We start from the raw sequence: 71653 nt of genomic DNA, 5'->3' as shown, positions 1-71653 counted from the left end.
GGGCCAAGCAGTGATTTAAATAACACAGTTTCTGTGTGATTATTTTGGGCTGAGCAGTTGGGAACAAACAAACAGCCTCCTGCACCAAACACCTAACTGCTGCCAGTGCTGGGTCACTAGTGACCCTCTCACTGGCCAGGAGACAGCATCCAGGACAGAGCCTTTCCTGGCAGGACATTGTGCATCCTATGTATGACACATGACAGTTTATTCAACAACGATTCTTTTAGGGGCTGAGGAGATGGGTGGCTCAGTCAGTTAAGCACTTGCTAAGCAAGCATGAGGATCCATGTTCAGGTCCCCAGCATCCATGTAAAAGCCAGGCGTGGCAGTGTGTGCGTGTGGGGGAACCCATTGCTGGACACAGGGCAGGGAGGATGGAGACAGAGTTCACTGGCTAGCCATCCCAGCCAAGCGGGAAAATCCAGGTTTTGAGAGATCCTATTTCAAGAAATAAGGTGCCGAGTAACCGAGGAAGACATGCACACGCGTGTGTGCACAAACACACATGAACATGCACACACACCACCTCTGCATGCACAAACATACCTTTGTGGGAAGATAAGCAGTTGCTGTTGAATAATAGCAAACTGTAGTGTTGTTTCTCTGGTTTAATAAGTCTCTGTTCTGCTGAGCTTCACAGAATATGGTGTTCCGCTGGCCAGAGGGGCTGGGAGCAAAACAATGTGGAGAAACCTGCTCTAGGAACCACTCTCGGTCACTTCTCTCATCCACCAAGGCAGACGGGCTTGCTGGCACAGTGTGCCCTGGCGGGAAGTGGCATTCTCTCTCATCTTTGCCGTGTATGCATCTCACCCCAGCTGAGTATCTGTGCAAAGCAGTCTGGGTATGAGGGGACTCAGAGACACTGCATCCCACCTGGTCATTTTGCAGATATAATATGGGGTGCCGGAAGGACTATGGGGTCTGTTTTTATCTCCTTTGGTATCAGTGCAGGCAGGACCCCTGGCTTCATAGTCTCTCTTTTGAGTGCACTACACAAGTTACAAAGGACCTCTTTGGTGTGAGGGGTGACTGGTCACCTGTGCCACTTGATCCCCAGTGCACTGTGAGGGGCTTTTCAAGTCACGGAGCTTCTCAGAGGGTAGGAGAAGAAGATTCGCTCAATCTCAAGCACAGGATCTCCTCCTCTGTTGGAGAAGGTCCTTGGCACAAGTGCCACCTCAGTCCCGACCGCCTGTCTGGGTGCCCAGGACAGGAGCAATCCTAGGAACTGCTTCCTCCCCACTGAGACCCCAAGGCAGGGTTCAAGGAGCCCACTTCCCTTTGTCCCCTGTGTGCTTGGTGCATTGGACTTTCTCTGGGATGGGCTCATTCTGCCGAGAAGCATGGGCTCCCAGTTGGCAGACATGGAAGAAGGTGCATACATGTATAACATCAGAGAGGAGCTGAGTGACCAAAAGACACCTTGGACAGGAGGAAGCCTGCCTGGCATGCTGTAGGCCAGTCTTTGCAAGCCCGGTTGCTCTGCAGGCAGTTTCAGGGCTCTGAAGGGTGGAGAACAGGGTCTCCGGAGTGTGTGGGTCTAAGCAGTCAGAGGCCAGCCAGGAGGGTCCCATGTTCTCATTGTCCCTTCATACTCTGATAGCAGGACTGGGCTGGAAGCCAGCAGAAGCTGTGAGCCCTTTTTTTCCACTCTTCTTTTGGAATCCTAGGGAATTCACTTAAATTCTTCTTCACAGGGGCTTTTTACCTGTGAAGTGAGGATGCCATGTCCACTAGCTACACAGAGAAATGAGAAGACAGACCACCCTGGAGAGATCGCTAGGGGCTGTCTCTCCCTGTGCTGACTGTGTCCTGAGGAGAGTCGGATGGCTCCAGATACCCAGAAGGTTCTGTGTAGCTCAGGCTTCAGATGTCCTTGGCTCTCCCACAGCCTGGCCGCTGTGTTTGGCTCCACCCAGGTCTGAGGCCCCAGGCACCGGGTCTCACCCTCGGGATTCTCTCAGCTTTCATTCAAGTGTTTCTGAGCTGCAGCTTTGACCCACAGAGGAGGCCAGGAGCCCACAGCCTCCGCATTCTGCTGGCTCACTGGGGAGCAGCTTGGAAAGCAACTATAATTTAACTCAGATCTCAAGGGGCATTGCAAGTTCAGGGCACCATCCTGGGCACTGAATAATGGCTATGGTTGTGAGTAGGGACTTAAATAGCCTTTTCCCTCCAGGATAATGGCCAGACACTGTCAGGAAGTTGCTCAATGTCAAATCTGAGTCCAGGACTCAGTAGAGTTCAAAAAGATAGAACAGAGTAGGTTGAATACCAGTCTCGTTGGGATGAATTTGAACCTTTGTTTAAAATGAACTGGTTTTGGGGCAGAAAACACACACTTGTGCAAATCCTGAGAGAGGCCGGAGTCCACTGTGGAGTGTAAAAGACTTTAGGAGGGTTTTTGTATCAGTTCCTAGTCACTACTTCAGAGGACAAGGACCGACAGTGGGGCTGGATATGGGTCAAAGGGGGTGCCACTGGAATCCCCGCCCTGGACAGCGGTCTCTCAGCACCCTGCGGATAGTTTCCAAGCTGGAGTTCCCCACGCAGGTGGGGGAAGCTGCTATGGAAACCAGAGTGAGACAAGAAGGACAGTGGAATCCGGGAGCGGACCCTAATGGGTGGAGGGGATGGCGGGAAAGTCGTGAGGAATCCAGACAGGCGCATGAGTGTGTGCCTTGGAATGTAGAACGGACAAGCTGCTCCTTTCAGACGCCCTGTGCCGTGGGAGAGCCGACAAGGACGGCTATGTCTCTTGCCCGCCCTGCCTCGCATCCACTTTGGGTTTGTCCCCTTGTTCTCTGTGGCAGAAAGCCAATAGTCTTAGACACGGCCGCAGGGATGCCAGTTCCCAACATCAGAGGGACAGCAAAGCTGTCTCTACAGTGCTCTTCCAGGGCGTTGCCTGTAAGATCCACAGTAGACGGGGAACCCCAGGACGGGACAGGGAACCCCAAGACACATGGTTATAATTATAATACGGTGGCCTGCCCTGTCACCTTGGTACCCTGTCCCTGTAAGAGATAAGCTCCACCCACTCCCAATCTCCTCCTTCCTGCCCAGGGAGCTGGTCTCAGTCCCTTCTCTCTCCTTTCCTACTTTTTTTCTTTGTAGTCATCTTTCTGTCTCTCCCCTCCCTTCTTCACTCTCCCCTTCCCCTCCTCTCTCTCTCTCTCTCTCTCTCTCTCTCTCTCTCTCTCTCTTTCTCTTCCCCCCCTTTCCCTTCCCTCCCAACACCCACTAAAGAACTCTACATACCCAAGCTCTGTCTGAATGGCATTTCTATCTGTCCCTTTCCTGACACAGGACCCGCCAGAGTGACTCTCACCATAAAGCATCACACGCGTGAAGGACCGCTCAGCTCAGGTGAAGGACTTCCCCGCACAGAGGAAGGGTGGACACACTCCTACATTCCGACACAGGAGGGAACGCTCTTCCGTGTCCCAATCTCTAAAATACACATGTGCTTAATATTTAGTTGAATATTATTTAGCTATCGCTACATATGTTTATACTTGCTCATTTAGTGCATGCGTGTCATGCTACATGTATGGAGGGCAGAGGGCAACCTGAGGGAGTCTGTGTCCTCCCTCTGCCATGTAGGATCCAGGGATTGAACTCAGCCCATCGGCCATGTCAGCAAACGCCTAGAGCCACCGAACCATCCTGCCAGCTGCGCCATCATTTCAAAATCGACTTTGTGCTTTTAGAGTAGTTTTAGTCTCACAGAAAAAACTCGGAGGAAGATGTAGAGATTTCCCGTGGGCCTTCAGGCAGGGCCCTGCTCCCCTCTCCAGAATGCCCCACTGGAACATTTGCTGCACTAATGAGCCTCCTGTAACTGGCGTCATTTTGTAAACGGAGACTGTTCTTTCCTTCCTGGCTGCCCAGAGACGAATAATCACACAGAAACTATATTGATTACTACACTGTTCAGCCTATTAGCTCAGGCTTCTTATTAACTAACTCTTACATCTTAAATCAACCCATTAATCTGTGTATCTCCATAAAGCTGTGGCCTACCGGTGAGGTTCTGATGTGTCCTCCTTGGGCAGCTACATCGCATCTCTCTGTCTCTGCCTACTCTCTCTATATAACTCTGTTTGGATTTCCCACCTGGCTTTACTCTGCTAAGCCATTGGCCGAAATAGCTTTTTTATTAACCAATGGACATATTCATAGCATATAGAGGGGAATCCCACATCAAGCCTCCACCTATCCATCATCACCCACATTTGGTTAGGGTTCACTCTTGGTGTCCCTCAAGAGTACAAAGATACATGCGTATGTGAATTTTCCCCACCCTAAAAGCCCCCAGCTTCTGCCTGTTCATCCCTCTGTTAGCCTAACAAAATAATGGAAATCATCAACTTAGAAAGGAAAAGAGTTTTGCTTGGGCTCTCGGGTCTGGAGGCTTCAGTCCTCCATGGGTTGACCTGTGGCTTTCAGGCCTGTGCTGGTCCAGCACTGTGAACTGGAACTCAGGAAAGACGCTGTGTCTGTAGACTGATGGATTAGACTTCAGTGCTGTGGAGAAGCTGGAATGTTAGAGGTGCAGAGGTCAATTACCTTATCTTGGGCTACTTCTCGCTCTCTGGAGCAGTAATTGCCCATCCACCTCTGGAAGACTAGCATCCAGTGACTCACAGATAAAACCTTTAAGACTCTATTAACAGACCCACGACTGCCATCAGATAGCATCCTGGGCCAACAGAAAAGCTTCTCCCATCTCACGCTTCCTGCCTCTCTGATGTCCCAAGTTTAATGTATTTTAAACGTGTCTTGATTTATGTCTTTCTTTTTACAGTTTTTGTAAAACTAAAACTTTGTGAAACTGCTTCCATGTTGAAATTTGGAATTTGGGGCAAACTAAATCTGTGCTCCTGGACCGTGGTCACTCAAAATGCTCCAGAAAAAAACTATCTCTTGTTCCCTGTAAGAGTATAGCTACGGTTTTTGCATTGACAGAACCATGCGTTGGGACCACACAGCAGAGGAGGCTTGTTCACCTCACACCCATCAGGGGTGAAGAGTCAGACAAGAAGAGCCCATAGTCCCCATATCCCCCTTTCGTTCCATACTGACAAGCCTCTAGCCTTTCCCACCAGGCCTCACTCACCGTAGTGCCAAGCTGAGGACCACGCCCTCAACCCAGAGGCTTTTGCAGAACATCCAAGGTCCAGCCTGCAGCGCTCCCTCCCACCTGACTGTAGAGAGCCCCTGGCCTTCCACCTCTATGGTCTTGGCTCTTCCAGAGCACTGTCTGTAGCTGAAGTCAAGGTTGACTTCTTTCACTTTTCAACATACATGGAAGGTTTTTACTCCTTTTCATGGTTTGAGAGTTCTTTACTTTAAAAATAACATCCCATTTTGGCCATTCCACTGGTTCATGTATTTGCCTGAAGGGCATCTGGGTTACTTAATTGATTATTGATTGATTATTACTAAAGCTGTGTATGAGCACCCACGGGAAGCTTGCTAAGTGCCAACTCCTTCGGAGGTGGAGTTAATGGTTTTCTCAGCCTTAGTCTGTGGGCACCTTTCGGTTCCTGGAGGAACACGTTATTAAGTCAAGGAAGTTCCCGTCCGTGCTCGATTCTCTGGGAGAGCTGATGTTTTCAGAGCTGAGCAGAAAGAGTTCACATTTGAGCTCTGAGCATTCCCTGTGCTCTGGGCAATAGTTCAGGTGTCTGTGGGAAGAAGAAGCCCATGAAGCTATGTAGAGCTGGCCTAGGACTGGAGCCATTACATCACAAGGCCTTTATTCCAAATTTCTTCAGGAGAAATTCCTCTAGTGGGACTGGGAGGGAGAGAGGCAGATGTCAGAGGAGACCCCACGGCAGGGCAGATGTGGGCTATAGGAGGCACATCGTGGTGCTGAGGTCAAGCCTGTTGTCTGCCACCTATGTCTGAGCTCAGCTCATCTCTGAAGCCCATAGACTCTCAGGGAAAGCAGGCAACGACATAATGAAGAGAAATACTTTGTTTCTCCTCTTTAAATACTTTGTTTCTCCTCTTTAAATACTTTGTTTCTCCTCTTTGAGACAAGAACTAGAGTGACGGATGTGGTGGCAGAGTTCTGTTCTTCATCCTTCATCCCCATCTCACAGCCATTTCGGCTCCCTGTTGCTGTCCCCTCCTGAGTGCCAAGGGGGACTGGTGTGGTTTCCTGTGACTGGCTGGTGTCAGAACCGTGAGGACACAGGAATTTTGCTTCATGTTTGCCCCACGCTGTCCCAGCCTGGTGACAACTGAGGATCCTCTACTGTTTAAATTCTGTGTCCCTCTTAAGTGGGAAAACTGGGAATCTGATTCAGTTACCCCAAACTAGGTCAATAAAACCCTGTCCCATCCCAGTGGGCAGGAGCTGTCCTTTGTAAATTATGGCTCTTTATCCTGGATTTATTTTCCCCACAACAGGGTAGATTCCTGCCAGGCTAACAGCTGGGAATTGTCTTACAGGATGGCACCATCTTGGCTGGGCAGGGTTGATGGCTTCCTGGCAGTGGCCCACAGCAGGTTCTCACTAATATATTTGCAAATGAGAAGAGAACTGGAGAGTGGGGATCCAATTTGCTCTGTCAATCACCCCGGATTTTCTCTTTGCATGGCCCACAGAGACAGGCAGATTTGCTACAGCTGAGCTACTTTCTGGGCCGGCTCAGGGACCGGCAGAGTCAAGGGGGGCCACATGGTCCCACTCTTCGTGTGTGGATGGAAAGGGAGTTTCCAGGAGCGGGTTCTCATATCACTTGGCAGTGCCAGACAAACCCCTGTGGGAGTAACACAGCCGGTGCCCAGGGCTTGGAGTCTGAACTCCACACTACAACTATAAACATAAAAGGTAGCAGACACGGCAGGAGAGAATGGCTTAGCGAAGCAGAGGTTTACTGAATCAGTTCAGCCAGGCTATGACAGAGGCTGGGTAAGCTGAAGCCGTCATGGGCAGGAGCTGGCCCAGAGCCCCAGGCTGCCATACTTCATAAACGCATGATGTTTGGATTTTGCTTGCTTTCTGTATAACCCACGTTCTTTAACATGTCCAAAATGTTTAATTGTTCATGTTTTTGTGTCTCTTCAATCAATAATTTTGTCTCATCTTTCTTTTTATTCCTCATGTAACAAATTTTGAAGAAGCCTGAAAAACAAATGGATGTTACTAAAAGTATCCAAAATTAACAGATGACGTTATTTATTTATTTTTTGTTTTTTTGAGACAGGGTTTCTCTGTAGTTTTAGAGACTGTCCTGGAACTAACTCTTGTAGACCAGACTGGCCTCGAACTCACAGAGATCCACCTGCCTTTGCCTCCTGAGTGCTGGGATTAAAGGCGTGCACCACCATCGCCCAGCTCAGATGAAGTTTTATTTTAATCTCCAGGATAAGAAGTGATTTTTTTTAAAGTCAGGTGGTGTAGTGATATTTTATTTGTATTTTAATAAATAAAGCTTGTCTGAAGATCAGAGTGCAAAGCCAAGTCACTAGAGGCCAGGGAGTGGCCTTGGGGGGGCAAAGGCAGGTGGATCTCTGTGAGTTCAAGGGTACCCTGGGCTATACAAGATGGATCCAGAAACAGGTCTAGGTGGCTCACACCTTTAATCCCAGAGTTTGGGACTGAGGAGATGGAGACAGGAGCGATATGACCGGTGAAGAGAGGAGTACAAAGGGGAAAAGACAGGAAGGAACTCGCTGGAGTGTGGAGTCTGAGGTTTGATGGAGACACACTGCAGTCTAGGCAGTCTGAGGATTGCCCCTTCAGTGTGAGCGTTGGTAGAGGTAAAAGGTCTCCCTAGTGGCTTACTGCTCTGTTTCTCTGATCTTTAGCTTTAACCCCTGTATCTGTCTCTGAATTTTTATTATTCAAGCTACTTTATTATTCAAGCTACAGGGTGGTGATCATGCATAACTTTAATACCATCACTTGGGAAGCAGAATATACATACATACATATTATATACATATATACTATATGCATATATATGTATATAATATGCATACAGTATGTGCACATGCACATAAAACCCAAACCAGTGACTTGCTTTGACTAGCAGGTTGGTACCTGAATGTTATCCTGTAACCTGCAGGTGAGGCCAAGAGAAGAAGTCTATGGCTTTTGTTCAGAATACTACTTCAGAGAAGCAAGCTATGGGAAATCCTGAGCTGTGGAGGCTGGAGGCCCTGAGCTCCCAGCCGCAGGCAGGTGCACCATCTCAGGCCCTCAGCTCCCAGCCACAGGCAGGTGCACCATCTCAGGCCCTGAACTCCCAGCCACAGGCAGGTGCACCATCTCAGGCCCTCAGCACCCAGCTGCAGGCAGGTGCACCATCTTACATTTTCCCGTGCACCAAGCCCCAGCCCCGAATCTACAGCCCAGGGAAATCAGAGGAAACAACCCAGGATTCAGATGACCAAATTAAGATGTTCTGTAACACAGCGAGACACAAGAGCAGCTCCTTCTCCAAGGCTGCGTGCTTAGAACGGGGTTCTCTTGACCCAGCATAGCTACCGCAAAGTCTTCACTTCTGTTCTTTGTTGGCAGAGTAGACTCTCTCCAGAGGACCAGAGAACCTCAGAGAGAGCTCCCTCAGACGGGATGCCAAGAACCCAGCTCTTCCCTGGGAAGTTTAGGGTGGGTCTGGCTTAAGCTTGATGGATCCAGGATAAGTCAGGCATTCTTTACAACAAACAAAACAAAACAAAGCAGGACGTTCCTCTAAGTACGTCCCCTACTTGTTCTTATCTGGAATTGAAATTTAATTGGGCTACCTTGTGTTTCCCTGGAAGGCTCAGAGAACAGCTACTGCACAGTGCTGGTCTTCTCTGTGTTTGTTGATTGCACTCTGTAAACATCCTCCTTAGATTGTTCTGTTATTCCCTCCCCAGTGATGCCTCTTGACTTGGGGGAGAGCCACAGGGCAAAAGTCAGGGACCTGGGTGAGCCTCTCTGATCTGAACCACTGGTGTGCTTGTGTGGTCCCAGGCACTTAGCCATAGTGAGGATGTGGACCTGCTCCACAGGCAGTGTGGAGCAAGAAGACATTCTGCAAGAAGAGCTTCTGCTCAGTTGGAGTTGGCTCTGTGGAGCTGCGAGGTCTCCTAGGGAAACCCACAGGATGCCTTGGTCTGGTGGCACATAGATTCCATGCTGCAGGGGTTGGTTCATCTTTGCCTTTTTCCTCTGTTCCAGAATTCTGATTTGTCAGTCTGTCATAGGCCTGGGTGTAGACAGAAGTTTCTGCAGGATTTTTGGGATCCTGCAGTCCCAAAGAAACACACAGAGGCTTATAATAATTATAAACTGTTTAGCATATTAGCTCAGGCTTATTATAAGCTAGCTCTTACAACTTAAATTAACCTATAATTCTTGTTTATATTTAGCCACTTGGCTGGGTACCCTTTCTCAGTGAGGCATTCTCATCTTGCTTCCACTGTGTCTGGCTGGTGACTGACTCTCTGCCTTCCTCTTCCCAGAATCCTCTTAGTCTGGTTGCCCGACCTATACTTCCTGCCTGGCTACTGGCCAATCAGTGTTTTATTAAACCAATACAATTGACAAATACAGTGTACAAAAGTATTATCCCATACCTGGGGAGAGCAGAGCCCAAGAGGGGGTTGTAGGATGAAAAGGTGATCAGCCAGTCATCAGAGAGGCTATGGAGAAAGTCATCATTAAGTTCGGAACTTAGCAAAGAAGTGGCTCTGAGAATAAACAGAACCCAGGTGCCCCACAGTAGGTGGCAATGCTAGGGACAGGGGACTAAGATTTCCTTGGTCATCACTTATGGAAAACACCTTGAGGATCAGGTGTGGGGTCACACAAAGACAAAATGGCCTGTCTTTAGATGTGTTCAGCACAGTAAGCAAGCAGGAGGTTAGAGCAAGGCTAAGTTAAACCAGGAACCACAGGCTACAGGACAATGCTGGTCAGAAGGAGGTCTTCTCAAGTGAAGAGGGTCAGGGCACCCAGGAGCCATGGTCCCTTTTCTCCCCTTTGCCTCTTGTCTGGACTGGGCTGTAAAGGGACTTCCCACTTTTGCTGACATGCCCCTGCATGAGCAACTGCAGTTGGATATTCAGAGGGACTGACCTGATAGTTTGTCTGAGGATACAGGGCCCAATGTAGCTCTTACCCTCCCCCAGACAGGAGACTTGAGGGCACAGGGAGGGTGTAGGGCTGAGTCAGAGTGTGGCCTGCTGACCCTCGCTCCTGCAGAGAAATGTTTTCTGGTCTCCCTGGAGGAGCTGCTGTGTTAGGTATGCAGTGTCGGGGGGGGGGGGGGTAACCAGCTTGTACCCACTTCAGACCAGACAGAAAAGAACAGTGCACCTAGTACCTTTCTTCTTCAGAGAGCCTGGTAACCAAAGGGCTGTGGGCTGCACGGCGTCCAGAGATGAGGAGGCATGGATGCGACCGCTGGTGTCACTCATTAGTGGGCTCCAACCTCATCCTGATGGTTTCCTGGGGGTGGGTTTGGGACTGTGGCCTCTCTCTTTCTACAGCAGATCTGGGACCTCAGTTTCCCTCTGAGCATGACATCGTGACCATACACACAGAGAAGGAGGGGGAGGAGTGGCCAACTCAGGACTCATCACTCCTTTTGCATCCAGTCCAGGATTCAATGATCAATTATATTCTTTTCTGTGCCTGGGGTTAGGACCCTGTGGAAAAGAGGGAGTAGCCCATCATGCAACTGGTCAGAAAACAGTAAATACTTATGGGGCTTGCAGCTAAATTATTTAGTACAGTGCATACATTCTGGAAGGGCCTAGAGAAAGGGACATTGCCGTTTTATTTAAGGGCCAGCTTCTACGGGGCTCCAACTGCCCATATACCAGACACCTCCCAGGTACGTCTCCTTGTAAAGTAAACTGCAAGTCTGGTAGTGTATTGCTCTCTGCCTCAAGGACTCGGGTCCTCTCTGACCTTCAGCCCACAGTCCCCAATAGATAGCATCTAGCCCCTACATTCCCTCGTGGTTGCAAAGGGGTTGCTGCAAACATTATATCTGCATTCCGTCCTCCTCTTTTAAGCAGTTGTCTGAGAAGTCTCACCGAATTTGTCCTACAGATCAGCTATCCCTCAAGGGGCACGGGAAGCCGATTAACCCAAGGGCATGCTGTCGCTCTGGTACATGGCAGTTTTAGGACTGGCCAGCAAGGCAGGAATGGCTGTTAGTTGCACAGACCTGAGCATGTGACTGTGGGTGACATATACAGTGTCCTCTCTATTCCCCACCCCCTTTCCCATGTCACCTTGGGCCACAGTTCACACGTGATGCGTTTCCCACAGTGGAGATTAGGTATTTGATTGGCTGGGTGATGATCTCGTTTGCTGCGATGTCTCCACTGCTAACTGCAGAACCTGGACCTAGCGAGGGTTCCACAGGTCACAGGGCAGGGGGACACAAAGGTTGGTATAGCGTGCGTGCGAGCGTGCATGTGTGTGTGTGTGTGTGTGTGTGCGCGCGCGTGCACGCACATGTGTGCTGTATATTATATAACATAATGGGCAGATTCAGGATTAGCCATCCATGTGTTTCCTTACCGCTGTAGGCATCTTCCTAAACAAATGCCAGGAGAGATGAGGGCAGAAAGGGAGGAGACAGTTGGGGTGGGGGAGGGCTGGCAGCAGATTATGGCTGCCTTACCCACTTCCCTTTGTTTTGTTCTACACCCTGCAATTTAGCCAGACGATCACTTTTCTGATTAAAGTCCATTGCTGTAATGACCGTCTTTCTCTCAAACCAGAGGATCTCTTGCTGTCCCCCCATCCCCATTTATTTTTAAGATACTCTCACTGTGTAGGCCTGGCTGGTCTGGACTCACTCTGTAGACTAGCTTGGCCTTGGTCATGAATCGGCTCTCCTGCCTCTGCCACCGGGGTGTCGGGATCACAGGTGTGTACCACCATGTCCAGCCCAAGAAATCTCTCCTCAGATGCTTCAGTAACTGGGTTCCCCTGTCCACGTGTAGAGAGGGAGGAGGGCATGTTTCCCCTCACATGTGAACACAAACACAGAGAAGGACCTGGTGAGCATCTGTGTCTGGGTAGGGTCTCTCCTCTCTCTATGGAATCACCAGGGTTCTTATGAGAGTGGGGGAGGGGAGGAGATAGAAAATAAAGCAGTGAGAAAGAGCAGCGTGTCCCCAGCCTGCTTCTTATGGTCTCTGGGTAGCTCAAGCTTGGGAAAGTAAACTTTCCAGACTTCTAGAAAGGCAGATGGAGGTAATGCCACTCAAATGAACACATCCTTGGCTAACCCATTTTCAGAGTAACAAAAGAATATGAAGCCAGACCCAAACCTAGGAGCATAGAGCCCAGACCCAACCATGGGAGCATGGAGGAGCCTGGACCCCAATCTAGGAGCACTGAAGATCACATATCCAAACCTTGGTTCATGGTTTCGGAGGGTTCACTCAGTGGACAGCTTTCTCCATGGTTTCCAGAGCAGTAGTAAGGTACAACATGAAAGAGGAAGGTAAAGCCTAACAAGGTTGCGCTCCTCATTGTGGTCAAAGGAGGGGAGGGGCTGAGAATGAAGCTGAGCCCTTTCAGATCAAACCCCTCACCTCTCCAGGATGCACTTCCTCCAGCTAGGCTCCTCCCAAGAACTCCATCGAATTATGAGCCTATCAAGGGATTGACCTTTTGATTAGGATACAATCATTCCTATCATTAGGATACAATCAAAGCCCCACAAAACCTTTAATGCATGAGCCTTAGGGGGAAGTGTCCATTGAAACTGTAACGAATGGCTACTGTGTGCTCACAGCTGGTTCCCTCCCAAGGCTGTGGTGCCTGTGGTTGCATTTTGTCATCTGCTGAGCATGTGGTACTTTCCTCCCCTCCCCACACCTGACTCACTCTACTCGGAAAGTTGTTCCCTGGCATCTGTTGCTGTGCCTACCGCTTGGAATCTGAGAAGGAACAGGCCTAGCTCAAGCCTCTTCTGCCAAAGCTGTATGTACAACCCTTGCCCCAAAGGGGTCTCAACTCTCACTCTGGAATTTCCCTTTTCAAAAGTTATTTTTAAAATATTTTAAGTTATATTTACTTTGGGGGTGGGCATGCAGAAGACATTTTATGGGAGTTGAATGACACAGAATCCCTTCCCCGAGTTGTGGCACAAAGATTGCGGCTGACAGACATTTGTAAGACTGTGAATTCACAGGCAAGGCCACTGTCTGTTACCGCCTCAGTCTCCCCGAACTCAAGCCGGGCTACAAGTGTGTTGCTTGTAGCAGGCATCCTGCAAGGGGACAGAAGTCCCCGTGCGACAGTGGAAGACACGAAGGCCACTCACACACCACTGGGCAAATGCCAACTGCCCTTCTGCTCAAACCATTCTTGGATCCGGGCCAGGGAAAGTATAGACATTGCTGTCCCAGAAGGAAGAAATATCAAGCCCATACAACACGTACTATCTGGGGACACAAGCTCCAGAAGGCCCTGCTGGAAGTAGATGTTGGGGTTTCTGGGCACTCATGCTGTACACAGATTTTTATATTTTAAAAAAAAATGCTGCAAGATCCCCGCGGCAGTAGGCAGCAGAAATGCTGTAGGTCCCAAATGGTGGTAGCAGGCCATGTGGTGGCAGACAGCGGGCCCTGCGAGCAGCCAGTCCCAGGCAGAGACGGCTGCTGGTCCCCGAGCAGTGGCTGGTGCCAGGCAGGGAGACACACGGCGGGCGGGCAGGAGACAGAGACATGGATGGACACGACATGCAGGGTGAGGTTGAATATTTATTCAGGGGGTGGTGGAGGGGAAAGGGTGAAGTGGTTCACTATGGTCTGCCAACGGCCCTCCAAGACCTGGCATTCCTTCCAGGGAAGGAGCAGTAAAGGCAGAACCACTTGTCTTCTTCGCCATAAGATTGCAGAAGAGTCCTGCTGGACAGGGCTTTGACTTCTCCAACTGCACCTCCATTTGGGGACACAGGACCACGGGACCAAGGTTGTAGTTGCAAGTTTTTGTCCTGCCAGGTCCCACAACCTTTCAGTCCCAAATACATATAAAGAGGTTTATATTAATTATAAACTGTTTGGCCTATTTCTCAGGCTGATTATTAACTAACTCTTACAACATAAATTAATCCATAATTCATTCTCTCTCTCTCTCTCTCTCTCTCTCTCTCTCTCTCCATCCATCTATCCATTATCTATCTATCTTTCTATCTATCCATCTATCTATCTATCTTTCTATCTACCTCCCTATCTATCTATTTTAGTTTTCAAGACAGGGTTTCTCTGTAGCTTTGGAGCCTGTCCTAGAACTAGCTCTGTAGACCAGGTTGGCCTCAAACTCACAGAGATCCGCCTGCCTCTGCCTCCTGAGTGCTGGGATTAAAGGTGTGTACCACCACCACCCAGCCTAACCCATAATTCTTTTCTATGTTTAGCCATGTGGCTTGCTACCTTTCTCAGTGAGGCATTCTCTTCTTGCTTCCTCCGTCTGTCTTATGACTGCATCACTGCCTCTCCTCTTCCCAAAATTCTAGTCTGGTTGCCCACCTACACTTCCTGCCTGGCAACTGGCCAATCAGCATTTTATTAAACCAATACAAGCAACAAATCTTTACAGCACAAGGTAGGGCAGGAAGAGAATTGCATGGAGATAGCGTCTGTCTTGGTGGCTCACAGAAGAAAAATGGGTTTCCAGGTCACCCTACTCCTTCTGTACACTTTGACGTGGCTGCACTCGTTGTCATGGAAACTGAGGCATGTGACTCCAGGTTGTTCTCCTGCCGTCTTTGTAATGTGGCTGTAGCTTTGTATATCAGGACATTTCCCCCTACTTCTTGGGTCCCAATGTCTTGATTTGCTTGCAGTAGGATGTGGGGTACCTTTCCTGTTGGGGCCTAAGAGATCTTACTCACAGGGTTGGTACAACCATGGAGCATAGTCAATGGAGCGCACCCACAGAGCATTCCTACAGAGCATAGCAACGGAGCATAGCGGTGAAGTATGCCCACAGAGCGCGTCCATGGCGCATAGCTATGGCACATGGCTACACAACAGGTCCGTGGAGCTTGTCTGCACAACATAGGTGCCATGGAGCATGTCCACAGAGTACGTATCCCGGTTACTCACATAAAACAACAATAAAACCTCCACACACCATAGAACATGGGACTTTTGTTTTCCAGGCTGGGGTCTCTCTGGCTGGTCTGTGATGGAGACTCCTGTGTCTATACCAGCTATGTCAAGTAGCTTTTCTGAGCCTTGCTGAACCCTGTGGCTTTTTCCACATGTAGAGAGGGCTCAACAAGGCTCAGCCACTGAGATTTTCATGCAACTAACACAGCCCCCCACTGAGAATAATAGGGAAGTTTGCCATCACTCATGTCTCTGAGTTTGAGTAGTGAGGGTGTTTCCCACGATTTACAGCAGGGGCTGTCCTCATCACGGAATGGAGATTGTACTGAGATGCTGTAGGAGACACTGTGGTAGAGCCGCTATCTGCTGGCATAGGTCTAACCAGTCACAAGTGACAATTCTTAGGTTCTGAAATGTGCTGGACAGATGCTGGCACACCGGACCAGGGGAAGGCTATTTAAGGAGAGGTGTGCTTTCCCCCTGGACATTGTCCTCTTTGGCTATGACAGTCTCGCCATTGAAAGGCTTGGGAATCCGTAGCCCAGATTAGAAGGTGTGATCTGCCTCTGCCTGAGAGTGAACAGTGCTCACAGCCCACATGTCTGAAACAGAACACTAAGGAGTAGGGAAGGGGAGCAAGCAGAGAGCTGGTCTGATCCCAACCCACCTCTGCCTCATGACTTTGAGGACCCTGTGAGGAGGAGGGTTACTGGCACTATTCCAGGCTTCTGTGGGTTGACGAGAGAGGAAGGGAATTTCTGTAGAGGGAATAAGATGGTAAGGCTGGCTCAGAGAGGCCTTAGAACACCTGGGACCTATGAGAAGAAAGGACAGGGCTGATGCTGTGGGCCTGGCCTTGACTACCTTCAGTGTGGGCAAGGGCTTGGCATCCTACTCACTGTGGTAGTCTGAATGTCACTGGCCCCCCATACTCTCATAGGGAGTGGCACTTTCAAGAGGTATGGCTTGTTGGAGGAAGTGTGTCACTGTGGGGACGAGCTTTGAGGTTTCCCATGCTCACAATACCATCTAGTGTCTCAGTGGACTTCCTGTTGCCTGCCAATGTTGGACTCTCAACTACTAACCCATCATCATGTCTGCCTGCACACCGCCATGTTCCCTGTCACGATGATAATGGAATTGTAGGCAAACCACATCAATTAAATGTGTTTTCTTTATAAGCGTTGCCATGGTCACGGTGTCTCTTGGCAGTACCAGCAACGCTCACTAAGACACTCAGCATGGGCACTAGCAAGAACAAAGGAAATCAATGAGTGCCCTAGTCTGCTTTCTGTTACTGTGATAACATGGCAAGGCAGTTTGGGGGGATAAAAGGGTTTATTTCAGCCTACAGGTAACATCCTGTCCTCAAGGGGAGCCAGGGCAGGAGCTCCAGGCAGGAACCTGGAGGCAGGCACAGAAGCAGAAACCAGGGAGAAGTGCTGCTTACTGGCTTGCTTCCAAACTACATTTCTTAGACAGCTCAGGCCCTCCTGCCTAGACATGGTACTGTCCACACTGGGCTGGGCTATTGTGGGGGACCAGCTTCAACAAAAGAACCTCTGGCTAGGGTAGAGGCACGGGGATTTAGAAATATAGTAAAGAGTATGAAGACAAGAATGGAAACAGTAAAACAGAGAAACATATAGGATAGTATCAGGAGGGCATTCCAGAGAGTACTGAAAGTCATCCTCATTTAATTTCCAACTGCCTAAAATACCCCTGACCCCAAAAGGTAGGAGTAAGACAAAAAACTACATTAACATGATACAAAAAACTGAACATACCAGTTGAAGGTCGCAGGCTACGTCCATAGTTAAACATTCTGTTGCTAGAACAAAACAAGTCATGCTCACACACTAGACCACAAACATTCTGTAGGTAAACCACTCCCTGGGTGGAATCCCAAGTTATCTCCACAAAGGGAGCTGGAACTTAGTTGGATCCTTAGACTTTTGTTTGAGGTGGAAACAATCTACTTCTCTATTCCTGGAGCACGAGGTCTGGCTATTAGCCACACCTGTTGACAATAACCTTGGGAGCGCAGAACTCTCTGGTCCACGGCTAGGTGGGATCTTTGTTTGAGGCAGAAGCACAATAACCTTGCAGGAACTAGGGGTAGTTCCCACTCTCTGACCTTTGGTCAACATGGAAATAGGCTCATATTTTTGGGCTTTCACAGGCTTTCTTATACTAATCGGCAGTCAAGAAAACACCTCACAGATATGCCCATAGGCCATAGGGGGCCCCTTGATTGATGTCCCCTAGCATGTCACACTGACAATGGAAGCTAATTACACCGAGATTATTTTCTGTTTATTGAGATTTTCTGTATCTTTTTACCTGTGTCTACACCTGTGAGTTGAGGTCAGAGATCTTTTTTTATGTTGGGTATCTTCAATTATTCTCTGCCTTATGTATTTGTTTGTTTATCCATTTTTGAGACTGGTCTGGATAGCCAGGAACTCACTTCGTAGTACACAACGGCTTCTACCTCACAAGAGATCCACCTGCTTCTGTTTCCCAAGTATCGGGATCAAAGATGTACCCCCTCCCCTGACCCCAGTCACCCTGCCTGACTTTTCAGACAAGGTCTCTTATTGAACCTGTAGTTCAACACTTTAGCTAGACTGGCTGGGCAGAGACCTTCAGGGATCTCCCTGACTCTGTCTCTCCAAGACCGGGGTTATAGCCATGTCCTGCAGTGTCTGGTCAAACAGGAGTCCTCATGTTTGGGCAGCCACACTTTACTGACTGACCCACCTACCAGCTTCTTGTTCTTGGTTTATACAAAGGTCTCGTACCTTCTTAGTGTGTAATTCTTCTTAGTGGTTGGTTGTGGGCCTGAATGTAAAACTTTAAATTTTAAAACCACAGATTGCTAAAAAACATTCATGCTCTTTTTGACCTACCATGAATAGAAAGAAAATATGTTACATCAACAAAATCTTTGCAAAATGCTAGAGGTAGGGTTGGTTATGTTAAGTTTATATCCATGATGTGCTTAGAAATAACTTCAAGAGGGTGTTTTTATAGTATAAAAAAGAGATTATACCTCAGACCCATGGTTAGAAACTTTGTAGTTAAAATAAAGGGTATTCTCTCTCTCTCTCTCTCTCTCTCTCTCATGTGTTTGTGTGTACGTGTGCTTTTTTTCAGTTAAAAAAATGGGTCAATGTTAAGAAATTTATAAGGGAAGCAATTCATTATGCAGCAAGAAGATAGAGACAATTATAGTGACGGAAAAGAATTGCTGAACCTTGGGAGCAATCACGCAGGAGCAAAGCAAGTCTCCCCACCTGGAGCTTCTCCCCACCATCACCTGTTGTCTCCATGACACAGCCCAGCACCATCTGATTCTATAACCGTACGTGAATCTTTGCCGCTGTGATCTCCAGTGTCTCACAAGATCACATCTTGTTTTAAGCAGACATTTATACAGTGTACTTAAATTTTTCAAAATACTTGCTAACTAATTTTTTTAAATATACAGCATGAACATGTTTTGTTTAGTTTATGTGTATGAGTGTTTTGCCTACATGAATGTCTGTGTACCATACATGTGCCTAGTACCCTCAGAAGTCAGGAGAGGCGTCAGATCCCCTGGAACCGAGGTTAGAGATGATTGTAGGTGCTGGGGATTGAACCCTGAGCCTCTGCAGGAGCAGCCAGTGCTCTTACCAACTCCTGTTACTTCCTGCTGCTCTGTTACTGTTCAGCTTTTGCCGCCCAGTTCTGTGATTCCTATTCTTGGGTACTTTGCTCATATTTTAGCTTTGTTTCCCTAGAACTCAGCATCATAACTAGACTTCAGACTCCTTTTTTCACAGGTATTAAGGGGTCCCTGTGACCATGGCCAGCATCTCTAGCCTTGGATGTTCACACGCTACAGCCAACTTTTGCTTTTAACCTCAGTCTCAAGTAAGTTTTCATCAGACGTACATCCTCTGTACATTCTTCTATATTTAACACGATTGCTTCGAACTAAGGCTTCTTTGTCGACCCAAGGGTGAGAATGTAACTTTAAACACACAAGCCTGTCTTTTCTCACAAGACTTGGCAGAGCTGAGATTCAAGGATGGAGACTTTTATTCCCTTTAAACCTGGTGCTGTGACCTCAAGTCTTGCTAGCCTGAGGGGCAGGAATCAGAGACCATCTTGCTTTCTATTTCTCTTTCCTGTACGTGTATGTGTGCATGTATGTGTGTGCGCACGTGTGTGTGCGCATGTGTGTGTGTGCGCACTTGTGTGTGTGTGTGCATGTATGTGCTTCTTCTGAACGTCAAGTTTTGACTCTGCTGTTCAGCCTATCTGGATAGGGTATTGAAGAGCAGACAGGATGTACTTTGACCTATCTTTACTCTCAGCCTCCTAGTCTCGGGAGCCTAGGGAGGCATGCAGTCACATATTTAAAACGTAATAGGCCTAAAATACAGCATTTCTCTGCGCAGCAGACTCGCCTCTGTGGTTCTAGGCCTTGCTGAATGGGAGGAAGCAGGGGGTGCTGCCAGCAGCAGAGCCAGAAACTCTGACTCAGGCAGGCTTCAACCTAAAGAGGAAATGGATCACCTCACACTCCAGGAAAAAGGAAGTGCCGGGCAGGTGTGGCCTGCCAGTGGGATGAATCAGACTTTTAACAAAGGCACAGGTTTCTGTTCCCCAGGCCGCCCCAGCAGGGGCTTTGGCCCAAGTCTGCCTTCACTTCTGTCCTCTCTGAGAGCAGAAACAGGGTGGGGTCCTTAGTTGCACCACCTTCAGGGATGAACCCAACTCCCTGCCGTGGGATGAGACCCTCTGCAGTCAGAGGGATTGATTGTAGCGCTTCTCTTCGCAGGGCAGGAGTCCTGAAAGAGAATTACTCCTTAATAGTGTAGATGCCTGTGCCCAGGCCGGCCCAACCCAGAGGTGGGCTGGCCTGCTGTAATTAGCCAATCCTCTGCTGTCTGATGCTCACAGAGGGTGTGGCTTACTCAGCCGAGGCCAATCAGATCCACCCCTGCAACCTAGGAGGGAAATCCCGGTGTGTGTGTGTTGGGGGGCGGCAGATAAAATTCTGAACAAAACTGGTTCTGTCAGGGGAGTGAGGTGATCCCTGGTTAGCGCTGGGGCAGATTCTAAATCTTCCTGTCTTCTAAACGGAGAAGAGAAAGAAGAGTCACAAGGAGACCCAATGGAGGTTGTGCGAATGGGTAAAGTGCTCTCCAGCCTCTGAGGTGCAGGAGGGGGGTGCACACATATTCAGAGCCTCCACGGTCTCCCAATGCTAGGACTTAGGTCTCAGAGATGCTGGGGGAAAGTGCTATTTCCGTACAGTCCCGGTAGCTGCCTTGGAATCCTACATGGTCCGGGCTGTGATCAGAGGTAAGGTTGAGAGCACAGGAGGAGCAGATTGGAAGCTGGGGAAAGAGTCTTAGACACTGAAGAGAACCTTCGTCGCAGGGGCAGGAGCGAAAGACCTGCTCCTGCCGGTGGGGCACACAGCCTCCTGAATGGGAATGTGGCCTTGCTAGGCCGGGTTCCCAGCACGCGAAGCCTCCTACCACAGAGCAGCTGCGAGGTGGTTGCCGTGGGTGCTGCGTGGAGACGGGATGCGGAGTCACTGTCTAGACCACAGACACTGGGTTTTCCACCCGCGCCCGGGCTTCCCACCCACTCCCCGGGCTCCCTCTCAACACCTCGCGCTTCTGCTCTGCCTGGGGGTTACTCCACCCCCTTCCTTTCTTCCTACCTCCTGTGGCTTCGCCTCGGGCCTCTTTCTTGTCCCTGCCTGGAGGCCCTGGCTCACAGGCACGGAACGTCCAGAGGCCTAAGGTGTATTTCCACCTGCCCCTCCCCCAAGGCTGATCAGCCTGTGACCTGTTCTCGGGTGTGGCCCGTTGCCGTTGGGAGTGAACAGCTAGCTCTCCCCCAGAGTGGACAGGGGGTGCTGATCTCAGCTGGCCTATCTAGCCATGTGACCCAGGCAGCCCTGTCATCTGCCCACATCTCAATTCTCCTGTGGTTTTGTGGTCAGCCTCAGATTAAATCACGACTGCCTGGCAGCTGAGAGTTGCATTCTCCCACGATCACCTGAGAGAATCCAGTCACAGGCTGACCTAGACCAAGGAGCCTGAGAAGGCTCTGGGCCCGGACTGCACGTGGAGAGCAGGGGGCTTGACCCACTGTAGAGACGGGAGAGAAGGGAAACATGCAGGCGTTTGGGTCAAACCTGACTAAAATAAACTGTTCTATTGCCGTGTGTGTAGGTGTAAGTCCATATGCACACAGCATTCCTGTATGACCAGCCAGTGAGCCATGTTTATCCTCCTCCGTCACCACCCTCCACCTTACTTCTAAAGTCAGTACTTTCACAGAGCTGAGAGTTCACTGATTAACCTACTAGCCTGGTGGGACAGCAAGCTCTGGGAATCCTCCTGTCTCCACCTTCCCAGCACGGGGTTTATAGACAGACTGCACTGTATCTTTTTATGTGGGAGCTGGGGGGGGGGTATCCAAAGTCAGGCTTTCAAACTCTTGAGACAAGTACTTTGCTGACTGAGCCATGTAAGCAGCCTGGGGCCTGGAGAGGTAACCCCAAAAATTCCGTTCCTAGCATAGCCATCAAGCAGTTCACCACTGCCTGTAACTCCAGCTCCAGGGAATCCAGCGCCCTCTTCTGGACTCCAAGGGCACCTGCACTCATGTGCATATATCCTCACACACACTCATGAAATAAAAAATAGTTTTTAAAAAAAAGAATTTCTGTCCTCAGTGGCTAGCTCATTTCTCAGGAAAGAAGAAAAGAAAAAAATTCTGCTAGAAATAGAGAAGTGTTGAAATATGAAGCGGCGGCGGGGCTGCGTCCCCAACACCCCGGCCGCTAGGCTAGCTCATGCCCGAAATAACAACACACAAACTGTATTCATTTAAAGAACTGCTTTGCCCATGAACTCTAGCCCTTACAGGCTAATTCTCGCACCTGGACTAGCCCATTTCTAATGATGTGTGTAAGCACCCCAAGGTGTGCTTACCGGGAAGATTCTAGCCTCCATCCATCATTGCGTCTACCCAGGAGAGCTGAGCATGGCGTCTCTGCTCCAGAGAGCAGATCTGTCGAGTCTCTCCGGAAGCAGAGCAGAGTCTGACCTCACTTCCTCTTCCGCCCAGCATCCTATTCTGTTTTCTCCTCCCATCTATGTTCTAAGCTGAGGCCAAGCAGTTGGTTTATTATAACTTAACCAATGAAATTAACAGATTGATATATGACACTCCCACATCAGAGAAGATGGCGCCTCCCTTGGATGGGTGAGGTTGGGGGCTGCTCCTCAGAGCAGATGCTCCTCTCGAAGCAGATGGGTGTGTGGAAAGGGTAACTGAGCCAGCCTTTTGGGGACAGCTGCCAGCAACTCTGCCTGCTGAGGCAAGGACTGCCAGTGTTCCCAGACCTTCCACCTTAACTGACCCAACCAATAAGCTTTCTCATGTCCTTCATTTAAGCACGTGTCTTTCAAGGTCACTGGCCTTGTGTACAGATTGCAAAACTCATTTAAGTGATTTTATTAGTTTATTCTACAGTAGTAAAAAATTAGTCATAGAAATGGCTTGAGAGAGTAAAACGTGTGTTGGATTTTCAGAATGCTATTGTGTGAATAGAAAGACACGGGGTCTACTTTCAAAAGTTAGCTCTCTCTCAAAGTAAAAGGAGTCCTTTGCCAGTATCTGTCACGGTCCCTACTCTGTGGGGGTAGGGGAAAGTGTGCTCACTGTGTTGCAGTAACTCCGATTGATAAACAGCCCAGGATTCCAGAGGGAGCTTTTTATAAGGAACAATAGCAAATTTAAAAACTCTTTTAAAGACAACTTTGCATTGAGAATCTCTTTATTGCTTTCCCCCATCTGTGGAGTAAATATAATCTCATTATTTAAAAAGAACAAAACAGCAAACAAACAAAAATTCCAACCACAAGGAAGTGGGAAAAAAAATCAGAAAAACTAAAAGCTTCCCTAATTTCCACGGCCTGTGTTCAGTCCAGAGACACTATCTTCCTAGGAGTGGCATTTGTGTGTGGCCCTCTGTCTCTAGGGATCACAGCAGTGTGAGCTGAGTCACACTCACGTGTGCCTCTGCTAGTATTTTCTTAATGATATTCTTTAGGTGTCTCAGCACTCAGGACCTGTGAGTGTCTTTCACACACACATGTGTGTGTCTCTGTGTGTATCTGTGTGTGTATGTATGTCTGTGTGCGTCTGTGTATGTGTCTGTGTGTCTCTGTGTCTGTGTGTGTATGTGTGTGTCTCTGTATGTATGTTTGTGTGTGTGTCTGTGTGTGCACACACTAGAAGGCCAGAAGAGGACATCACATGTCCTGCTCTACCACTTTCCATCTGATTCTGTTCAGACAGGTGTGAGGGCCCACAGATGTGAGCCTCTTCCCCTTGACTAGCGGTCAGAGAGTCTGAGCTTATTCCTGCTGTCTCAAAGTTGTTGACAACAGACAACAGGTTGGCTGCAAATAAGAGATCCTGACCTAGGGTGTGGTTACTTGGTGTTTTGGACATTAAGAAGGCCAGTAGAGGTGGATCCGCTTCACCCTGACCAATGATTACCTCTGAAGTGAAGGAGCGGAGTTCTGAGGGAGGTTTCCTGAGCGCTGAAACCCCAGTCTGGATGTAATTGACAGGTGATTTCTTCTGCGCTGACTTGTGATGGCACGGGAGGAGGTAGGCGATTCCCAGCTGTTGTACATCTTCTTTCTTGCTTTAAGGCGGTAATCACCACTGTGTTAAACCAAGGCTAGGTAGGCTCTTGGTGTGCCTGCTTGGTTCCATCTTCTTCAGACATCTTTCCTTTGCGTGACCTACCTGTCTGCTGGGTTTGCTTTGCTGTGTTTGTAGTAAATCATTATGGTCCACTTTCAGAACGAGGTCCACGTACAGCTCATTAGAGAATCACAAATAAGCAGGAGACACTGGGCCCCTGTCTTCCTGACAGGCAGCTGACACCTGCTTGTCCTGGCGCTCTCAGTTCTGCCCAAGCTGAAAAGGTACAGGTGCTCATTGTGGTTGTGGCGCAGGCCTTTAATCCCAGCGCTAGGGATGCAGAGACAGGAGGATCTCTGAGTTCGAGGCCAGCCTGGTCTACAGAGCTAGTGCCAGGACAGGCTCCAAAGATACAAAGAAACACTGTCTGAAAAACAACAAAAACAAAAAGAAAAAAAAAAAGAAAAAAGAAAGAGAAAGAAAAGTTACAGGCAGACTGCTGCACAACTGAATCCATGTGTCAGGAAAGGAGTGAGTCTCAAATCTCTGAATATATCATAATATATAGACAAGGTTTCACATTCTGAACCTGGGAATTTACAGGAGGTAAAATATAACTGGTATCTCATCTCTCCCTGTAGAACTCAGACAATGAGGAACCCAGGGATCAGAGAACTGTAACTAGGAAAACAGCCCCACCCCACCCTACCCCCCACAAAAATATTGTTTTTTGCCGAACTGTTATGCCAGCCATTTTTTACCTTTTCTCTGCTGATGCTTCTCTTTGCAGGGCAGCAAAAGTCAAACCGCTTTGCTGCCCGAATTGCCAGGACTCTTACTGTGAAGTGAGGATCTTTGTTCACACCCTCTTTGTTCCTCTTCCCCCAAATTGTAGCCTCCTCAATTGCTCCTCTCCCCACTGCCCTCTCTTTCTCTCCCACTTCTCCTCCTCCGTTCTATTTCCTTCCTCCTCTTCCACCTTTCTCTTCCCTCTCCCTCTCGGTTTCTCTCCCTTCCCCACCCTCTGGCTCTCTCTTCTCTCTTTTTCACGTGGTCTTAGGTATTGAACCCAGGGACTCACACAGCTAAGCACTTTCCCACTGAGCCACACCCAGGATTCTCTTTCCGATGAAGAACAGGTTGTGTTTCTCTTGTTTCTTGCTGTGTTCTCAGACTATTCTGCCCTGCCCCCACCCCACCTCAGCTAAGAAGATTCTCACTGACTTGAATGTAGTGGCTTCTGTTTTCTGGGATCACATTATCACCGTAAGCTGGGTTTGGAGTCATTCTTGGGACAGGCTGTGTCAGGCTGGGAACAGCAGCTCTGGGGTTCTCTTCATGGGGGGGGGTTGGTGGTAGCCCCAGTTCTCTGTCACAGAAGAGCCGGTGCTCCTGGATCTGATGTCCCTCGTCCTGACATCCAGCTTATCTGAGGCGCAACTCACTTTTTGCTGAGTTATCATTGCACTTTCTCTCTCCCTTCACACTTGTCTCTGCAAATAGACTCCGAGTCATTCTTCCCCCAGCTTCTGAGATTCCGTGTACTCGGTATTCCAAAATGGACTTCTCTGGGTCTGCTGCTATGGGTCTGTCGTTCCAGCTACTTGGGAAGCTGAGAGAGGAGGATAGCCAAGTTCACAGCCAACTTGGTTAACTTAGCGAGACTCTGCCTCAGAATACAGAGTAAAGGGGGGCTGTGGGTTCAGTGGTTCAGCATGCGTGAAGCCCTAGGTTCAATCCCTGCTACCACAAATAGATAAATAAAAACAAATAGGGTTGTAGACAGTTTGGTGCCTGGAGGTTGGAAGGACATTTCACAAGTCAAATGAAGTTTAGGAGGGCCCAGGGCAGGTTGGTACACACCTGCTAAGACAGGCTCTATAGAGACCTACCAGAAAGTGGATGTGAGTCAGGAAAAAAACCTGACTCTAGAAAAGACCACAAACTGGGACCACTCAGGGACCACCCAGAAATACCTAATGGTTCAACCACTAGAGATAGGATTACTTGATGTCCCTCTACCCAACACACACTCATCCCTTTACACCCAGGGCACCCCTAGACAAATATCAGCCAATCAGGGGTTCTGAGCCTTAGAAATTCCTCACCCCGAACTCTGCTTTTAGAAAAACCCCACCCCAACTGAGCTCGGGGGACTCTCTGATCGTGCCAATGTGTTGAACGCACAGAGGGTCCGAGTTCGAACTTGAATAAAGGCTCTTTGCTTTTACATACAGGATTCGGTCTCTTGGTTGGTTTTGGGGGACTCCACGATCTGGCCTAATAAAAACCAGAGCTATAGGCAAGACCAAGCATTAGAGCAGTTAAGGATTCCCTCCTTGTGACTAAGCTTCAAATCTGGAATGATCCAATGTTATTCTTACAAAGAGTGTATGAGAGAAGCCTACAGGACAGCTGCAAGACCCAGCATGGTGTACTGCCTGGGTCTGAGCTTTGGCCGATGTGTGCTGAGAGAGAAGTTCAATCACAGCCGCTCCCAGCAGATCTGGCGCCTTCTTCTTCTTCTTCTTTTTTTTTTTTTTTTTTTTTTTTGGTTTTTCGAGACAGGGTTTCTCTGTGGTTTTGGAGCCTGTCCTGGAATTAGCTCTTGTAGACCAGGCTGGTCTCGAACTCACAGAAATCCTCCTGCCTCTGCCTCCCGAATACTGGGATTAAAGGCGTGCGCCACCACCGCCCGGCTCTGGCGCCTTCTTAAAACCTAGAGCTGGGCGGAGAGGGCCTGCACAAGCCAGCGCATGCGCAACCGTGACGCTGCAAACTGCGGTCTGTTTGGGGGTCCTTAAATCTATTTCTGGCTCCGGCGGGTGGAATCTTGCTCCTTCCACAAGCAACACCTACACTGTCCTGTGGAATGAAACCGGAAGCACAGCCAGCCATCTTCACCTAAACACACACAGGTGGGGAGAGCTAAGAGGGAGCCAGCCCCAGTGCTCAGCTCTGTTCTCCGCATAGAGAGATGTCAACATAGCTCATTTCGACTTGGGGCAACATTTCTTCCTCCCCAAACACAGGGAGCTGTTTCCTATTTAAAGTCGCTTGTTCGCAAGTGACCCAGAAATCTGGTGAGTGGTAAGTGATCAACAAGAGAAGGTTGAGAAATTATCCCCACGTGATGACAGCAGCAGGTGCTGGCCACACCGCAGCAGTAAGCGGCCTGCATCTCCAGGCCAGGGAAAGACTTCCGCTGGAGACTGGCCCATGGAGACGCATAGGAGCAAGGCTCAAGTAGCAGACAGCAAAGCTGGGGGACTGTGGGTTTGTGTGGGGTGCTAGTGTTCCCTGTGGGAACGTGGCCAGCACAGTCAGGACAGCATTTCGGGGCACAGCGTGCTGAGCAACATCAGGTTGTTCTACCTTCATACTCTGAGGTGTCCTCTACACGTTGGTATCTAGCAAGCGACAGCTGGTCGCACCCTGGAGGACTTGGCATCTTTGTATCCTGACCTCTGGTCTTGCTAGCAAATGGCGGCCCTGTGGGCTTGGGCTAAGCACAGCACTGAGAATTTGGAGGACAAGAGCAGAGACCTCACACTGCATAGAGGCCAGTTCTTTCCCTAGGAGAGTAGCCACAGGCTGAATCTGTCCCCTAGGTGAAGATGTCACATCTTCTGAGAAAATGGCCCTTTTTTGTTTGTTTCTGAGGCTTTTATGGCTGGAGGCAGACTTGAGAGAAATGAGATTTCCATAGGGCATGGACCAATGTGGAAACATCTGGACAGCCTCTCCTTAAATTCTGGTTTGTTTTGTTTCATTGTATTTTCTGTGTGTTTGTTTGTCTGGTTGGTTGGTTTTTTGAGACAGGATTTCTCTGCGTAGCTTTGGCTGTCCTGGAACTTACTCTTAGACCAGGCTGGGCCTTGAACTCACAGAGATTCCCCTGCCTCTGTCTCCCAAGTCCTGGGATTAAAGGCTGGGATTGAAGTCGCATGCCACCACTCCGTGGCTTGTATTGATGACAAGTATGACTGCTTTACTCTCTGATCTTCAGGCAAGTTTTATTTACTAAAGCACAAATAATATACCACTCTAATATTCAAACCACAACACTTCGCCAAATGTCTGGATTATTTTGCAGAGAGGAAACACAATGGCTACTGGGAAACAATCAGCCAGGAAGAGCAGGGAGGTGGGAGCCTCCGAAACCTCTGTAAATCCCACTGTCCTGGGCCATTTCTCCTAGAGGCCACGTGACAGGCATGTTTCGGCACCCGACCATGAGTGTCATGGAGAAGTTGTAGCCAGACCTGCCTCCTTCCTCATTTCCTCTCCATTATATATATATATATATATATATATAAATATATATTGTTTTTTCGAGACAGAGTTTCTCTGTGGCTTTGGAGCCTGTCCTGGCACTAGCTCTGTAGACCAGGCTGGTCTCGAACTCACAGAGATCCGCCTGCCTCTGCCTCCCGAGTGCTGGGATTAAAGGCGTGTGCCACCATCACCCAGCTTTTAATATATTTTTTTAAATTTTTATGTGCATTTGCGTTTTGCCTGCAAGTATGTCTGAGCGAGGGTGTCAGATCTTGGAGTTACAGACAGTTGTGAGCTGTCATGTAGGCGCTAGGAATGGAACCCGGGTCCTTTAGAAGAGCAGCCAGTGCTCTCAACCGCTGAGACACCGCTCCACTCCTCCCCTCTGCTGGTTATGTCATATCAAGACCCAAAGCCTCACGGGCAATGTTCTGTGACTAGAGAATGTGAGTACTGGCTTGCAACACCTGCGTGAGTCCATGAACCAAGCTTCACTGTGAGAAACGCTTCAAGACACCCAAAGAACCTGAGCTACCTGTACAGGTAAATTGCACTGGTACACGTAGGAGGGGCAGGGGGATGCCCTGGCCAGGCTTCATCCCGCCTACTCTGTGGAGGGAAGAGGGTCTACGCCAGGCATGCAGCGAGGGTGTCTGATAACAGGCCCACCTGAGGCTTGGGTCTCTGGTGAATGTCGGCCCACTGACGTTTGTTCAGGAGGAGAGGCCAACACAATCTCTTACATTCACTGTAAATGAATGTGTTTGTCCAGCAGCTCAGAGGACTGTGGGCCCACAGAGACCTCCTCACTCAGAGGTGAAGATTTCTGCCTCACACAGACACTTGGAGGGGAGAGTCAGGTGCATAGCGCATGCCTGGAAGGGAGGGCAGAGTGATGGGTGGTGTCAGGCACAATGAGGCACGTGGTAGGCTATGTTCAAGATCACGGACCAGTTCTTCTTTTGGAAACTCACGGTTCTAACCAAAGAGTCCCTAGAGCGTGCACATGCATGCTCGGCACACATGCACCACAGCAGCATGAGCAAACACCAGTCACTGTAGGAAGCAGCGCACACAACAACCGAGTAGTGGATTCTGGTGTGGAGCAGATTGTGTTTAAAAGCCAAACGTGGGTTGAAGTGACAGCTCACTCAGTAAAGGGCTTGCTGTGCAAACAAGGAACCCGCGTCCAATCCCCACGTAAAAGAAAGCCTGGCATAGCGGTGCTCATAAATAATCTCAGTGTTGGGGTGGCAAGAGGCGGGGGATACCTGGGGCTTGCTGCCCGCCAGTCTATACTCAACTCCATGAGCTTTGGCTCAAAAAACAAGGTAGACAGAACTGAAGATTCATAACCAAGGTTGACCTCTGGCCTCCTCATGCACGTGCACACATCCACAAACGTTTTAAAATGCCAAACGCAGGGCTTCAGGGGATGGCTGCCCTTGGGGACTTTTGTGACACATGGCATTTTTATGCTGAGCTTGTTTTCGGGTTGCTGACAGGACTTCCTGAAGTCTTCCAGATGCACCTAGCAGTAAACAGCAGTCACCTCATACACCAGCTGTTGCTGCATCCCAGTTCTCTCTTCAGCTCACACTGCTGCTCTCATGGGAGCACGTGACCTCACAGAAGGGTCCGGGATCCTGGATAAAGAGTGTGGCTCCTGTGTCTGGAAGAATGAAGGGCTCCAGCATGGTGGGACGTTCCAAGCATTTGTGGGATCCCAAGACCTCAAACACGGCGTCCCTGCCAGTATGACCCACAACAGCCGTCCAAGTTACTTCTGCAGCTTATTGGCTTTTCTCTCACTCCTAGGAGAGAGGTCTGATTCACACCTAGCTGTGAAATCCATACCTCACACCACTGAAGCACAGGGCCAGAGGCGGAGCACAGGTGCCCAGTCTGTTTTCTCTTACTTTGGTGGGCGGTAGCAGAAGGACTAGAAAGGAGGCCACGGTCATTCTCCACCAGCGCTGGGGGCAAAAGGGCAAGGTGGCTACTCTGACTCACACTTGCACACTGACACACATTCACACGCATACACACGTGTCCCCTTTGCACCTATATAAAATACACACTGAACTATATGTACTTGGACTGCTCAGCCACACTCCCTACTACCTGAACTATTTGACTATAGACACACACACACACTCACACACTCGCCCTCACGCTATCTCATATGTATGACAAGTATGTGTGCCTTGCCATACTTGTGGAGGTCAGAGGGCAACTTTGTGGCATTGTTTCTCTTCCTCCATGCTTATGTGGGTTCTAGGTATCAACTTCTGGTCATCACGCTGGAGTGACCATCACCTTTACCTGCTGAAGCATCTTGCCAGCCCTGGGAGGGTTTTGGTCAGTTAAGGAAACACTTTTTACAGCCCCCATCCGATGTGGGGAACCAAACTTCTACATCCTGTGTGATGACCCCTCTGCTACCTTCTGCCTGCCTCAGTGTGGTCCTTGTGTGATGACCCCTCTGTGACCTTCTGCCTGCCTCAGTGTGGCTTATGGTCCCTCACCACAGATCTGAAGGGGGGATGGGCTCAAATTCTCCACTTGTCCCTCATGACCCACCCCTGTCAGTCAAAGCTACACCCTGTCAAAACACTGCCACCATCTGGGAACCAGCATTCAAGACTATGAACCTGTGGGTGATATTTCGTAACAAATAATCTCTCTAGCCCTTTTAGCAACATTGGAGGCGCTGGGCAGCCACTACCGCTAAGTTTGTTGCTGAATCGCATACAACACCCCGATCTGGAGATAACACGGATGGTAGAGAGTCATCAAGAACATTCATGTATTATCCACGGTACCAATGGAGTCTGGTAGTGAGGACAGTACGCCCACTCGGGCAACCCAGCTGCTTAGCAGCTCTGGTGGTCACGGCTGGGGAGTGCCTGGTGGGCTGAATGGGAGATTATAAAGCCTTTGGTGCTTATGCTGGGCATGCCAGCCCTAGGCTTGTAGAGAAGCCCAGGAACACCATCGGAGGGCAGGTCGGGGAGGGAACAAGATGGCATTGCCCTGTGGCGGCTCAGCTGGACAAGCCTCAACTGAACACGGGCTCACCTATTCAGACCCACACATATGAATTAGTAGTTGACTTACTTCACTTGACATGGGACCTGATGTCATCTAACAAGGTTCCCTTGATCACTGCACACACGCCCAGTCCTTCTTTTGCATGTGGCAAATCCATGGTCCTTCTCAAATTCCTGAATAATTTTTGTGCTATCTGGTTGGGTGGGGGAGATGGATCATGGTCTTCCAGAAGCTTCCTGCTCCTACACTGCCCATGGACTTCTGGATCCTACACTCGGGGGTCTCTGCCCGTCCCACCGGACTCTAGAGCCAGTGGAGATAGGACCAGGTTCAAACAGTGCAGCCTGCCTTTGGAGAAGGGTGGAGACTGCAGCATAGTGCAGCCCCACAGTGGAAATAACGGAAGAAGCCGATTCCACCCCACGTCTCCAAGTGCCCCCATCTCTGACTTCTGCAGCTGGGTGTTGACCTTGCCATCCTCCCTGGGGTTACACCTCTGTTTCTGTAGCTTCTCCCTCCCCCTGCTCCCTTGCTTTCCCAGCTCCCTCTTGTTGGTATGGAACAATCTCAACTGGTGCAGTTCTCCTAGCTACCACACTGCCCTCACGAGGGTTCAGCCTGCTTAGGATGCTGTAACAAAAGCCGCAGACTGGGCAGTTTGTAGACAAATAGATTTGTTTAATTCTGAGCCAGAAACCGGAAGTTCAAGGCCTTGCCTTGGCCTGCCTGGTGCTGCTGGGGGAGGCTCTGCCTGGTTTGCAGAGAGTGTCCTCCTTCTGTCCTCACTTGGCAACCACTCCTGTCCTTCCATGTCAGGGCACCAGTCCTGTCCTAAGGCTCCGAGGTGAAGGTCAAGATCTAGTTACTACCCAAGGCTCTGGCATCACCTGCACACCTGTATACATCACCAGGATACCTGCATCCTGGCAACACCAGCTTCAAGAACAAACCTTTGGTAGGTGAATCTGGGGGGCAATCCAAACACAAAGCCACAGCACAAGCTCATGTTACTGTGACATCCGACAAACAGTTTTTAAGGCTAGTGGGTCTTAGCACGCTTTCTCTTTCCTAAGGAGGCTGGGGCAATTGCCATCTACCTCCTAAGGCGCCTAATTTTCATGCACCCCACCCCCAACACTCCCTGAGTCGCCAGTGTGGGATTTTGCTTCCTGAGTCGTGGAAAGCCATGAGGGCATCTATCACACAGATACCTATCCGTGCTGATGAACAAGGAGCAAGTTGAAAAGCCTAATTGCCGTCTGCCCCTCCTGGACGCAAACACTGGTCCACTTCTCCCCGGTTATTAGAAGTATCGTGTTCCTACAACGTTGGTCCAGCTGTCATTTGACAATTTCCGTGTCTGCATTAGTTTTGTTCAAAACATTCAGTTTGGGTCGTCACCCATTAATCTGACTCCTGATTCTGACTGGGGACAACCTACCCGTGGAACAAGTGACAGTTGGACTTGCTGCCTCCCTCACCAAGCCCCCCAGAGTCTTCCCAGAGCAGAACAGAGCACAAACACTGCAGAAGGGCTCGGATTGTGGCCCTGCCCTGGCATTCATGGTGGGCAATGCCATCTGTTGGAGCTTGCTGGGCGTCCTTTAGTGATGGCTCTGCTGTTCTACTACATCAGGGTTGGGTATCAGTCAGAGCATTGTGGGGGAAGGGTGACCCGTTGCTGCATCCTTGGCTTCCTCTCTCTGCTGAAGAGAGTGACACCTGGGTCCCCTGCCTGCTCGTCTGCCTGTTTCACCTTCCTTCCTGGGGAAGGAGGCTGGAGGCCACAAAGCATCCTTTTGGGTTTCTAACACAGCGAAAGTGTTTAGTGCCATTAGTATCTGGTATTGTTTATCCAGCATCTCTGAGTGCCGCTAGAGATTCTGGGAACAAAAGGCTCAGGGCTGGGTGAGATGCCAAGTAAGCTGTACGCAGAATGAACAAAGCCAGTGGACCAACCAAGGACTTAGTTTAGACTCTGCTCTGGGTCTTTAAAAGGCCCTCCTAGCTCAGGACATGTGTAAGAATGTCAAACAATCGGGGAGAGATGGTTCCTTAGGCAAGAGTGCTAGATGGGCAGCGCCCACATAAAACACTGGTCATGGCTCTGTGCCTAAAACCCCAGTGGTGATGGATATGTCTCTAGAGCTTGCTGGCCTGCCTAGCCAAAACAGCAAGCTCCTAGGTCAGTGAGAGAGCTTATCTAAGGGAATAAGATAGAAGATGACAGAGATGTTTTTCTCTGGCCTCTGTGGGAGTATGCACCTGTGCATTCACCCCCCCCCACACACAGACAGACACACAGACGCGCGCGCGCGTGCACACACACACAGACAGACACACAGACACACACGTGCACGCACACACACACGCGCACACACACACAGACACACGCACACACACACACACACACCATGCAAACCCAATACAACCTCCAGCCATTCTTCATTTTCTAAGATTCTTACAGGAAGGCAAAGCCTGTGTCGGAGGGTTTGTGGATCTGAGAGTTACCGTACGGCATCCTCATCTGTCCTGGCTAGTTCCCCTGCGCTGATCAATATCAAAGGCCTGGGCTTGCCTCCAGCCTGTGACTTGCCATGTGTTCCTGGAGAACACTGTGGCTGCATTTCAGAGCGCGCCCACGGTAACCCGCAGCATCCATATTCACGACAGCCCCGAGAGAAAAGATCCTCCTTAATCTCCTGAAATCATGATAAGGCAGTGGCAGCCTGGAGATTTTTTTAAAGCAGGAAATGGAAAACACAAGGAGCGGTGCATTCATTAGAATTCCTCGTGTCTCCTGACCCGCATAAATCTCAAAATCCCTTCAATGGTTTTGTAGTTTAGAATTCAAATTCGTGGATGCCAGCCAGCCAGCCAGCCAGCCAGCCAGCCAGCCAGCCAGCCAGCCAGCTAGTCAGCTGAATCCCTGTTTCCCATTCTTTTTGATATATCATCAAAAACGTCTTTCTCACAACTGGTATGGACCCCAGGTGCCCTGGGAGCATGCACGAAACCTAATTTGGCCCAGGGGAAGATTATAGTTAGTCCTAGGCCTTCTGGACGAGGGGTGGGGGAGGGGGGAGGGGGGGTGAGGCATAGCACAAGGAAGCTGCAGGTGTAATGGGCCAACCCCGGGCTCAGGCTCAGGGGCTGGGAGAGAGGAGGAGACCGGTGGGAGAAGAGCTGGAGAAGCTGAGAAGCGCTTGAGCAAGCAATAAATACACGGCCTGGTGTCTTGATTCATATGCTAAGGAGCATCGAATTCGGCTTTAATTGGTGCGAGAGGGAAGCTCGCAGCTGCTTCAGGCCCACAATGTGCACTGTGGGACGCTCTGTGAGCGGTGTTTAAAGATAAGCCCCGCAGGGAAAGCTGCTAAGGCTGAGAGCGGCCAAGGACTGGAGGAGGGGGCGGGGCTGCAAGGTTACAAGGTTAAATCTGAGTGGACCTCAGACTTCAGTGCTGGACTCAAAGAAATATCTGCTTCACCATTCTGTGAAAATGGTTAGTCTTTGGTGCCCTTTGCCATCCCACTATGGACTCCCGTGGAGAGGGTGCTATCTGTCGGGAACCAGGTCTGCCTGCGCTGCGTGGTCGCCTCCTCCAGCCCTCCCTCTCCCGGCTCCGCTGAGCCCCGCCTAAGCCCTAGGAAGGGACCCCTAGAGAGGGTAGAAAGCTCTGCCCGAAGCTGAGCCTTTGCTACTGGAGCTTCCAAAGCAGGAGAGAATGGCACTTGACTAGGGCAGCCCTGCTTGGGTGCTGGCCAAGCCCAGGCAAATTAATTCAGCCTCTTCCTAGCTGCAGTGCAGGGTGGCCTCGTGGAAAGGCAGCTCCTGGCCAAGAGGCTCGGAGAACAGGATCTGGGTAAGGTGCTTACTCTTTGTGTGTGTCTAGGTTATAGGAACCATTGCTCATGGGCAAACCAGCAATGAAGAGGCTTTCAGACTTGAGTGTGTGTGTGTGTGTGTGTGTGTGTGTGTGTGTGTGTGCATGTGTAGAGGGAGGAGGGAGAGAGAGTGTTTGTGTTTGTGTGTATGTGTGTGTGTGTAAGAGAGAGAGAGGGAGGGAAGGAGAGAGAGATAGAGATAGAGATAGAGAGAGAGAGAGAGAGAGAGAGAGAGAGAGAGAGAGAGAGAATATCTTTGTTGCAAAGGAAAGTCCAGTGCATTCCATTCAGTGGTGAATTCCATGTGCCAGGCTTCAGGTGAGTGGGTAGAAAACCCAAGGTGTGGTCTGTAGCCATCAGCACCTACTCAGGTCTCTCAAAGCAAGGGGGACAACTGTACTTCCATTTCTGGGGCAGGGTAGTCATTGAGGTCTGACTGCAGTTGGGTTTGTAACAGCTTCGCGGCTTGTAGACTTTGAAAGCATCTCTGATTATCTGGAGCTGTGCCTTACTACTGTGGCAGATTGTCCCTATTCCTACCTCCACCCTCGCCAGCCCTAGGCTTCCTTTTGTAGTCCTGGGCAGTGACCCCAGGTCTGTGGAAGAGTCGAACTACAGCAGAATACCTCACAGGAGGGAGGCTGCTCCTGGGAGGTTGTGCATATACGTGTGTGTGTGTGTGTGTGTGTGTGTGTGTGTGTGTGTGTGTGTGGTGGGGAGGACCCTCTCAGGCTCTGGCTTCTCAGCCTGTGTGCAGAGCTTTGGGGACACATTTGATAAAGCCCCAGGCTCCAGCAGGACAGTTCTGTGGCTCCCTAGCCTTGTGGGTTCATAAGCGACCTTGGTGGCAGAGATGACGCTTCTGTGACTGTCCCTGAAGATGGAGCCCAGCCTTTGTGTTTCCGCCTTAGCGAACACGCTGGCTCTTTGTCCTATGGCTGCACCAACAGCTATTGCATCTAGGGACACAGGCTCAGGCTTTAATCCTACCAGTCAGTGGAGGACAGTGTACTCTTGGCAGCTAGAACACTGGGGTGAGGATAGGGCATGGTACGACCAGGAGAGGCCTGTGTTCCATATCTGCCTGGACCCTCTGAAGAGGGTCAATAAGGAAGCAAAGGGATGCTCTGAGCTTTGGGGCGTGAGGAGTAGCCTTGGTGAAGGCCACGATGCTGCAGCCCTGTCAAAAATGCTTACTCGGCACGAATGTTCTCCAGAACATCAGAAGTGGTGACGAGATGATAGCCGTGTCTGTAAAGCTGTGAAGTGAAAGTTCAGACTAGGAGGGTCCCCCTTGTCCCCCCATTAGAACCAGCTGCACTCACGCACCCCGAGTTCCAGAGGGTCCCCCATGTCCCCTCATTAAACCCACTGTACTCATGCACCCCCAGTTCCGGAAGGTCCCCCATGTCTCCTCATTAAACCCACTGCACTCATGCACCCCCAGTTCTGGAGGGTCCCCAGTGTCCCCTCATTAGAACCTGCTGCACTCATGAACCCCCAGTTCTTTGCCATTCTAAAGGTCTTCTCTTGGAGTGGTCTTGGATTAGCCTGCAGGCTTCCTGTCCCTCTAGGGCCACAGTTCTTTCCTTGGACAGAGTGAAGACATAGGACACAGACCACACACACACACACACACACACACACACACACACACACACACACAGTTGGAGCTAAAACATCAGTGACTGTACGCACAGCCTGGGATCTTAGCAGAGAATGTAGGTTGGAAGCCACAGGGCTCTGTCTGCCTGGCTCTTCTCTTCCTTCAAGAGAGGAACAGGGAAGCAGGGAATCCCACAGTTGCCCCTACTGCAGTTAAGCTCAGAGGAGAGTGGGGAGCTGAGGGTTACTCCACATGCTAGTAGTCCTTAGCTGTTCCTGGAATCACTGGGGCTCTGTAAGTTCCTGGTTCCTAGTTAAGTAGGAACTCAGGTAGGGAGCAGCCAGGAACTTTTCCTGATGAAAGATGCGCAAGTCTTGGGTGTGACCAGCTCTGAGGACTGTCTCCCTTTATCTTGTCTAGACTACCACTGTCTATACTCTTCCATCAGATGTAAGGTGTGCCCTGATTTAATCCCCTACCCACACTGTATGTGAGAGGCGCCCTTCTCCAGAAACATTAAAATATGACGGAGAGTATCTAGTATCGATTAAGAGTAACCATACATGGGGCTGGGGCTTCCCCTCGGTCTGTAAGGTTCTTTCTCAACACGGACCACTGGGAGGTGGAGACAGGTAGATTCCTGGGGCTCCAAGGGCAGCCAGGATAATCAGGGAACCCCAGACCAGTGAGAGCTCAACAAACAAAGTAGGTGGTCCCTGAAGAATGAAATGGAGGTTGACCTCTGGCCTCCATGCACACACACACATACACACACACACACACACACACACACACACACACCAAGAGAGTAATGCTATACTAATCTGGTGCAAGTCTCTGGTCCCGCTAATGTGAGTGAGAGACTCAGACTCTACAGCCATCAGATGCATCCCCAGCGATATCCAGCACCGTTAGCATTCTTTGTGAGTGACCTGTTGTAGAAGTTGAGCCACCATTGGGTGAGGTTGTCTAGGATGAAGTCCTCATTTGACCTCTGGCTGGCTCACCACCTTCTCACTCAGTGTGAACCAAGTTCAGACCTGTTGCAACAAAGCTCAATTTTCCATACGGCTGGCCAAGCTGTAGAGGAGTCCGACATCTCTTCAAGACAGGGGAAGACATTTTGATGGCCGTTTGGTGAAAAAGAAGTGCATGGGAAACCACAGAGCTTCTGTAGAGTTCCAGCATTGTAGAGAGGAGCTGGAGTTCCCTGGGAGAGCCCAAGGAAAGACCTGGCAACAACTTTTCCAGGGAAGGTCTTGGGACATGTGACATTCACACTGAGGGCACCATTCCCCCCTTGCAGTGTGTCCAAATAGGTCATCCTATTGGAGTGTTGGGAAGTCGCTCCTAGACCTGAGTGTGGAGGGGGGCAGAACTAGGTAGCATCCAACAAACGCTTGGTCACACGATGAGAAGCAGCCACGATGGGGGAGAAATGTATCCACTGTCACCTCCCTGGGACCTTCCCTAGGGACCTTCCACAGGATGCTTCAGTTCTGGGAACTTTTTGACTGTGATCAGCAGACCACCCTGTAAGGGGAAATGGGTGGAGTGTTTTCTGTAGATGGCTGGGGTGGGACGAGAGCACCATGTCTGGATCCACTCATCCAGGATGTGGCCTCAGCTCATAGACGATAGATCTGAGGCCCTGCGCCAATGCCCTCACAGCCTTTGCCTTGCTTCAGCAGCGGGGGGCTGTGCACCACTTGCTGTTCTAGGATTACAGAAGTGCTCTAGGCAGAGTGCTCAGGACAGGGAAGCCAGCAAAGCCCAACGCTGTGCGCTGTGCATGTCCACTCTCCGAGCCCTCAGACCCAGCCTTCTGGAAAGCAAGTTCTTCCTCCCACGCGATTCCACTCTAGCCAGTATATCCAAGGTGCTCCCAGAGGATATTCCTTTAGGAATGCCTAAATGAGGGAAACTGGTCCAAGGAACAAGACAGGAGGCAAGCTACTCTTTGCTTGGCTATTTTCTAGAACCCTAGTTTTACAGAGTCTGATATTTTTTTTCCTCAAATCTTGACCTTCATCTAGTTTTATTGTTTACTCCCATCTGCTGGCCTGTGGTTTATTTAGTTCACTGTAATGAGATTCCTGTCGTAGTGGGCATCTGGTCCCACCAATACTGAACACATTATATCAAGTGTGTATGTGTATCAAGAATCAAGTATTCAACCATAGGGAATGGGTGGGTAGATGATGTACACACAGGTCAGTTCTCCCGGGGACTTGTTCACAGTTAGTGACTCTTAAATAGCTTTTCCTCTGGGCCTTGCTGGTTCTGGATTAGGTCCGTATTGATTCTACTATACAGCTGTACAATGGTCCCACTTTCATGGCCAGCATGTTAAGCTCAGGCTACGTCATGGTCTACTGAATGGAGGGAAAGTGTTTTTATTCTGAGAGAGACAACGTGTGGAAACCTCATTCAGAGTTGTGGTGGGGAAAGAAACAAGGGCGGTGATCTGCTGAGGACTGCCTTGCTGACCAGCTAAGTGAGTGCCTCGGATCTGAACCGCTCAGTCTCTACACCGAGCAGAAGCCTTTTCACTCCGTGCGGACATGAGGATGGAAGTGAAGGGCAGCTCTGCGCTTCTGGCCTTTGCCCAGCCTACAGGAGCAGGTGTTCACATGGCCTGATGTCCAGACAGAATGTCCACCCAGTCGGAGTGGACATTTGGGTCATGTTAGTGTTTGATTCTGAGCAGAACACTGATCTCAATGGTGCTTAGTCCTCCTGCTCTGTCCTACACTGTCCTACACCGAACAGGCTTCTCTCCTTGGGCTGACAAAACAGGAATGCTCCTGCCTCAGGGAAGCGACCTGATGAACTTCCCTGGGAACTGGGAGGTGTCTGGATCCCTGAGGGAGCCCTGGAGGCCAGCAGGAGCCACCTCTCAGCTGACTGTAGAAGGAAGTGCAAGATACCTAAAGGCTGTGTTACTTGGTAGGGTTACACTCTGTCCAGGATGACTCGGTCACCCTGATGCCTGCCCTCTCTCCTCTTTGGTTACTTCCTGGAGGAGCCAGCCATTCACCGAGAATGAACACAATGAGTTCCCAGGAGGCAGACCCCAGCCCAGGTGTCCTGATGTTCTAGAGATGTTCCCCAGAGGGTGGAGAGAGGCTACCTACACCCTAGGCATCCGGAGCAGCTGAGGGGGGTTGCAGGGATGTGATCTCTGATGTTCACCATGCTAACAGAACTCTCTCAGCTTCTGGGCTTCCCAGCATCCCCTGCACACACATAGGTTCTGTTTTGTTGGGGTCAGCTCCTGGTGAGGACTGCTGTCTGTGGGTCCCCCTGGCCTTGTATCCTTCATCAGAGTCTGATGACCCTGAGCTGTGCTCTCCAGTTGCCATTACGGGTGCGTTTATGTCTCAGTCCACAGAACTCCTGCAGGTCAGGGTTCACCTCTGTTACCTGTTCCCCCCTCACAGTGACATAGTCCCGCCAGCATTAGAAATCCCTGCTGACCAGAGAGAAAATCAAATTGGTCAGGTCCTTTCCCCAGTCGGGGCTCTCAGTGGGAGATAAGATACCACGGTCCAGGAGCTGTGGCAGGACGGGCAGAAGTGCAACATTGTGGCAACAGCAGTGTCTCTCAAGTAGCAAAAAGTCTGAGAACGTGGGAGGCAAAGGAGCCTGGTCAGAGGTGGGCTGAGACGCGCCACATCACCTTATCAACTTCCAAGCAACAAAGCTGGCTGACCCAGAAACTCAGAGAAAGGAAAATGTTATCTCCTGTTGCCTGGCAGAGGTGACGAGCCATGGATAAAACACTTTGAGGGTGAAGGACATTATCAGCATTCTCAAACGCCTTACAGTAAACACCGCTCCCCACCCCCAGCCTGGGCCAGTCCAGGCTCCCTGGCCACTGGACTGAGCAGATATCCTAATGTCAGTCAAACCCTTCGGTGGAGATTCAGATACCTGCCCATCTTCTCAAAGAGGCCACGGGGAGGGGCAGAGGTGCTATGAAAGGAGCCAAACGCTGTTACTTGTCTCCTCCTTCCTACCCTACACATTCTGAGTCCCCTGGGAGGTTTCCATTGACGTGCACGCTGGGTAGTGCTTGAATCAAGGCAAATCTGTCTCCTCAAATCTGTTACAGTAACAGGATCCAGGATGCTTTGCAACACACTTTTGTTACCATCAGATGTTTCACCAAGTGCCACACGAACACTGCCATGGAGACAGGGTGGTCTGTGCCAGGCTATTTTTGAGGGGAGTGACCGCCAACCAGCTCCCAAATCATGACACAGAGATTTCTTATTAGTTATGAAGTCTTAGCTTAGCTTAGGCTCCTTTCTGGCTAGCTCTTTTAACTTAAACTGTTTCTCTTTAGCTACGTTTTGCCTCGGGCCTTTTTGACCCTTTCTTTCTGTGTATCTTTTCCTGCTTCTTCTGTGTCTGGTTGGCTGCCTGGCTTCTGGCCCTGGAAGTGTCTGTACCCCTCTTTCTTCTTGTTCTCTTCTCTCCTCATTCTTTTTGAGCCTAGATTTCTCCTGTTTATTCTTTCTGCCCACCAGCCCCACCTATCCCTCTCCTGCCTCGCTAATGACTGCTTAGGTTTTTATTAAACCAATCAGGTGTCTAAGACAGGCAAGGTGAAACAAATAAAACACATTTCTTCATGATTATAGAAATACAGCATTAAACAAAAGCAGCACACCTTTACACAGTTAAAGGAATATTCTGCAGCATAAACAAACGCAACACATCTTTGCCCAGTTAAAATAATATTTTACAACAGCCGTCCCCATATGCAGGATCCAGGATGAGAGCCACTTTGAAGAGTCCCAGAGGTCATCTGGACAAACAGTGGAAGGAAGGAAGGGCCACTTCACACAGGAGGCGTGACTCTTGAGGCCAGTGGCTTGCAGACGGAGCCGCCTGGAGCATGGGCAGGTTCTGCAAACGGGGGCCTCTGATGGCCTGGAGTTGTCTGGAGCCCTGCATGGTGGTGAGGCAGAACCTTGCTAGTCAGACAGGATGGAGTGGGGGGATACTGCGAGGAAATACTATAACGTAGCATTGAAATATGTGGCCCTGTGACAGGAAGCATGGTCAGTAGACAGCCATTACCACCAACGGCCCATCTCCATAGATTTTTCCAGTCCCCCAAAGTGAGTTAGTGCCCGTAAAGCAGCGGCTTCCCACCCCTGACCCAACCCTGGCACTTCAGAGGCACCCCCGGCACTTGTTCTATGACTAGATTTCTTCACTCCCCCCATGTCTTCAGGACCCCTCCCCGGAGTCATGTCTTGGCATTTCCTCCGTCTTTTAGGTGGAACAAAACTCCACTTGTCGGGACATGCAGGTGGATTGAGATTTTGATATCCCAACACCACCTCAAAATTTGTAAAACATGTCTGGGCCATCTTCTTTTATTTTCTCAGCTGTCTCCTGTGATCCCAGTCTAGACACAGCAAAGCATCAGGAAAATGGCTGTCTGCATTTGCAGTGGCCAAGAAACCCAGGATAGGACTGAGAACCTTACCACCTCCCTCCGAGGGGTGTTCCCAAATGCCAGGGCACCCACACAAACTGTTGTCAGCGAAGGGGCATGCTCTCCTGAGAAGATCTGGAGTGCACAGACAGGAGAGAGCAGCTTGTTGTACCTCTGGCCTCACTCTCTGATGGACACCCGCTCAGCTGCTGTCTCTTAATTCAGTTTTAACACTGTCTATTTGGAGGCTGTGTCAGATGCCACACGTCAAACGTGCAGGCCCCAAGACGGCTGCCTGTCCAGATGGCAACCCCAGCTTCAAGCTGTGACCCGTTGTGACCAGCTAGTTGTGATCCAGAGCCGAGCCACCTCTTCTCTGGCTTCTGTTTATTTTCTGGAGCAACTCAGAGGACTGCCAAATGATTAAAGAGGGTTTAAGAGGCCATGCAAGAGGAAGGGGTGGGGCTTCCACACCCCTCCCACTGCCCTCCAGTTCAGCTAGCTGCCCTAAGCTCACTGACCTTATTCTTGTGGGATGCTGTAGAGGTTTCCCAATAGCAGACATGTCACAATCGGTGCCCTCACCTCGGCTGTCCTACCTCTAGCTGCCCCATCCTAAAGCAGCTGAGTAACCCCAGCCATCCTGTCTGTGTGCAAAAGATCCAACCCCACTTGGGAGATTCCAGGGCTCTAAGGAGCTTAGGTGAGAAGCACGAACAAATATACATTTTTTTTCACACTACTGAGAAATGCAAGGTGCCGCGTTGCTTTTGACTTGTGCTGGGTTGCTTTTACTGCTCCCTAAAACAAAACAAAACAAAACTGTTAACAGTGTTCAGCAGAAAAAGAACACTACACCATTGTTGTTGCTCAACGGGTGAGGCTCCGAGAACAATACCCCCAAGACGGGATGTTTTCTCATGCTGAGCAATTGGAGCGAGTTGAAACAAAGAGAAAATGGAAGCTTAGAGTGAGACTCCAGGCTGAGCTGGCTTTCCTGTCACGCTGGGCCACTTAGGCATCACTTCCGTCCCTTTCTAAACAGAGGGGTCTGTTTAGAAACACAGGGGACACTGGACCTGCCACACAGCATTCTTCCCTTCGGACCCCCCAGGACTCTGAGAGGGTGGCCAGCCCCGGTCCTCAGGTGTCTGGCCCGACAGACCTTGCATCAAACTGGATGTTCTCTGGGCACACTGAATGAGTGTTGGGGGCTGCAGACCCCTGGCCCCTTGACTTTCTCTGCCTGCCTCAGACCCTTTGCCTGCTGGAGTGAACTGAGCAAAACAGCTTGTTTACCTGTGCCTGCAGCTGCTTTGAGCACGAGACCCTGATGGCAGAGGAGTGGGTTCTGATGAGGCCTACAGCTGAAATATCCCGAGAGCTAGGGCATGGCTATCAGTTAAGGATCCCTGGAGCACACTAAAGTGGGCACTCTTGTGTCAAGGATGACCCTGTCTGTGTGCGTGTGTTTTTAGGTCTCCAGCTTAGTTTCCAGCTCACATGCTGTCCTGTAGTGCAGGCCCTACAAGTGAGTTCTCCGGAATCCCATTCCAATTCCATGAAGGTTTCCTGTGCCCGCACTCCCCTGCGCTGCAGAAATAGGGCCCTGCCATTCCTGAGTCGTGCTGGGCAGAGGGTAACTGACTTAGCGCCAGCAGTGAACCAGCCTCCCAGCATGCCTTTCTCTATCTGTTATTGTGAATTTCAGAGAACGGAAGGATTTCCCCTCTCCCTGCAGATGTGCAGAGAGGGCTTTTCAGCTCAATCACACCCACCAACGACTCCCAGGACAGTAACAGCCTGGGTGACAGCCAGAGCGGACACTGACTACTTCCAGGCTGCAGAGAGAAAACAGAAGCGGCCGAGAAGCTGGGAACTGTGCGGAGGGAAACAGCTGGCCGCCTATGAGACCGTGGTTCCCCTCTCCCTGCTAAGATGATGCTCGCAGCACACACTGGTTTGAGTTTGAGGAGGTGAGGGTGTCACTTGCCTGAGCTGCTGAGGCAAGGTCACACTGACACATCTTAGAGCCGTGGCTCATCGGAGATGTGGCTCGGCCAAGATGCCCAAGGGGATGGTGCTTGGACCAGGCAATATGGCTGCCAGAGCCCAGCCTTGTGCAGGGAACGGGTGGAATGCTTCTGTGATGGCGGAGCCTGTGTGGTAGCGCTGGGGTGTGTGTGGTGACTGGGGCAGCACTCGGGTTTGTGGAGTGTGTTGTGTGTGCTGTGTGTGAGGTAGCATTGTGAAGGCGGGACTTTCTTTGCATGCCCATTGGCCCTTAGTGCGGTAGACTTAGACACAACTTACCAAGTACACTGGTCGAGTTGACCTACTTAGAAAGACTGATGGTTGAAAGAATTTGTCATGTGGGGAGGGACCTTGTGATCTGAAAAATTTCCTTTTCTGTTAAACTGTATCAAATCATTCTATTAAAGTGTTGAATATATATACATATATATATGTAGGATTTTACAAATAAAAAAATAACTGGATCCATACAGGGTTGCCACCAAAGGATGTCATGGGAGGTGCGGGCTCATTCCCGGCATTAGGATTCACTGTGATCCAAAGCTCTTCTGGAATTCCTCCAGAACTTCTTATTTGGGCTCTGTAATCTGGACAATACACCTTTGGCGTAGAAACATGCATGGTCTTCTGACTTCACACCCCCGGCTTCCACACCCTGAAATGACTTTCTTCTGTAAACAAACACAGTTCGGAATTTGGAGGATAAATATGTTGAAAAATAATACTGGGTAATACAATTTTTGTTGGAAACCCAGAAATCAAACTGGCTCTCAGGCAGCTCACAAACTGGCCCTAGGGGTTTCCACTGATGCTTGAAGCCCTGGGCAGGCCAGCCCATGAGGAGTGGCTTCCTGTGGTGTCCACTTCAAAAGACAGCCTGGCGGCTCACACAGTGGCTGACTGATTAAAGAAACACTGTCCTTGTGAGGACCTTTTCCTGCCCAGCAGCCCTGGGTCATTTTCTAACATTCCCTCCTTACTACACAGCCTGCGATCTGTCCAGCTGAGGACCATCGAGGAGGACGGGACAGGTCTGTTTCATCCTGGAAGATGTCCAAGACCAGACAATGGCTCCTTCACCCATCCTCGAAACTGGGCTCGGGTTACTCCCTGCCCTAGTACCAGGAAATTTATTTTTAGATCAGGAAGACAGTGTGGGGGAGGGGAGGAGGGAGGGCGTGGATCCTGCCAGGGCAAACATTCGACAATCTGCTCTCAGAGCAGAAAGACTTGCATGCCTGTTTGCGTTTACTTTGAGTCCTGTGAGAAAGGGGCCGAGCAAACGATGGGCAAACACAGGGCTCTTCATGAGCACCCTGTGCAGGTGGACTCTCACCCAGACAGTCGCAGATGTCAGCCGAGCTTTCCTTGTCTGTAGACAGCTCTGGGTGCACCGCAGCCACAGCTCACCCAGGGCCTTTTCCCAGCCTGCCTCTGCTCCTGATGTGATCTGGTCCGGCTGCTTCTCCCGCGCTTCTCACCATCTCTGTGGTCTAGTTTTGTGTCAAATGGACACAAGCCATAGGGGAGGAGGGGCCTCCACTGAGAAAACACCTCCATAGTATCAGGCTGTAGGCAAGTCTGTAAAACATTTTCTTAGTGATTGACCCCATTGTGGTTGGGGTCACCTACGGGCTGGTGGCCCTGAGTTCTCTAAGAAAGCAGACTGAGCAAACCATGGGAGCAAACCAGGAAGCAGCGCCCTTCTATGCTCTCTGCATCAGCTCCTGCCTCCAGGTTCCTGCCCTGCTTGAGTTCTTGCCTTGGTTTCTCTCAATGGACCATGGGTCTACATACATAAGCCAGAGAAACCCTTTCCTCCCCAAGTTGCTTTGGACTGTGGTATTTTATTAGCCCCAACTAAGATACTGTCACAGATCTTGAATGGAAACGCGCAGTTCTATGAAATTTCATAGCTGAGATCATGTTAAGGGACAGGAGGCCATAATTAGAATATATTGTATGAAAAAAAATCAATTTTCAATTAAAAAGAAAAGAGAAGATATATCTCCTCCAAGTTAACTAGGCTGTGTGAGCCACAGGGGCCAGCCTCAGTACCCATGGAGTGGGGTGGCACATTTGTCCATTCAGGCCTGTCCCCCATGGGAAGTAAGCCTCAGGATTCTCGGGTCATGTAAACTTGTGGAGTATAGGACACTGGGGTGATGAGCCCTGGAAGTGTCCTGGGAGTTCCTAGAACTGTTGGGTGGATTTGGAACACCCACAAAGGATTCACCTCGCCATTCCTCAGCTTGAGTGTTGCCCGCCTGGGGCAGGCAGGCATGGCTACATCACAACCTGCTAATAGTGGAAGCAAATATGTATATAATATACGATGCACAACCATAAACTCTCTCTCTCTCTCTCTCTCTCTATATATATATATATATATATATATATATATATATATATGCACAGTCACTCACTCTCACACACACATGCACACATGCACACACACACTCTCTCTCTCACACACATACATGCACACACGTTTTCTCTCCCTTGTCTCCACGGCCTTGTTCGGGGTCTCCTCTCCACACAGACCGCATGGGTTGTGGGAGGCTCTGCTCTGCAGACTTGGCGGCCACAGGTGCTCTTCTTGGCTCTGCTGTCGGCAGGAGCCGCACTGCTGACAGACACAACCTCTCTGGCAAGTGCCCAAGGTCACCTGTTCCTATAAAGAACTCTTACACCTTGAGTGTTTTATTATTGTTGTCGCTGAGAAACAGAGAAGGCCCGTGCTGTTTCTCCAAACACACACTTATAGCCCCGTGGACCTCCCCTTCCTTTCTGCCTCCTCCCTCTTCTGTCCCTGTCCCGTCCCTCTCTTGTCCTTAATCCCCAAGAATTGACTTAGAGCTTTTGTCCCTCTTTCTTTCTTCTTTCTCCTTTCCTAGTTTCTCCCCTTCTTCTCTTCCTCACCCCTCCTATCTCCTGCCTCCTTCCCTGCCCCCCCACTTCCTCATCCCTCTTCCTGTCTTCTTTTCTCTCTCTTGCTTTCCTAGGGCAGTGTTTATTCACCTCCCGTACCCTGTGGTGGGTGTGCAGATGGCTTGGGTGGGGTGGTGTCTTTCACAGCTCTGTGAACCTCTGAGCTCACGTCTTACCCCAGCTGCACAGGACCTGCTTCGGTAAATTAATTCTATTGCTCCAGTGCCAATTAATGCTGGCGTCACTAACATATGCCTCACGGCGCCCTCGTTCCTAGGGCACATAAACCTTGCTGCAGGACACCATGAGAAAGTGCCGTTTAAAATATGCGCGCAGCTTTGGTTTAGTGCATTTGCTTAATTGGGTGACACTAGGCTGACCAAAATTAGCTAAAATAATCCATGAAACAATAAAGAGAACACAAACATTTCATTGTGGAAGCAGAACGGTCTAATGGCCCTGATGATAACAGCTATTGACTCTGCAGTCGCGTTAGAATAAATCTTCTCATTCAGCCCCTTCCACGAGAAGAGGAGGGAAGGCCTCAGAGAGGCCACACAGCACATCCCAAGTCGCTCAGCGGTAACTGGAGGTCTCCTTGTCTCTCAGCCTGACCTCCGGACCTTCAGTGCCACTTAAAGTGAATTTACCTGATGTGGGCATCAACATTTAAAACAAACAGTGATTTACAGTCTGTTGAGACATTGCTTTAAGAAATTAGAAGGTTTGCAGCAAGGTTCCTTTCTCACATGTAAAATATAACTGCCTTTCCAAGAGGATATGAGAATGGATTTCGTGTGAGTGTGTCTGTGTTTGTGTGTATGTGTATGTTTGTGTGCTTGTGTATATGTGTGTATGTTTGTGTATAGGTGTATGTGTGTGTTTGTGTATATGTGTGTACTTTTGTGTATTATGCATATATGTGTTTGTGTATAGTTATGTGTGTGTGTGTGTGGCTTTTCTGCATGGGATTTTCTCTTGCACATGCCCCCTTGCCACATTTAGAAACATGATTGTAAAGAAAGAAGGTGTTTTCTTTATTTTGTTTCATTTTTAAGTGCACATGTGTGTGTGTTCATGTGTGTGCATGTGTGCACACGTGTGTAAAGTCAGATGTCAGCCTTGGATGTTGTTCTTCAGGTGGCATCCATCTTGCTTTCTGAGACAGAGTCTCACTGGGACCCGGGGATTATCAGGGAGAATAAACTGGCTGGTCAGTGAGCCCCAGGGACATGCCTGTCTCCACCACTGTCGTTGGGATTATAAGCGTGTGCTCCCAGGTCTGGCTTTTTACATGGCTCCGAGGATGGAACTCAGGTTCTCAGGCTGCCTCAGTCCCTTAGAAGAAGGTTTTACCAGTGCAACGCCAGCTTCCCAGAGACTCTTTCACGTCGGGATGAGTCTGTGGCTCATGTGTGAGTGTGGCGGTGAAGTCCTTTCCAGCTGCCATTTGAGGCCGGTCCTCTGAAATGGACCCCTGCACGGTCGCTCAGAGTGTGGTGGCTTCCCCTGCTCTAGTCCATTTAGTGGGGAAGAGTCATATTTTTTCTTTTCTTTTTTTTTTCTTACTGCACTGTGTTCAAATGCCCAACCTCCATCAGCTACAATGTATCAAACCTGCTGAGGAAGGCAGAGAATCAGCGACCTTGCCCTTTCCCTAACCCACAGACGCTGAGTTTGGTCATGTGACTTGCTGTGGTCAATGGAGTATCTGTAACTGTTTACCATCTCCTGCTCCTTCTGCACCCCTGAGAAAAGCCTGGGCCCTTGGAGGAAAAGAGGCAGCAGACATCCTAACACCTCGCCCACCTCAGTTCAGCCACTGGTCAAGCCCACCTTGACTCAGCTCGGGTTGAGTGTTAAATGTGTCCAGTGTCTACACACGACAATCACAAACCAGCTGAGGTATACACTGACCAGTAAAGGTGTGGCTGTCGCAGGCAAGGACAGAGTCCGTTTTAATGAGGCAGCAGCTGAGCTAGGGGTTTCATCTCCCCTCCGGAGGAGTGTTGGCCACACATTCCTCACCTCCCAGGACTTGGCAGAAGTAGACCTCACAGAGCCAAGCTCCACCCACAGGGCAGCAGGGGTTATCTGGAAGTCGGACTTTGAGTTGGCCCAGCCTCTGAGTTAGGAACATTGCAGGCTTCTGGTCTCCTGTGTCTTGGGGTGAACTTTGTATCTGTTCAGTTTCTAGAACAAGAAGTGTGTACACGCACACATGTGCATACACACACAGACATACACACAGACACACAACCCTCACACAGAGACAGACACCAAGAAGAGAGAGACAGACAGACACACAGACAAACAGACACAGACAGGCAGACAGACACAGTGATAGACATACACAGAGAGACACACAACACACACAGAAACAGGCACAGAAAGGAGGTTGGCTCCTTATCAGGATAAATCATTCAGATTTGAGGAACTGTCTCAGAGGAGGGGCTGGCTAGGGTTTAACCTCCTCCTAAGGAGAATGCCTACCCTCAGTGGCATTCACTTCCTCCAACAAAGCCACACCTCCTAATCCTTCTCAAGTAGTGCCACTCAAATATATGAGCATTCAAATATATGAGACTATTGGAACCATTATTATTCAAACCAATAGAGGCAAACTCTACCTTAATATGAACACAAACATAGACTTGGTATATATCTCTAGGGCCACGTGACCCACCCTACCAATGCACATGACTACACAGAGCACAGGCTCACTGTGAGTTTGCCAGAAATTCTAGGGTCTGGATTTAATCTTTAGACTGGAGTTTCTGTGGATAGGCCTCAGAGGGTCACCAGCTGATCAAACTAAACTAAAGGATACATGTTTTTTAAAAATTTGTTTCTTTTTCTTTTTTTCTTTTTTCTGTTCAGATTTGTTGGTAGAAGTTTCTGTCCCACCTGGTCCTGCAGCTGTTCAGTCCCAAAGAAACACACAGAGGTCTACATTAATTATAAACTGATTGGCTCATTAGCTCAGGTTTCTTATTAACTCTTACATCCTACATTAACCCATAATTCTTCTCTGTGTCAGTCACATGGCTTAGTACCTTTTATCAGCAAGGCATGCTCATCTTGCTTCCTCTGTATCTGGGTGATGACTGCAGACTGAACCTTTTCTCTTCCCAGAATTCTCTTGTTCTTGCTACCCCACCTCTGCTTCCTGCCTGGTCGTCCAGCCTATACTTCCTGCCTGGCTACTGGCCAATCAGCATTTTATTAAAGCAATACAAGTGACAAAAATTTAAAGGGTACAAGACCATTGTCCCACAGCACAGATTTTTATAATTCAGGAATGTTTTTTTGCAAGAGGATACAATTCTGAACTCTCCTGTGGTTTTAGAGAAGGGGCAAAACTGTGCACTGCTAGCCCTACTGACTTTCTTTCTTTTTTTTTTATTAAAGATTTCTGACTCTTCCCCACCACTGCCTCCCATTTCCTTCCCCCTTCCCCTATCAAGTCCCCCTCCCTTGTTAGCCTAAAGAGCAATCAAGTTTCCCTGCCCTGTGGGAAGTCCAAGGACCACCCACCTCCATCCAGATCTAGTAAGGTGAGCATCCGAATTGCCTAGGCTCCCACAAAGCCAGTTCGTGCATTAGGATCAAAAACCCATTGCCATTGTTCTTGAGGTCTCAGTAGTCCTCATTGTCCGCTATGTTCAGCAAGTCCGGTTTTATCCCAGGCTTTTTCAGATCCAGGCCAGCTGGCCTTGGTGAGTTCCCGATAGAACATCCCCATTGTCTCAGTGTGTGGGTGCACCCCTCGCGGTCCAAGAGAGCACGAGCAAGGAACCCTACTGACTTTCTAGAGCCTGGCTCAGAGCCTCTCTCACTAGGGAGAGGTGTTTCTGGTGTCTCTCCCAGCTCAGAGCCTAACTTGAGGGAGTTGCTGGCAGGTATTCCTCAGGCACCATGATGTTCAGCCTCCATTATCATAAGAGAGCTAAGATGAAAGGCCACTTTGAAGGCTGGCAAACTCAGCTGTTACCATGGCACCCAGCAGCTGGGATGGCACGTCTCCTTGTTATGACAGTGTGACTGGGACACAGCACATGCTCTCGTTCAGTGAGTACGTTTCTGTGCGTTAGAGCTGAGGCATCTTCAAAATCCATCTGGCACCAGGTTCCGTAAAGAAGGCCACGCTGAGCCGCAGTGAGATGGAAAAAGAGGCAGGAGATGCAGCGAGGAATGGGTAGTAAGAGGGCCTTGACTCTGTGCGCATGACCCGTTGTACACCAGTGAGTGTGTGTGTGTGCATGTGTATGTGCGTGTGAGTGTGTGTGTGCGCACATGTGCATGTGTGAGTATGTGTGCATGTGTGAGTGTGCGTGTGTGACTGTGCATGCATGCATGTGTGTGCGTAAGTGTGTGAGTGTGTGTGTGTGCGTGCATACTCTTGTCGAGAGACTGTGACAGTCCACAGGCTCTGACTCCAGGACCCCTCTCCTGTCAGAAAGCCACCCTGGGGAGTGGCAGAAAATGTAAAGAGACAACTAAGCAAACATGAGGTTCCCAGTTAGGTCACTGCACCATGAGCAGTCGGGAGTGGGGGTATGTGCTTGTCATCCAGGTGCTGGGGTGGGGCACAGAGACAGGATCCCGGGACTGGCTGCTAGCTGTTTAACCTAATCATGTAGCCCTTCAGGTAGAGACCCTGTTCCAAAAAGCGAAGTGAGCAGTACCTGGCAAGCAACCTCCAAGGTTGCCTGGCCTTCATACATGCGCTCCCTCAGCCTGGGCCCCGACTAGACTTATCTACCACAGGTCCCTAAAGATACGTGTTTGAGTGCTACCTTGGGCCCCACCCCCTTCATTTCCACACTGTCTGGAGTCCCTACTAAGAACACTGTAAGAGCCTTCTGGTTTCCTGGTTTGGTTCCCCTGACGGTTGGAGTCTTATCTGTGCAAACACAGAGGTTCTTTTATAGCCACTGCTTCCAGCAGTCTGAGCCGTGTGGAAGCTGGCACATCCCTTTTACTGTTGGAGTTTATTCTTGTTTTCCCTGAATCTGTGAGATGCTAAGGACTGAGATTATGGATGAATTGTTTTCTGTCCTTTCAGGGCCAAACAACATGATGAACACACAAGGCAAGAGCTAGCAGAGGGGCAGGAACACACCGGAAGTGCCTAGCTGTAGCGGCAAACAAGTACGCAGAGATGATGTGTGGAGGGACCGCTGAGCAAGGTGGGTGTGAGCCCATGTGCCTGTGTGAGTGTGTATGCGTTAGTGCTGACCCAGGAGCCATCATTTGGTGACAGGGGAGGGACTGTTCACCAGCAGACAGGAATGATGATGATAAACTACGTTTTAAAATTCCAGCTTCCTACTCTTCGGCTTCATAAATGGCTCCGCGTTTCCGGTGCTGCGCGTGCAGTTGGGGTGCTGCCGCATTGCCAGGACACTGGGGAAGAATCACTAATGGAGATGATTGCCCGTAATGACGCTCTCTGGAAGTGCCTGGCTGATTAAATGCTGAAGGAAGAGGGCATAATCGTCGGAATTTCAATTAAACGCTCGTTTCATACTATCAGAGGAAGAAGCAATTTCATTTTCACTCCTGGCCGCAGCGCCACGGTCTGTCAGAAACTTGCGGATTGTGTCTCACTCTGCGGCTGAACTGCAGCTCCAGGCCTCTGTGCCAACGTCAATCATCCAGAGCAGCGGAGTGTAGCCCTCAGCCCCCACTCCTTCCTGAGGTCAGGGATGCTCCCCTCCAGGCCTCCTACAGTAATTACCGCAGGGAACCAGGTTTGCACAGGGCTGCGAGGTGAAAGGGCCGTGTGCAGTCAAAGCCCACTGGGATTTTGTGCACAGAGTCACACACTCTGAGAGTTCAGCCACCTTGGAGGTTTGATGAGAGATAGTCCCCTGCGAGGGTCCTCTGAGAGACCAGTGCCGGACTGGAGCAACAGACTTAGGTCTGGAGAGAACCTGAACTACCGCCCCGCAGGGAGCTGAACCTCCTCCCTCTTTCTATTTCTTCTCTCACGCCCCCTCTCTCACCTTGCCTCCCCCTTCACCTCCCTCTTTTCTTTTCTTATCCTCCTGGCTCTCCTCTTCCACCTGCCTCTACTAATATCTTTTCTGAGGGCCTCTATGTCCACTCTCCCCGCAGGGCAGTGTCTGTCCCTGGCTGTGGTGTGGACTGGACTATTTTTTCTGCTCCTCAGAGGCAGAGGTTTCTCCAGTTGTTTTCTGCTTCCAGGGCCTGGGTCACCATTGGCCAACAGTGGTTTTCAGCAACCATTTCCTTGGAGGCCTCCTGCCTTACCTGTATGGCTTCCCTGGCCAGAGCAGAGCATCTGTGGTCTTAGGGATAGCCTAGGGCCTACTTCCTTCCTCCAAGAGTCCGGATACACTCGCGCAGCTCTGGTGCAGGACATCACTGCTGATCATAGAGAGGAATGGTTGGGCTGATACAAATGTATGCAGGTTTTATCCCATTAACATCACTTCATGATGTCACCCTTGTCAGTGGCGTTCAAGGCATTCATCACGTGTTCACGGTAACGCTGAAATACATGCACACACCAGTGCCAGCAGAATAAAACTATACAGCACACACAGCTACGAATGGTGCATGGTGTTTGGCGGTACTGATGCGTGTCTGTCCTGGTTGCTTCCTGATGCTGTGCTGTGGTGAAAACCACAACCTTGGTAAAGAAATCTGGGGAGGAGAGGTGTTATTTCAACGTACACTTCACAGTCCAACATCAGGGAACTCAAGCGGGGCAGGAACCTGGAGCCAGAGCCAGAGACCATGGAGGGGTGCTGCTTACTGCCTTGCTCCTCAGGGCTTGCTCAGCCTGCTTTCTTAGAGAACCCTGCCCAGGAGTGGCCCCGCCCATAGTGGGCTGAGCTCTTCCATGTCAGTCATTAATGAAGAAAATGCCCGTACAAACTTGACTTACCTACATGCCAATCTTATGCAGGCATTTTTTTTAAAGATTTATTTATTATGTATGCAGTGTTCTGCCTGCATGCATACCTGCACGCCAGAAAAGCATACCAGATTTCATTATAGATGGTTGTGAGCCACCATGTGGCTGCTGGAAATTGAACTCAGGACCTCTGGCAGAACAGGCAATGCTCTTAACCGCCGAGCCATCTCTCCAGTCACTAGGCCTTTTCTTAACCAAAGCTCTTCTTCACTAGAAGATCCTAGCTTGTATCAAGTTGACCAAAAGCTAAACCAAAACGAAACTGTAACAGTATGCATGCTACTAGTGCCAGTGTTTATCATCATGTTGCTATTGTTGTTATTACTGTTACTGTTGCTACTTTAGGATGCCTTCCTGTGAACAGTTTTCTGGGTGAGACAGTGACTGTCTGCACCTCTCCCTTCTCTTGATCACCTCCGGGTGCTGTGCCAGGCCACTGTCCTGTCCCTCTCCATTTGTTAAAGTGTAAAAGCGTCCCCTGTGATGCTCTCGCGGGGCAAATCCATCCGTGGTGTATCTCTGTGTCCGCATTGTTAAACCCTGCAAGACTGTTTTACTCCTGTTCCCAGGGGATTGATTTGTACAGCCCCCCAGGTGCTCACTTTGCTGTGAGTTGACCTTTAGGCAGAGACACGGGGGAGGATTCTGGAGTGCATGGCCATGAAAATGGATCCACTTCAGAAAAACAGGTTATGTGCGGGCCTTTATGTGACTCCATGCTTGGTGGTTTTCATGGCTGGCACTCAGATGTCACTTTGGGCCACTTTGTATGAAGGGCTGTTTCATGGGGTGCCAGGTTTTGATGTCCTCCTTTGCTGCTGCTTTCTTGTTCTCACCGCTCCAGGACAGAAAGAGCCCTGGATCCGTTCCTTTTGGTGCTTGTTTTAAGCCTGGAGAGTTTGACTTCAACTCTGCAATCTTCATTCACTGGCAGCTTCGGTTGTTCTCTCTCTCTTTCTCTCCCTCTGTATCTCTCCGAGGAAAGGAAAATCCAGAGTGTCATCTTTGACACTGACTTTGAAATGATAATGTGTGAATTACTCTGCAGGCTAAGATCTCGACGTGATCCCAAGGAAACCCTGCAGGCTAATGTGAATATATCATCCCCTACAAGAGGCGGACTCCTTTAATTTCAACTAGAATGTTCCTCTTCCTTCTTCCTTTTCTTTCTCATACTGTATATGTTTTAACGAGCACCACCAAAGAGGGGCTTGCAAGGGTCAGCCCTGTTAACAACAGAAGCTGGAGGAGCCTCAGCTTCTGGCACAGGGGCCCAGCCATGGAGAGCTTCCTTTGTCCCGGGAATGCTATGATCTGTGGACTGTGGTCTATGATACAGGGCAGCAGAATGAAGGCAGGTTTCCTAGTGCCTGACCAAACATCTGCCCCTCTCTGTGTGTCCCAAAGCTCCCCTCCTCCACGCCTGAGTTTCCTCCTTCCTCGCTTAGTGCCCAGAGCCCCGGAGCTCAGTGAATAGAGAGCTACAGGCCTGCCTGCCTTCACGGGTGCCGATGGCTCACCTGAGCGCCCAGTGTGGCCTTAGAGAGTGTGCTAAAAGAACTGCCCAGCTCTGGGCTGGGCTGCCCCCGCTAGTTACATTATCAAATGCTCGTCATGACGGAGGGTAGCCAGTCCTCACTCAGGCGGGGCCAAGTATGTTGGGCACAAAAAGTCTTGCAATACCGTGTGCTAATTCCTTACTCTGATGAAATTATCACGGAGCCGGTTCCTGTTTGACGAACTGATATTTAGATGAATCAGTAGGTTTGGGTAGATGAAGATCCAGGAGAAGTCGGGAGGTGGTTCCCTGTTACCATTAATCTCGCCACTTTCTTTCAAAGAGGCCTCAAAGTTGATGTCTGTAGCAGCTGTGGGTTGAAGAGTGACCTTCTGATCTCCAGGTCCTGTGAACGAGACTTCATTTGGAATGAGATCTTCGTAGATATCATCCAGTTGAGATGGAACACGAGAGTAGGTTTTCTCTTTTTAAGAAGGAAAAACAGGTGGGGAATAGAGGCTCAGCAGGAGGGCGTGAGATGGCAGGATTAGAGGCCTCATGCACCTGCAAGCCAAGGGAGCTAGCCAGAGGCTAGCAGAAGACCCTAGGGAAGACCCTCTCTCCACCTCCCCGGGGCTGAGCTCTGCGGACTGCAGCATCTCTGGTATCCAGTGAGCAAAGCAAACATGCCGCTCTGCTCCCAGGTTGAGATCTGTCATGCTGCCCCTAAGACAACTTCTTACCCTTTCTCCACTCTCAATTCCCTTTTGCCTCAGGTATACAGGAATATAAAATAAATGCAAATCAGACATTTACTGATTATAAGTCTGCTGTGATTATGTTCATTGTTAATAAAGTGAGGATTGGCTGGTAGCCAGCAACAGGTTTAGGCAGGGCAATCCGACTGCGGATGCTGGGGAAAGAAGGGCAGAGCTGAGGAGATGCCGGTCAGCTGCTAGGAGAACAAGACTTGCAAGAGAGTAGGTAAAGCCACAGGCCACATGGAAAACACAGATTAATAGAAATGTGTTGACTGAGGTCTCTGTCCTGCCAGGTCCTGCAGTCATTTAGTCCCAAAGAAATCACACAGAGGTCTACATTAGCTATAAACTGATTGGCCTAGTAGCTCAGACTTCTTATTAACTCTTATAACTTGTATTGGACCATTATATTTGTCTGTGTAAGACATGTGGCTTGGTGCCTTATTCGGCCAGGCAGTCACATCTTGCTTCTTCTGTGGCTGGGTTAGGACTGCATAGTAGGACTTTCTTCTTCCCAGAATTCTCCTGTTCTCCTTGACCCGCCTCTACTTTCTTTCTGGTTGTCCCGCCTATACTACCTGCCTGGCTACTGGCCAATCAGTGTTTATTTAAAATATAATCAACAGAATACAGACCATTGTCCCATACCAGAAATGGGTTAATTTAAATGTAAAAACTAGTTAGTAAGATTCCTGAGCTACACACTGAGCATTTACAATTAATATAAGCCTCTGTGTTGGTAGTTTGGAAGCGGCTCCCAGGAAGGAAAAACTCTGCCTACATAAATCATAATGAAGCTCATTTTGACACAATTCTTTGTAATAAATTTTACCATTTATTAAACACAAAAGAAAATTCGCATGCTAATGAGATGGACGTGCTTGTTTATTTTTACACAAGGAATTAAATCTTGTCTGAATGTTTGATACGGCAGGGCACATAACATTCCTATTTTTCAGAATGATTAATATTTTGTCTTTATAGCGGTCAGTGCTGAGCTGCCACTTTGCATAACTAAGCAGTACAAATGGCAGAAGTACATTTAGGGAACTTCAGAAACCGTTGAAAATACAATTCTAATGTTTTTCCTTAGAGAATCAGCTTTCTGTCTTCCTTTTTTTTAACATAATTTTTATTGATTTTTTTTGGAATGTCAAACCATGCACCCCAAATCCACTCATTTCTCGTTTTTTCCATGTCCATCCTCAGCCCTTGTAACCTCTCCCATTTAAAAAAAAAAAAGGTAAAAATTAAAAACCAAACCAAACCAAAAACAAAAGTCACCACAACCATCTCGCTGACGGCTCTGAGCCACAGCGGCTCCTCTATCAACGTGGTCTTCCTGAGCTGTTCCAGCTGTGAGTCTCAACCATGAGCCACTTGGCTCCCCTGTCTTTCCCTCCTTGCACCTCCTTTGTTCATCCTAGTGGCCCTGGGAACTGCAGTGTGTCATGCAGGGGACCCTTTGCCCAAAGAGCCTTCCTTGCAAATGCTCATTGCAATGAGTTGTTGGTCTGGTTCATGAGCTCTGGCTTCTGCTACACCATCCATACTGGACCCTCACCAGCCCTCCTCTAGGACATCCTGTTGTTGCCCTGCGTGGGGATCCTGCAGCTTTGATTCTACCGGACCAGTCCCTGTACGAGCTCTAGCAGGTCATAGATGGGGTCGATGCTGAAGAGGACCAATTCAAAGCCTTGGATCTGGGCCCAAGTGATAGCTGAGTTGGTCAACCTGTGCCCCTCCCCAACAGAGTGTGGGGTCAGCTCAGCAAGGGTGGGGACATCAACATGGCCTCAGGGGGCGGCCTAGACCGTGAACATTTGCATGGCTCTTTGGTAGTAACGCCTGCTGATATCAACACAGACCCCTGCTGCAGCAGGACCAGGGACCCAGCCTTAACTTTCTGCAGCAACACAGGCCCTAACATCACATGGCCTCAGGTGGTACCGCAGGCCGCTCACATCAGCCTGTTCCTCACCAACGTCCCTTGAGTCTCAGTTCCACCTCTCTCTCCCCCGCCTCTCCTCTTCCATCTCTACACCACATACCTGCTCATCATCTGGCACCTGTCTGCCCGTGGAGCGCAATGTGGGCTTTCAGCCCCACGCCTGCCTGCTCCTGCCATGCTTCCTGCCACGATAGTGGACCAATCCTCCAAAGCTGCAAGCATAGTCCCACGTAAAACTGTCTTCCACCTGTGCATGCCGTGCCCCGAGGCAGTGGGTGGGCCTGGGTCTCTGTCCTGATCTTAAAACAAAATAGAGTGAGTGATCTTTTTTTTTTTTTACCAAATAAACTGTAATTCAGCAACTCAAACAGCAACATAAAAAAATCCTATATTCTGCTGTATGTGGTGGTTTGTATCTCAGTCTTAGCACTTGGGAGGCAGAGGTGGGTGGATCTCTGTGAATTCAAGGCCAGTCTGGTTTTCATAGTGAGTTCCAGGCCAGCAAGGGTTCCATAGTAAGAGGCTGTCTTACAAGATCAAAATAAAACAAACTTTCTAGCATAATCTAATCCAAAGATGTACTAATTTAATGTACAGTAAGTGCAGCTCATGGTGCATGCTGGTGTCAGATGTGAGCTGAGCTGTTGTTGTGTCAGGTGTCAGCTGAGGTGCTGGTGTCAGGTGTGAGCTGAGGTGCTGGTGTCAGGTGTGAGCTGAGCTGTTGCTGGTGTCAGGTGTGAGCTGAGCTGTTGTTGTGTCAGGTGTGAGCTGAGCTGTTGTTGTGTCAGGTGTGAGCTGAGCTGTTGCTGGTGTCAGGTGTGAGCTGAGGTGCTGGTGTCAGGGGCGAGCTGAGACATTGTTAGTGTCAGATGTGAGCTGAGCTGTTGCTGGTGTCAGGGGTGAGCTGAGCTGTTGCTGGTGTCAGGGGTGAGCTGAGGTGTTGGTGACAGGTGTGAACTGAGGTGTTGGTGACAGGTGTGAGCTGGTGACAGGTGTGAGCTGAGGTCATGCAGAGTTTACCAGTGTGACTTGAGTGTACTAGTGGCAGGTAGATGCAAAGATTCAGAACCCAGGCTGCAGAGAAGTCTCTTGATGGAACCAGGGTGAGCTCTGTCCCAAACACCTCTGACCCATGGTGCTTTTTATTGTGGATTAATTGTTTACTGAGTGTTCAGAAAGCACGCACTTAGCTGGGATTCTGTAAGCCCCGTGTGCTGGTTTGAAGGAGAATGGTGCCCAGGGGCTCAGATATTTGAATTCTTGGTCCCTAGTGGGTTGTTGGGAGGAATTAAGAGGAGAGGCATTGTTGGAAGGGTGTGTCACTGAGGGGGGCTTTGAAGTTTCAAAAGCCTACAGCAGACATTCTGTCTCTGTGTCTCTCTCTGCCTGTGGAGCAGGATGTAGCCTCCCATGTATGCCTACACCCGCCATGCTCCAGCCATGATAATGGATTAATCCTCTCGTGCTTTCTTGTATAAGAGGTGCCTAGGTCATGGTGTCTCTTCACAAGAATAGCTCGTGCATCCCACATTTAGTCACGTGGCTCCACATGGGGCCATGCCGCATACTTTAAGTATCCCTAGGATACCAAGCCAATAGCAGAGCCAGTCAGATGCCGCACTGAAAAAGATCCTCATAGATGCTCAGCTCCATCCTCAGCTTTGTGTTACAATCATCACTAGAAAGTGAAAAGACAAAAAAGAGTGCTCCCAGCACAGGCCAAGTGTTCCCAGCACAGGCTGAGTGCTCCCAGTACAATCTGAGTGACATTAGATTATACCCCCTCTGTGCAGGGGTGCCAGGTCACTGCAGACACAGGGGTACAGCTTGGTATCTGGACACTGTTGGGCAGAGAAGTGTCATTATCCCTTCATTATCACTTCAGGTCCTAGAACTCAGTGATGTCGCACTATCGTGTGACTTTGCCAGCAGAAGGAGTGATTTTTAATCCCCCAGGTCCCGGCTTTCTCTGTCTTCCTTTCTGTTTAGGACTCCGCTATCCTTGCCAGAAGCAACACTGTTACTGAATTCCTCTGGTAGAACCTCTGTGCTCGCTCCCTCGTTACTCTCAGCGAACAGACCTGCAGGATTTCACACCCACTGCCCTGCCCCCGTCTGCAGGACGCTCTCTGGTGAGTGGTGCACATATTTACTGCTGGAGGCAGATGCCTCACTGGGTTCCTAGTGGGATGTGGCTGTAATGGAAGCTACATCTCCACTGGCCCTGACTGCGTTCCCTGCAGGTACCTGGGGATGAAGGAGGCTTGTGCGTATCTGCAGCTCTGGGGCTCAGAGAGCAGGGGAGTCCAGTTCCTTCTTCTTACTCCAGATGCAGCCTTTCTGCCAGCTGAACGGCCATGCTGACGGGTCCCTCTGCTCACTGAGTTTCTGTCGCCTTCTCCCCATCTTATCCCATTGTCAAACACCAATAGCCCCAAACATTCGGTTTTTCTGCTGCTTTTCATCTAAAATGCACTGAGTTACATTCTCGATGTGGGTTTTTGAAAAGGAAAAGAATGTTTTATCCCTGCCTCCCGAGGAAGCATCTCCAGCCCTAAGCAACTCACTTCCAGCTAAAGTTGTAGAATCTTCTGTTACATGACTGCTGTATGCGAACACGGTGCTTACCGCCGTTCTCATATCTGCACTTAGATTTACAAAACTCCTGCCAGATTATTGCCATCCTTCACTCAACAGGTGAAAAGATGGGCTCGGAAGGTCACACTCCCACAATTAGTTACTGGAGAACTGTAAGCTGTGCTTATATATGTGCTATGGCCTATGCTGGCTTACACATGGAATCCACAGCGCATGCACACACCTGCACATGGAACCAATGGTGCTCCCACACACCCATACACAAAGAACATATATCACACATAAACCCCTGCACAGAGTCCACAGCACACACACACCTAGACCCCAAAGCATATACACACATCTATACATGTGGAACAGCACAGCACAGTACACACATCTGCACACAGGGAGCACACATCATGTGCACACATCTGCACACAAAGCTCACAGCAATGCACACACCTGCACACAGAGCCCACAGGACATGTACACACCTGCACACATGGAACCCACAGCACTTGCACACATCAGCACAAACAGAACTCACACACACCTGCACACAGAGCTCACAGCAATGTACACACCTGCCCACAGAACACACAGCACTCACACCTGTGCACAGGGTACATGTAACACATAATATGAACACCAGGAATTCTACAGCACTGTATGTGGAACCCACAGCACACACACACAGAAACTACAACATATGTGATGTGGGATTGCCCTCTGTATGCTGTGAATATCATTGGTTGATAAAGGAACTGCTTTGGGCCTATAGCAGAACTATAGGGGGAACAGAGCTAGGTAAGAAAAACTAAACTGAATGCTAGGAGAAAGGAGGTGGAGTTAGAGAGAAGCCATGTAGACCCACCAGAGACAGACACTAGAACTTTATACAGTAAACCACAGCCTCATGGTGATACAGATTACTAGAAATGGGTTAAATTAAGATATAGAAGTTAGCCAATAAGAAGCTAGAGCTAACGGGCCAAGCAGTGATTTAATTAATACAGTTTCTGAGTGATTATTTCAGGGCTGAGCATCTAGGAACCAACAAGCGGCCTCCTTCAACACATATGCATATCCCCCACCCCCCCCATAACCCACAACGCAATCCTATAGGCACAGACACTCCTACATACACCAAGATGACAGCTAGCTCCTCTGCAGACCCTTGACTACCCTCCACACAAACAAAACAAGACAAAACAAGCAAACAAAACACACCCTGTTATCTTCTATTCTGTGTTAGGATGGGCTCAAGCCAAGCAAGACACATGATACAGTGGGGGGCGGGGGTAGGGCTCCAACCCTTCTGGGCTGTGTAGCCTGGCTGGATAGTGGACAGGGGGCAGTACAGATGAGCTGGGGGAAGGTATTCTCATCCCGCCCTTCTTACCACACCTCTGTTCCCACCACAGACCCCTGTGTGTGCTTTCGGGGACCAGTGGAGCTCTGCCAGGCCTTCTGGAAGTTTTAGTCCCAGAGGGATGATTGTAAACACGGTAGCTGCCTGTGTTACTGCTGTGCAGGTCAGACCCAGAGGGTCTCTATTATCCTCATTCCTGTTGTGCCAGTTAAAAACCTGTCTGGGAACATGTTCAACCTGTCTCGCTGCCTCTTGCTTCTTCTCAGATAGAGATCTCAGTCTTCGGGGCTTTAGGAACCTGGTGTCTTCAACCATGACCTGCTTGGTCTGGTGCACATTCCCAGAGCCTTTCAGATGTGTGCGGGCAGAGCTGAGGCTCCCAGGCTGCTCTGCTCCTCGGAGTATCAGCTTATGAATCTGGGACTTGGGCTAAGGAAGCAGGATGCTGTTGAAGATGAGGAGTGAGGGGGCCAAGCCAGCACTGGTAGGACTTGGTCCCCGGAGCAGAGTGGACCTGGCTGGAATTTGAAGTAGGTTCTGAGTAGGTGAGGACTACTTTCAGGGAGCCTACTGTACCACTGCCACGCCTGTAACCACTGCCCTTGTCTGGTCACAGTGCAGGAGCCACAGTGCGGACCAAGAGTCTCAGTGTCTTCCTGCATGCAACACGATGCAAGCCCAGGAGTCACATTGTTTGTGGCCATGACCCCTCCAGTCTTACTCGGGATAAAAGAGGCTTCAGCTAAGCCCCAGCTGTTGATTTCCACATTGGAGGATGCTGGAGGTTCCTGGATTTTGGGGCTTCTTCCTCCTCCTCTTCTTCTTCCTCCTCCTCCTCTTCCTCCTTCTCCTCCTCTTCCTTTTCCTCCTCTTCCTTATCCATCTCTTCCTCTTTTTCCTCCTCCTCTTTCTCCTCTTCTTCCTCCTCCTCCTCCTCCTTGTCCTCCTCCTCCCCCTCCTCCTCCTCCCTCTCTCCCCTAAGCCCTATATCACATTAGATTCCTTTCTATTTGCACATCTCATTATGGAGTGAATGCAGCCAGTCAACACCCTCATTTTATTCTCTTCTCTTTCCATTTGTGTGTGTGTATGTGTTTGAGTGTATGTGTGTGTGTGTGTGTGTGGGGAGAGTGTTGCATGTATACACGTGTGTGTTTGCATGAGTGTTGCACGTGTATGTATGTTTTCATGTATGTGGGAATATGTATACGCGGGGGCACACGTACTTGCTCACTTTTGGGGAGGCCCGAGGTTGACGTTAGAAATCACCTTCACTCTCTCCTCCACTTTTTTTCAGTGAGACGGTCTCTCACACAATTTGCCAGCATGGCTTCTTTGCTAGACAGCTTGCTTTGGGTACTCACGTCTGCCTTCTGGGTCTGAAATTACAAGTGGGCTGTCATGCCCACTGGGCATTTTTATGTGGGTTGTGGGGATCTGAACTCTGGTCTTCAGGCTTTCTTGGCAAGCGCTCAACCCCTGAGCTGTCTCCCCAGGCCCTAACCAGCCATCTTCAGTGGGAGGGCCTACAGGTCCACACCCTCTGCCTGCAGACAAGTGTTGACATCCAGGGCCTTGAGTAGCACAGTCTGAATGCTTTTGTCAGAGATCCAAGGACTAATGCCTTGTAAACAGACATTTACTGACCATAATTCTGGAGGTTGAAGGCCAAAACTAGGTGTATGGTGAAGGTGACTCTCTGGTTCATAGTGGCAGGTTCCTGAAGGCCCACCAAGCAGAGGGGAGACCGGAGCTGTCTGTGGTCTCTGTGAGTGTTGGGAGAGGCTGCTTGTTCGTTCCCAGCTGCATAGACCCAAAATAATCACTCAGAAACCATATTATTTGCAATACTGTTTGGCCAATAGTTTAAGCATACTTCTAGCTTGCTCTTATATCCTAAACTAACCCAACTCCATTAATCAGTGTATCACCATGTGGCTGTGGCTTACCAGGTAAAGTTCTGTCTGTCTCTGGTGGGGCTACATGGCAGCTCACTGACTCTGCCTTCTTTCTCCCAGCATTCAGTTCAGTCTTCCCTGCCCAGCTCTATTCTGCCCTGTCACAGGTAAATCAGTTTTTTTATTCATTAGCCAAGAAAAGCAACACATACACAGAAGGACCTCCTACACCAAGCGAGGGTGCTGATCGTCCCATGGGGTCCCACTTGACCTCAGCACCTCCACAGGCCTGCCTCCCGACACTGGCTTCCATCTTTGCTTTGAGACAGTTTCCCTGAATGCCGTCCAGGCTGCCCTTGCACTTGACCTCTTCTGACCTCCCTTCTGTGCTGGGGTCACCTGGTTTGTGCCACCGTACCCCTCCTGGGCAATTGCATCCTCAGCAGCTCCCTGACAGATGTTCCCGGTCTCTGCTTCTCCGAAAGGCTAGAGTAGCAAGCTGCACGTCTGGGTGTAGCTACCTGCAAAAGGAGCAAGAGATTCAGTGGCTGGCACAGACTTGGTGAGAGTGCAGGACTGGCCTCCATGACGCAGACCAACACTAAGGACGAGGGTCTTCCCAGCTGTCTCCACTCACCCACCGTGCACCATCCACCACAGCCCCACAGAGCCTGTTGCCTCTGATTCCCAGAGGCTCCCTGCCTCTGGACAGGTCTGTGCGGTCTTCACCCTGCTCTCTGCCGCCTGGATGAGGGAGACCCTGCAGATGCTCTGCTTCATAGAATGAGCCGGGGCGTGGAAAGCTGGGTTTGCTAGAAGTCCCCACCATTCCGAAGTCATGCCTGCCCTTGGCGTGGCTGGCCGAGGGACCCTCACACGGAAGCTTGTTTGAGCCAAGACACCCTACAGTGGTACCACCAGCATCAGAGGAAACAAAATCCACATGATGCTGAAAGCAGGGTCCGCTTTTGGTTTTGCAGTCGGCACAGAAACTATCTGGGAACGCCAGTCATCCTCAGGTGTTCTGCTAGCAGACAGCATTTTCTGTTTTCCTCTTGCTATTATATTTATTCATTTTTTGAATCATTACATTCTGTTATGTCTCATTTCAAATCATTTTCCCATCAAATAATTTTCTACCTCATTTTATATATACAATTCTGTATTGTTTTTCCTAATAATACAAATGCATTTCCAGGCCCCCGAAGTCTGCATGGGCCTCCTGGAGAAGGATTGGGAAAGAGGCTGGTCTCTGACCAACTCAGCCCCTCCTCAAGTGGGTCACTGTGTCCCTCAGGTATAGGGCTAGGAAGTCCCAGTGCTCACCAGAGTGACAGGGAGGCAGGGGGCACCGAGGTATGAAGCCTCCCTTCCTGGCTACCACTTGGTCACAGAAAGAGTTAAGAGCAGCAAAGGAGAAGCTCTCAGGAGCGGTTGTACATTTGGAATTCAGGGAGTGGCAGAGACACCAACAGGAATTTTAGGGGCCACTGCTGAGGCCTCTGCTTGTATTTCCTTCCAAGTTTGTGTGTCTTGGCGGGAAGGAGAGGGAGTGGGAGGCAGTGAAGATGGTAATTGAGAATTGAATTATTTTTAAGCCTTTCCCTTCCTTTGGCAGCTAGATGTTGTTATGATAATGAAGACTGGACCACGTGGGACCCAGGGTCTTGATCCACCCAAAGCACCCTGTTTTCTATTTGTTGACCTCCACAGGATCTAAGCATGGGCAGCTGGGTGCACTCCCTGTGGGTGCCTCAGCCTCTCCCTACCTGGGGGCGGCCCAGCAGGGCCCAGGCTGTCCTCACCCCCACACCTTCCCCTGCTGCTCTGTTCCTTCCTGCTGCCCTCCATCTCCCTGTGGTCCCCTCTCCTCCCCAGGCAGGCTCACTACCAAGTTCATCTGAACATTCCACGAGCTCTCTAGTCTCTGCCTTTGTTCGCTTGGATCATTCCTTCTGGAAAGTTCTCCCTCCCTGGTGACCAGCTCCTATTTAGTCCCCGTGCTCAAGATAAACCCAGCTGTGGTAAATACCTCTGAAGGACCTTGCCTGTAGGGAGCTGGCCTTACATGGAGAAGTTGTAAATTATTGAACGCTGATTTTCTTTCTTTCTTTCTTTCTTTCTTTCTTTCTTTCTTTCTTTCTTTCTTTCTTTCTTTCTTTCTTTCAATTTATGATTCAGCAGAACTGAAGTCAAGTTGATGGGGGAAGTACAGGGTCTGGTCCTCCAGCCCAGCATCCCTGGGCTTGGCCGTCCGTGGCCAGGAGGTCTCGATGCTGCCTGAACTTTGTGTCTGCAGAGGGAGGTAGCTCTAGGGTGAGAGGGCAGGGCAGGCCCATCAGGGGAGGATGTTTATGTACTTCATAGACAGGACTGCAGTGGGTCCCTCCTCATTGCTCTGGCTAAAGATGACTGCCTTGCTTGAGGCCACAGCCCTCTGTGAGAGGCCTGTGTCCTTTGCAGATTCAGCTCAGCCCTGAGACCTCCATCTTGGGTTCCTCTGCCAGTCAGTTCCTCTTCCTGCTCTGTCCAAGCTTCTCTCTGAGAACTAGGACATTTCCAGTTCTCTGGGGCAGACATTCCAAGCCCTGGCCACCCTTCCATCAGTCTCCATTGTTAAGTCCAGATCCACGGAGATCCCCAAAACCAGCAAGGAGACTGAGTTCCATATGTAAAAGTAAAGAGCATTTATTCTTATTCAAGTTTGAACTCTGACTCTCTGTGTGTTCAACACATTGGCATGATCAGAAAGCCCTGAACTCAGCTGGGGTGGGGTTTTTCTAATAGCAGAAGTTAGGGTGGGGGATTTCTAAGGTTCAGGAGCCCTGATTGGCTGATATTTGTCTAGGGGTGTCCTGGTGAAAAGCAATGGGTGTGTGCTGGGAGATGATCCTATCTGTAATGGTTAGAACGTTAGGAATTTTCTTTGGATGGTCTGTTCCTGGGTGGTCTCAGTGTATGGTTTCCTTGGAACCAGGTATTGTCTAGGGTAAAGTACTGAGACTCAGGCCCTTATTGAGCTTGTTGTGGCTGGGCCACGGAACACGTGTGTCACATGGGGCACATGCCAGCCTGTTAGGGACTCCACCTCACTTTCCAACCAAGCAGAGGGCCGAGGTGGAAGGCCTGCCGTTTTTTTTTTTTTTTTTTTTTTTTTTGTAGATGGACATTGATACCTCAACCCACCCTATCACCACAGAAACAGCTGCACCTGCTTCTTTATAAACTGTCTTTCTGAGCTTTCTGTGAGCACGGAAGGAGCTGTTGCCGTAACCTGGTGTGCTTAGATCCAAACACCCAGGTAGGAAGAAGCATTTCTAGGAGGATGCTGACACCAGAAGGGGGCCTGGTGAGGAGCTGAGAGAGCACGTGACTGAACGGAGGAGTGAGGGATGCTGAGTTGGTCCATAAGATTGAGTGAGCGAGAGTGGACGAGAGAATAAGTGCACGAGTGGACCTGTGGACGGACCAGCCTGCGGGTGATGGCTCAGTTGGTGAAAGAGTGAGCGAGAGCCAATGAGTGAGTCTGGCACGCTGACTCCATGGTTCTAAGATGGCAGCTGTCACGCTCCATGGTCAGGACCACATAGCTCTGGCACGCTGACTCTATGGTTCTAAGATGGCAGCTGTCACGCTCCATGGTCAGGACCACATAGCTCTGACATGCTGACTCTATGGTTCTAAGATGGCAGCTGTCACGCTCCATGGTCAGGACTGCATAGCTCTGGCATGCTGACGTTACTCAGACATGAAATGCCCGTTTCATCTCTGCACTGCCTCTGTGTCCTAATGGAGATGGCCGTAACCTAAACACTCCCCTGCTGGAGCTTGTGTGGGCTTCTCCATCTGGGTGTGGGCCTGTTTTCTGTGTGAATCGTGTCTTGCTGCCTTGGGCTTGTCTATCAAAGCTCTCTGCATGGCAGTACACCATTCTGAGTGTGTACCGACGAACACATATTCCATGAGTACCGTGCAACTTCTCACCCTGGTCAGGAACTTCCCTGAAACAAACAGAAACAAAAACACTGTGTGTGTGTGTGTGTGTGTGTGTGTGTGTGTGTGTGTGTGTGTGTGACTCTGCCCTGTCTGGTCCCTGCTCACATTGCTCTGTCCCTGGTGACTCTTGCCACCTCTGCTCCTCAGCAATGGCTTTAGTAATGAAACAGTCTCCTTTCCTTATTCTGGTGTGAACGCTAAAGAAAATGCTGACACAAGTCACATCTGCCGTCATGGGATCAGGGCCTCGGGCTGGGCATTGCTCTAAGAACTCACACCATCTTTATCTTCTCCCCCACGGGAGCAGGGACTATTGATGGCCTTTGGTAGGTTATAAAACCCTGTGGGAACTGGTCATGAGTCCTCCAATAGGGGTGGCGCCCGGGCCCATTCAGCAGTCTGATGTTCCAGGCTTTCTTGGAATGTGGGCCCTGGTTAGTGTGATATCTGTGTTACTTCGTTGTTCACAAAGATTACAGTACGTGCCCACGGTGGAGTCCCGTGGGAAGCAGTGTGGATGTGGCCCTCACAGGATGGGTGTTTGGAGGGCCGTGGGGGAGCATTGTGAGCACTGTGCTCAGAACTCAGTGTTCTCAGCAACAGCTGGTCCCCTGTGAGCCTCTCTGCCTCTCCCACCGTGGGGTCTGTGGCCTGTGAGGTAGAGCAGGACGGCACACTCAGCGGTGACTCGTTGAAGGTGACCTCATTGTGCATATGAAATTCTAAGCTAGAGGTAGCTGGAGTCTCTCTTCAGAACCATTTAATTGTTGGCCACAGGATGGACATTTTAGCATTAAAATTTTAATTTCAATGTAAGCCATGCAAAAATATATTTTTTTCAGAGCTCAAGCTTCTGCAGCTGCCCTTGACAAGGTGGAGGGGTTGAGTGAATTTGCTGGGCAATCCCCAGGCATAATTTTGTATTTAAACTAGTCCTGGAAGGGGCCTGCCAGGTACCCAGTATGGTCCTGGGTCCTGGGTCAGCACCCTGCCTGTCCCTGGGCTTCCTTATTTTAAGAACTTCAGTGGATGCCGGAAAACGAGAAGATCCTGTGTGGCCGCTGCTTAGCATGGACTTGGAAAATGCGATGCCATTTACTGGGGAGACCCGACTGTCAGTACCAGGACCCTGTGGTGGGCAGCAGAGAAGGAAAGGCAGAACACACAGCAGAGACTGGTGGAGAACGGACTAACGGAGTGGCTGTAAAGATCCACAAAGGAAGAGGTACGCATGCCGAGTCTGTGAGGGCCGCAGACTGCAGGGCCCTGCTTCTGTAGGCCGCCGAGACACGCTGGCTGATACAGGAGTGTGGACGGGATGACCCACGGCTGATGCCTCCTGAGACTAGGGGGGCCTCAGGAAGGCTTTAAGACACTGCTGAGGAGCCTGAGCACAGAACCAGAGTCTTTAGACTTCTTCTCTCCAGGTTGGAGTGGTGTCGAGCTGGTGGACAAGAACTTAGAGCCCTTGCAATCCACTTCCGTCCAGCCCCCACAGCTCTGACCCAGACAGCAAGGTGTGAGACCCTCAATCCCGCTTGCTTGAGCTTATCCCACTTTGCGTGAAAGCGTGGCTTTAGGGTACCAAAAGCCGCGGTTCTGCCTGCTCGCTGCTCTCTTCCCGCGCTCCACACCTGGATGTTGGACTCTCCCCTCCCTGGCCCTGTTCCTGTTCGGTGAGTTTTCCCTTTTAATAAGGAAAAACCTTAATATACCTTATTCGGAGCTAGTGTGAGATTATTTGACTTGCGTTTCCCCTATCTGACGAGTCCTGCTTCGTTGTAGACATTATCAGAATATGAAATGCTAAAACCTAGATCAGGGGAGCCTTGGACTGAGATCTACATATTTCCATTTGGCTCTAGTTCTGAACTCCGAGCCCACGGGGACCCAGCTTTTCTTCAGTGGGGTTTCCCTGCCTTGTGACAGCCATTACAGCACACACGATCACATCCGGTCATAGTCCCTTCATCACCCTTATTGGTGGCTCAAGAGCAGACTGAGAACAAAGGCCACAGGCTGGCGAGAGGAGTCTCCTTGCTCTGTGGATCTCGCTCCAGGTGCTGCCCTCCTGGGGGCTGAGTTCACAGAAGTGGGCAGCATCTACCAGGAAGGACCCCGGTAGGTCGTTAGCTTCAAAAGTGCATGTTTTAAGTTTTTGTTTTCCCTCTTCGGTAGAATTAAGGATATGCCTTAATAGTTGCCTTTAAATTCTATTCCATTGCTCGAACTGTTAAAATGACAAGTTCCTTAAAAGCAGAAATGCTCCCCAGTTCTCTTTGTGGTTCTGAGAGAACGCCTTGTAAGGCATTAAAAGCCAGTCCTGGGATGATTAGAACACAGCTCTGGAGAGACACACTTCACTTGGTTCTCATTGTCTTGGAGAGGGTGCGGTGTTAGGGAGAACAAGATATACTACAGCGAAGTGCTGGGTGTGACCTGAGTGTGATTTCACCCGACTCCACAGTTCTCATGGGCAGCAAGTGATGTCATCACAGCTGTGGGATGAAGGGCTCTTCTTGAGAGTCGCTTGGGTCCCTTCACTCCTGGTTACCAATTCCCAGGGATTCGGGACCACCATTTGTTTCCTTCCTTCCTTCCTTCCTTCCTTCCTTCCTTCCTTCCTTCCTTCCTTCCTTTCTCCCTCCCTCCCCCTTTCCTTTCCTTTCCTTTCCTCCCCTTTCCTTTCCTTTCCTTTCCTTTCCTTTCCTTTCCTTTCCTTTCCTTTCCCTTCCCTTCCTCCCTCTTCCTTCCTTCTTTCCTCCCTTCCTCCCTCCCTCTTTTCCTTTCCTTTCTCTTCCCTTCCCTTCCTCCCTCCCTTTCTTCCTTTACTTTTTTTCTCCCCCAAGACAGTGTCTCATTATATATTTTTAGCTGTCCTGGAACTCACTATGTAGACCAGGCTGGCCTTGAGTTCACAGAAACCCACCTGCCTCTACTTTCCAAATGCTGGGATTAGGGGGTGTGCCAGCACACCTGGCCTAGGCCACCACACCACTTAGGGTACACACCAAGCCTACGTCCTTCTCTAGTAACCACCAAACAACTCTTCCTTTTTATGGATTTTTTTTTTTAACTTTCAGGCTTAAATGTGAGTGTGAAAAACCATACAAAAACCAAGAACACAGCCAGGGATGTAGTTTGCCATTTAAATGTTTATATTCTTTGTGAAATTCTTCACAAATATCAATATCATGATAAAAAGAAAAGAAAAATGCATATTCAGGTATGCACCCCACGCAGCACACGGCGCAGTGAAGCTCAGCTCCAGACAGCCAGAGGAGAGGCGGAGACACGGGCTGCTGAGTCTAGCGAAGCCTGGGATGAATGTCCTGCCCTGGGCGTCAGCGGCTCTGAACCGAGACAGGCTGTGACTTAGCCATGGTAGGCCTGGCCTTCACAGAAGAGTCAGTGGGGAACTCCTGGGTCCACTTGAGTTATCTTTAGAGCAGGGACAGCGGTCCTGGGAAGGCCTGTCTGGACACCTCTGGGCTGCACGTACTGAACCAGTCATGTGCAGTGACTGGTATCGACTGCCTGATACACCTAAGATCATATA

The 71653-nt window shown here is 49.8% G+C and overlaps 1 long non-coding RNA gene across 1 annotated transcript; it reads left to right on the top strand.

The window, feature by feature from the left end:
- Positions 1-43559: 43559 nt before the first annotated feature.
- Positions 43560-52723, top strand: LOC126497847 (uncharacterized). Its single transcript, XR_007590691.1, has 3 exons — positions 43560-44100; positions 52158-52281; positions 52417-52723. It is a non-coding gene; the product is annotated as an uncharacterized lncRNA (long non-coding RNA).
- Positions 52724-71653: the final 18930 nt, after the last annotated feature.

This window comes from Alexandromys fortis, unplaced genomic scaffold (genome assembly GCF_014885135.2).
Source record: "Alexandromys fortis isolate MF-2015 unplaced genomic scaffold, M_Fortis_MF-2015_v1.1 scaffold_23, whole genome shotgun sequence".
Lineage (NCBI taxonomy): Eukaryota > Metazoa > Chordata > Mammalia > Rodentia > Cricetidae > Alexandromys > Alexandromys fortis.
Note: the sequence above shows the minus strand (reverse complement) of the source record. Positions and strands in the feature narration are given on the sequence as shown.